The sequence below is a fragment of the Rhinopithecus roxellana genome, chromosome 13 (assembly GCF_007565055.1).
Source record: "Rhinopithecus roxellana isolate Shanxi Qingling chromosome 13, ASM756505v1, whole genome shotgun sequence".
Classification (NCBI taxonomy): Eukaryota; Metazoa; Chordata; class Mammalia; order Primates; family Cercopithecidae; genus Rhinopithecus; species Rhinopithecus roxellana.
Genome location: NC_044561.1, coordinates 9467112 through 9538016, shown reverse-complemented (window position 1 = coordinate 9538016; position 70905 = coordinate 9467112). Strand labels below are relative to the sequence as shown.

The following is a 70905-nucleotide window of genomic DNA, read 5'->3' as shown; positions in this document are numbered from 1 at the left end:
CCAGAATGTACCAAGAACTCTCAAAATGCAACAGTTTTTGAAAATCGAAATACAAAATAGCCAAAAGACACTAATAGGCGTTTCACCAAGAGTATGTACAGATGTCAAGTAAGCACATGAAAAGATGGCCACCGTCTCATGGGAAGGTGTCGTTATGAACCGAATGTATATATCCCCCAGATTCATACATAGAAGCCCTAACCCCCTGTGTGGCTGAATTTGGAGTAAGAAATAATAATTAAGGGCCAGGCGCAGTGGCTCAAGCCTGTAATCCCAGCACTTTGGGAGGCCGAGACGGGCGGATCACGAGGTCAGGAGATCGAGACCATCCTGGCTAACACGGCGAAACCCCATCTCTACTAAAAAATACAAAAAATTAGCCGGGCATGGTGGCGGGCGCCTGTAGTCCCAGCTACTCGGGAGGCTGAGGCAGGAGAATGGCATGAACCCGAGAGACGGAGCTTGCAGTGAGCTGAGATCCAGGCACTGCACTCCAGCCTGGGCGACAGAGCGAGACTCTGTCTCAAAAAAAAAAAAAAAGAAATAATAATTAAGGTTGAATGAGGATATAAGTTGGGGTCCTGATAAGACAGGATTTGTGTCCTTGTTAGAGGAGACCCCAGGGAGTTGGCTCCCATTCTCTCCACCTACACCCACCAAGGAAAGCCCACATGAGGACATAGTGACAGGGGCCATCTATAAGCCAGGAAGGGCCCTTAACCTGTAGAATGGTGAGAAAACATTAAGGTGTTGAAGTCGCCCAGCCTGTGGTATTTTGTTACAGCAGACTAATACACATTAAAATCATGGTGAGACAGCATGACACACCCATCAGCATGCCTTAAGCACAATGTAGAAACAGCACCAAAAGCTGGTGAGGATGGGGAGAAAGTGGGCGACTCACACATCGCTGGGTAAATGTAACATGGTACAGCCACCCTGGAGAAGAGTGTGGCAATTCCCCCTCCCAATAAAGCAAACCCCACCACCACCAACAAAACATGCAACCACAGAACAACCTGGCAACTCAATCCCTGAGCATTTGCCCCAGAGAAATGAACATGTACAGTGTGGCAGAGAATTAATGCAGTCGGTCTGGGATGCTCAGAACCTGCTCATTCCCAAGAGAATATCTGGCCTTGCCTGGCTCCGGGGAGGAAGCCCAGAAACCATTGAAATACTCGCCTGATAAGAGTGTCTTTTCGTAGCTGGGGCTGTGGGCAGTTTATGCTGATGACCTGATCTATGGTGGGGCCCTGGACCAGGTGGTGTCCTTCAGGGAGATGGGCTTCATGAAGCTCTTCGAGTCTTTCTAGGGAGTCGTCCAGCTCAAGGATGCCTGGAGGACCTCACGCGACAATGCTTATGTTCACACAAAATCCTGGACGTGAGTGACCTCAGCAGGCTCATTCCTCGAAGCCAAAACCTAAAAACAACTCCTCAGAGGCCTTTCAAGGGTGAAGAGGTTAAGGGCTGGGGGTTGGTGTGGAAATAAAGAGGAGCATTTGGAGATCCATATTAGAGGAGGAATGAACAGGACTGGGTCACAGGTTGTTTAGGACATAGGGACATACAGGATGAGGAAACTGCCCCAGAGTCCTAGACTAATACACAAATTAACATACATGGGTACAGGCCAGGGCCAGTGGCTCATGCCTGTAATCCCAGCACTTGGGGAGGCCAAGGTGGGAGGATTGCTTGAGCCCAGGAGGTTGAAGCTGCAGTGAGCTATAGTTGAGCCACTGTACTCCAGCCTGGGTGACAGAGGGAGACCCTGTCTCTAAAGAAATTAAAAAAGAAAAAACACTGGTACAATTTATTGGCAGCAAGTCTGGGTCACAGCCAAATAGAGGAAGAAGAAGACCAAGATTTGGGGGTTGGATTGTTTTTAATATGTAATGTCTATGAAACAACCAAGCCAGAAAATCAACAAGGCAATTCTATATCTATGTAATTCTGAATGAAGATAAAACCTTGGGCTTATAAGCATGGAGATAAGAATTAACACCTTGGAAAAGGATTACATCACCCAGAGGTTATGTTTGTAAGTGTAGAGGTAGAATAGTAAGGCCATACCTGAACTGTGATGCACTGCAGATTGTAAACCCAGGCAGAGGAGTCTCTGCTGGCAAACGCTGCTGGGGAGGGGCATCCAGAGAGGGAGGAGAAGGTTCTGATGTCTGGATCCAGAGAGGAGAGGATCTTCGGAATTGCAGGTGAGCCCCTCACCTGGACTGCTGCCAGGATGTCCAGGAAGATGGGCAGTGCAAAGTGGCCATTAGGTTTTTCCCACAGCAGTTCATCAGTGGCAAGAGAGAGGAGTTCTGGGGCGATCTGGTGGGAGAGCGAAGAGTGTAGGAGAAATGAAGAGGGAACCTCCAGTGACCATGGTGAAAGGCGCTGTGTGTTGACTTCACCAAAATTTAGCTCTGAAGGGGCCCAGACACCCTGGGCTCTTGAATAAGTTTGGCCATGCGATGTTAAGGATTTTTTTTTTCTTTTTTGAGGCTGAATCTTGCTGGTCACCCAGGCTGTAGTGCTCTAGCTTGATCATAGCTCACTGCAGCCTCAACCTCCCAGACTCAAGCGATCCTTCTACCTCAGCCTCCTGAGTAGCTGGGACCACAAGTCACCCAGGCTGGAGAATGTAGTGACACAATCTTGGCTCACTGCAACCTCCGCCTACTGGGTTTTTGTGCCTCAGCCTCCCAAGTAGCTGGGACTATGGACATGTGCCATCATGCCTGGCTAATTTTTGTATTTTTTGGTAGAGATGGGGTTTCATGATGATGGCCAGGCTGGTCTCAAACTCCTGACCTCAACTGATCCTCCTGCCTCAGCCTCTCAATGTGCTGGGATTACAGGTGTGAGCCACTGCACCCGGCCTCTCTCCTTTCTTAGCATGTGAATTACATTTCTTTTTTTACTTTTTTTAGTGGTTGCCCTAGAGTTTACAATATACATTTATAACCCATCCAAGTCCACCTTCAAATAACACTCTACTACCTCACAGCTAATGCAGGTATCTCACAACAACAAAATATTCCTAACTCCTCTCTCCGATTCCTTGTGTCATGCATGTCACTTAAATGTAAGCTGTAGTCATCAAATACATTGTTGCTACTACTATTTTGAACAAATTGTTATCTGTTAACTATATTAATAATAAACATAAAAGTTTTTATTTTAGTTTCTTTCTTCCTTCTCTATTGCTCTTCTTTCCTTTCTGTAGATCTGAGTTTCTGACTTATATCATTCTCCTTTTCGCTGAAGAAATTCTTTTAACATTTCTTGTGAGGTAGAGGTAAGCACCCTGGAGACAACTTCCCTCAACTGTTACGTATGTGAGAAAGTCTTTCTCCTTCACCTTTTCCCCCAATTTTTTCTATTGTGGTAAATTACAACATAAAATTTACCATCTTAACCATTTTTGAGTGTACAGTTCAGTGATATTAAGTACAATCCTAATGTTATGCAGCTATCACCTCTGTCTAGCTCTGGAATCCTTTCCATCTTATAAAACAGAAACTCTGTGCCTACTAAACAGTATTCCCCATTCCCATCTCACACCAGGCCCTGGCAACCACCATTCTACTTTCTGTCAATGATTTGGACTATCCAACATATCTCATGGGAGTGGAATCATACTGTGGCTTTCACTCAGCATAATGTCCTTAAGGTTTATCCATGTAGTAGCGTGTGTTAGAATTTCCTGCCTTTCTAAGGCTGAATAATAGTCCATTGTATACACAGACCACATTTTGTATATCTGTTCATCTGTGGATGAACGCTTGGCTTGTTTCCATATTTCAGCTATTGTAAGTAATACTGCTATGAAGATGGATGTACAAATATCTCTTTGAGAACCTGCTTTCAATTCTTTTTGGGTATATGAAAGGAAAACAAATCTAAGGACCCAAAACTCACTAAGCCAAGGGAAAAGTCAAGCTGGGAACTATGTCAGGCAAACCTGCCTCCCATTTTATTCCTATAAGATAGCTACAAAGATTAAAAACAGTGGCTGGGTGTGGTGGCTCATGCCTATAATCCCAGCACTTTGGGAGGCTGAGGTGGGCAGATCGCCTGAGGTTAGGAGTTCAAGACCAGCCTGGCCAACATAGTGAAACCCCGTCTCTACTAAAAATACAAAAGTAGCTGGGCATGGTGGCATGGACCTGTAATTCCAGCTACTCAGGAGGCTGAGGCAGGAGAATCACTTGAACCCAGGAGGCAGAGGTTGCAGTGAGCTGAGATTGCGCCATTGCACTCCAGCCTGGGCAAAAAGAGTGAAACTCTATCTCAAACAAAGCAAAACAAAACAAAAACAGCTACATACCTCCCTTACAATTTACCTACAAGGAAATTCCTGTAGGCCTCAAGATCTTTACCCTAAAACAGTTCTGTTGAATTTCACCCTGGCAATATAAACTGATAACTGATCTTCAATTATGTAGGACAGAAAGTCCTCCCTCTGCTCACCTGAGACAGATGCATGTTGGATTGCTTCCTCTCTCTGCCTATTGTTGATGTAAAAATGCACATTCACTGAGCCAGACCAAATTGTGTATTCAGTAAAAGGTTGATAAAAGCCTCAGAAGAATACACCCGCTTGTCTCTTATCTACCTATGACCTGGAAGACCCTGCCTCTTTGAGTTGTCCCACCTTTCCAGACTGAACCAGTGTACATCTTACACATACTGATTGATGTCTTATGTCTCCCTAAAATATACAAAAGCAAGCTGTGCCCCGACCACCTTGGGCACATGTCAACAGGATCACCCGAAACCGTGTCACAGGTGTGTCCTTAAACTTGGCAAAATGAACTTTCTATTAATAAACTGATTGAGACTTGTCTGAGATATTTTGGGTTCACAGATATATATCCAGAAGTGGAGTTGCTGAAGCATATGGCAATTCCATTTTTAGTACTGTGAGGAACCGTCATACCGTTTTCCACAGCCGCTGCACCATCATACAGCCCCACCAACAATGAAGAAGGGTTCTGACTTCTCCACATCCTCACCAACGCTTGTAATTTCTGGATTTTTTTTTTTGTTTGTTTGTTTGTTTAACATACTATTCCTCCTAATGGGTGTATGGTGGTGTCTCATTGCAGTTTTGGTTTGCATTTTCCTAATGATTCATGATGTTGAGCATCCTTTCAAGTGCTTGCTGGCCATTTGTATACCTTTAGAAAAATGTCTATTTAAGTCCTTTATTTTATTTTATTTTATTTTATTTATTTTTTTGAGACAGAGTCTCACTCTTATCGCCCAGACTGGAGGGCAGTGCTGTGATCTTGGCTCGCTGCAACCTCCGCCTCCCAGGTTCAAGTGATTCTTGTGCCTCAGCCTTCTGAGTAGCTGGGGCTACAGTCATGCACCAACATACCGTGCTAATTTTTGTGTTTTTTTGGTAGAGACTGGATTTTGCCATGTTGGCCAGGCTGGTCTTGAACTCCTGACCTCAAGTTATCCAACCTCCTCAGCCTCCCAAAGTGCTGGGGTTACAGGTGTGAGCCACAATGCCTGGCTGCTTTGCTCATTTTTTAAATTGGGTTGGTGGTTTTTTTGTTGTTGAGTTTTAGTAGTTCTCTATATATTCTGTCTATTATTCCTTTATCAGGTATATGATTTTAAAATATTTTCTTCCATTCTGTGGGTTGCCATTTTACTCTGTGAATATTTGTATTTTGATGCACATAAATATTTAATTTTCATGAAGTCTAATTTGTCTACTTTTTCCTTTGCTATTAGTGCTTTTCGTGTCATACGCAAGAAATCATTGCCAAATCCAATGTCATGAAGCTTTTCCTCTATGTTTTCCTCTAGGGGTTTTACTGTTTTAGTCTTACGTTTATGTCTTTGTTCCATTTTGAGTTAATTTTTGTATGTGCTATTAGGTGAAGATCCAACTTCATTCTTTTGCATGTGGATGTTCAGTTTTCCTAGAACCAGTTGTTGAAAAGATTGTTCTTCCCCGTTAAATGGTCTTGGTACCCTCATCAGAAACCATTTGACTGTAAATCTGCGCTCTACATTCTATTTTATCAGTCTCTATGTCTATCTTCATGCCAGTACCACACTGTTTAGATTACTGTAGCTTTGTGGTAAGTTTTGAAATCAGAAGCTGTGAGTTCTCCAGCTCTGTTCTACTTTTTCAAGATTGCTTTAGCTATTCAGGGCCCTTTGATATTTCATATGAATTTAGGAGAGGTTTTTCTATTTCTGCAAAAAAACATGGTATTTTGATAGGGATTGCATTACATTTATAGATTGTTTTGGGTATTATTGATATCTTAACAATATAAAATCTTCCAATCCATTGACATGGAATATGTTTCCATTCATTTATGTCTAATTTCTCTCACTAATGTTTTATAGTTTTCATTGTACAAGTCTTTCACCTCCTTAGTTAATTCCTACTTCTTTTTTTTTTTTGAGATGGAGTTTCGTTCTTGTTGCCCAGGCTGGAGTGCAATGGCACGATCTCGATTCACCACGACCTCCGCCTCCCAGGTTCAAGCGATTCTCCTGCCTTAGTCTCCCAAGTAGCTGGGATTACAGACATGTGCCACCATGCCTGGCTAATTTAGTATTTTTAGTAGAGACGGGGTTTCTCCATGTTGGTCAGGCCAGTCTCAAACTCCCTGACCACAGGTGATCCACCTGACTTGGCATCCCAAAGTGCTGGGATTACAGGCATGAGCCACCGCACCCCGCCCATTATGCTAGTATTTTTAAAGGGTTTTTACATAAATGATCAGAGTCATATTGATCTGTTGGTTTATTTTCTTACAGTGTTTTTGGCTTTGGTATCAGGGTAATGCTGGCCTCATAGAAAGAGTTAAGAGGTATTCACTCCTCTTCCACTTTTTGGAAATGCTTGAAAAGAATCAGTGTTAGTTCTTCTTTAAATGTTTGATAGAACTCACCAGTAAAGCTATCAGGTCCAGGACTTTTCTTTGTCATGAGATTGTTTTACTACTGACTCAATTCCCTTGCTAGGTTAGGTCTATTCCGACTTTCTGTTTCTTTATAATTGAGTCTTGGTAGGTTTTGTGTGTCTAGGAATTTATCTGTTTCATCTGGGTTATCCAATTTATCAGCATACAATTATTTATAGGAATCTTTTATAATCCTTTCTAGGCTGGGAATGTTGGGCTATGCCTGTAATTCCAACAATTTGGAAGGCTGAGGTGGGAAAATTACTTGAGGCCAGGAGTTCAGGGTCAGCCTGAGTAACATGGAAAGACCCTGTCTCTCTCTCTCTCTCTCTCTTTCTTTTTTGTTTTTTTGAGACAGAGTCTTGCTCTGTTGCCCAGGCTGGAGTGCAGTGGTGCCGTCTCGGCTCACTGCAAGCTCCGCCTCCTGGGTTCATGCCATTTTCCTGCCTCAGCCTCCTGAGTAGTTGGGACTACAGGTGCCTGCCACCTCGCCTGGCTAATTTTTTGCATTTTTAATAGAGACAGGGTTTCACCATGTTAGCCAGGATGGTCTCCATCTCCTGACCTCGTGATCCACCTGCCTTGGCCTTCCAAAGTGCTAGGATTACAGGCCTGAGCCACCATGCCCATCCGACCCTGTCTCTTAAAAGAAAAAAAAAAATTAGCTGGTGTAGTGGTAGAAGCTCAGGTGGGAGGATTCCTTGAGCCCAGGAATTCAAGGCTGCAGTGAGCTGATTGTGCCACTGATTGTGATTGCATCTGATTGTTGCTGGGGCAGTGGAGCTAGATTTTGTCTCTAAAACGTAGACAGACAGACAGAGCAATATACAGATATCCTCAAATACATTTCTGTTTTGAGTAATTTAGATCATTTCCCTTTTTCTTAGTCTTGTCACTATTATTAACCTTTTTGAAGAAACAACTTTGGTCATGTTTTTTATTGTTTTTCTGTTCTCTTTTTCTTTCATCTCTGCCCTGATCTCTATTGTTTCCTTCCTTCTGCTAACTTTGGGTTTAGTTTTATTCTTCTTTTTCTAGTTTCTGTGTAAACTTACGTTGTTAGATTGAGATGTTTCTTGGTTTTTTTAAAAACATGTTTATAGCTATAAATTTCTTCCTTAGCACTCCTTTCACCACAACTCGTAAGTTGTGTTTTTTTGTTGGTTTGTTTGTTTTTTGAAACAAAGTCTTACTCTGTCGCCTAGGCTGGAGTGCACTGGTGTTAGCTCACTTCAACTTCTGCCTCCTGGGTTCAAGCAGTTCTCATGCCTCAGCCTCCTGGGTAGCTGGGACTGCAGACACGTACCACCACTCCCAGCTAAATTTTGTATTTTTAGTAGAGACAGGGTTTCACCATGTTGGCCAGGCTGATCTTGAACTCCTGACCTCTAGCTATCCACCTGCCTCAGCCTCCCAAAGTGCTGGAATTACAGGTGTGAGCCACCACGCCCGGCCACAACCCATAAGTTTTGATATAGTGTGCTTTCATTTTCATTTGTCTTTAAGAGTCTTATAATTTCTTTGTGATTTCTTCTTTGATCCATTGGTTGTTTGAGAGTGTGTTGTTTAAATTCTACTAATTGGTGAACTTTTTCATCTTTTGTTATTGATTTCTAACTTTATCCTGTTGTGGCCAGAGAAGATACTTTGTAGGATAGCTACCTGTTTAAATCTATTGAGATTTTTTTCTTTTTTGGGACAGGGTCTCGTTCTGTCACCGAGGCTGGAGTATAGTGGTACAATCTTGGCTTACTGCAGCCTCAGCCTCTTGGGTTCTCAAGCAATTCTCCTACCTCAGCCTCCCAAGAAGCTGGGATTACAGGCGCACACCACCACACCCAGCTAATTTTTGTATTTTTAGTAGAGATGGGGTTTCACCATGTTGGCCAGGCTGGTCTCAAACTCCTGGCCTCAAGCAATTCACCCACCTCAGCCTCCCAAAGTACTCTGGGACTACAGATGTGAGCCACTGCACCCAGCCCCTATTGAGAATTAATTTGTGATGTGTTATATGGTTTATCCTGAAAATGTCCCATGCTTGAGAAGTATGTGTATTACATTGTTGGATAGAATATCCTGTGTATGTCTGTTAGGTCTAGTTGTTTTTTCAGGTGTTGTTCAAGTGCTCTATTTCCTTACTTATGTTTGGTCTGGTTGTTTTATTCATTTGTGAAATGAAGACAAGGGACAAAATCCTAAGACATCCCCCTTAAAAGGGAACAAGAGTAGTAGAGCAGGACCACCCACAGAAAAGGACTGAGAGACCCCCAGAATCTATAGCTTAGCTAATTGATGGTCTTTCTCTCCTGAAGTTAGTGAAGAGTGGAAAAGATGACTCCTTCTTCAAATGTGAAGAAAACAATCTAAGTGTTCAAAGAACAAGAAACTTGAGAAAATATGACACCATCATAGAAATAAAATGAAACTCCAGTGGCTGACTCCAAAGACATGAAGATCTACAAATTGCCTGACAAAGAATTCAAATAATCATTTTAGGGTGGCATCAGCAAGACAGCAGAATAGGAGGTCCTCCACTCACATCTCCCCACACAAACAATGATCTGGCAGCCATTCATGGACAAAACTGCTTTTGCAGGAGTTTTAATATCCAGGAAGGAGGTTGCAAAACTCTAGTAAAGCCCAAAAGAGGAGAGCTGCTTTGAGAAGGCAGGTCCACACACCAGTGACAGGTTCCCATTTTCAGACTGAAAGCAGCTTCGTCCTTCTGTAGACTTGGGTCCAGCTCCACTTGATCATGGTCTTGCAACTAGCCCCATCCACTAAGCACCTAGGAGGAACCATGACCATTCACACCCCCAGTAACAGGCCTTCTAACCTTCAGCCCTGACCGGGCTTCAGCCCCACTCTAACACAGTCAGTCTTGCCTGCTGTGGTAAGAATCCAGGAATCCAGTGATGCCTTTATGTGCCCTTGGTAATAGGCCTGCTGATCTCAGTCTCAGCTATGGACACTAAACTGGCCCTGTGATTCCATTCCAGTCTTGCTTTGCCACAGTCTGGGCACAGTCCAGCCCATCCTGGGAGCTGGTGAAAGACATACCATCCATTCTCCTAATAAGAGGACCACCAATCTTGAACCCAAATGTGGTCACCAAAGCTGTCCTGTGACCTGGCTCTAGCCCTGCTCTACTGTGGTCTGCAGGCAGTCCTGTCTTCCCACGAACCTACCTAGTAAACCAGCAGGAGCTCAATCTGGGACCCACAGGGAGCTATACTGGTGCATGCCTTTGGTAATAGGCCTGATATCTGAAGACGACTGTGGAGGTAGAAGTGGCCCCATGACCTGGCTCTAGTCCTGTTCAATCAGGGTCTTAGAGGCAATCCAGTCCTCCTGAGGATACAGCAGAAACTGCATCACCAACCTATGCCCTGATAGCAGGCCTGCCAACTAGAGATTCAGCTGCAGACCAGGCAGCAGCCACGCGATATGGCTCCAGGCCCACTTGACTGTGATCCAGTCAAGGGATCCAGCAGGAAAAGGTTTGTACCTGCTGAAACCAATCTATAAAGACAGGAAGAGAGGTTGGGCATGGTGGCTCACGCTTGTAATCCCAGCACTTTGGGAGGCCAAGGAGGGCAGACTGCTTGAAGCCAGGAGTTCAAGATGAGCCTGGCCAACATGGTGAAACACTGTCTCTACAAAAAATACAAAAAAATTAGCCAGGCGTGGTGGCACGCGCTTGTGATCCCAGCTACTTGGGAGACTGAGGCACAAGAATCATTTGAACCTGAGAGGTGGAGGTTATAGTGAGCTGAGATTGCGCCACTGCACTCCAGCTGGGTGACAGAGCAAGACTCTGTTCCATATAAAAAAGAAAAAGGTGCTTGCTTCTTCATAGACATTAATGAAAGTCTACGTAGGTCATGAAGAATCAGCAAATATGACACTATGAAAATAATAAATCTCCAGTAATCAACCCCCAAATAGAGAGCTACAAATTGCCTGACAAATAATTCAAAATAATTGATTTAAGGTGGTTCAGTGAAATTTACTAGAATGTAGATATCAACTCAGTAATATCAAGAAAATCACAGATGAACAACACTAAAAGTTCAATAAAGATATAGAAACAATAAAAAAAAAAAAACCAGAAATTCTGGAGCTGAAGAATACAGTGAATAAAATAAAATGCAAACCGGGTGTTGTGGCTGACGCCTGTAATCCCAGCACTTTGGGAGACCGAGGCAGGTGGATCACTTGAGGTCAGGAGTTCAAGACCAGCCTGACCAACATGGTGAAACCCTATCTCTACTAAAAATACAAAAATTAGCTGGGCATGGTGGCATATGCCTGTAATCCCAGCTACTGGGGAAGCTGAGGCAGGAGAATCTCTTGAACCAGGAGGTGGAGGTTGGAGTGAGCCAAGATGGCACCACTGCACTCCAGCCTAGGTGACAGAGTGAGACTCTGTCTCAAAAACATAAATAAATAAATGAAATGAAATGAAATGAAAATGCAATAGAGAGCTTCAATGGCAGATTCATCAACCAGAAGAAAGAATCTGTGAAATTAAAGATAGGACATTTGAAATATCCTGTCAGATGACCAGAAAGAAAAAAGAATTTAAAAAGTGAAAGCCTTTGGGATTCATAGGACACCACCAAGAAATGGGTCAAACACATGATGGATTTCCAAGAAGCAGAAAAGCTAGAAAAGGCCTGAAAGTATATTTGAAGAAATAATGGGTAAAAACTTTCCAAATCTTTAGAGGCAAATGGGCTTCCAGATACATGAAGTTCAAGGCCCCAAAAAAGGCCAGCCCAAAGAAAATAATACCAGAGTACATTATAATTAAAATATCAAAAGTCAAAGACAAAAAGAGAATTTCAAAATCAGCAAGAAGAAAGGAATTCATCACATAAAAGGAACCTTCAATAAGGCGATCAGTGGATTTCTCAGCAGAAACCTTATAAGCCAGGAGAGAATAGGATGCTATATTCAATGTGTTGGAAGAAAAAAACTGCCAATCAAGAAAACTACACCTTGTAAAGCTGTCCTTCAGAAATGAAAAAGATATGATAAGGTCTTTCCCAAATCCCCACCAAAAAAATTCTGAGGGAGTTCATCACCACTGGACCTGCCTTATAAGGCAGTTCTTCAAGTTGAAATAAAAGGATTCTGATTAGCAACATTAAAATATTAAGATATTAAGTTCACAGGTAAAGGTAAATATATGGTCAAATTCATAACTCTAATGTTGCAATGGTGGTGTATAAATCACTTTTGACTGTAGTATAAAAGTTAAAATAGAAAAGTATTAAAAATAACTATAGGCTGGGTACGGTGGCTCACGCCTGTAATCCCAGCACTTTGGGAGGCTGAAGTGGGCGGGTCACCTGAGGTCAGGAGTTTGAGACCAGCCTGACCAACAAGGAGAAACCCTGTTGCTACTAAAAATACAAAATTAGTCGGGCGTGGTGGCGCATGCCTGTAATCCCAGTTACTTGGGAGGCTGAGGCAGGAGAATCGCTTGAACCCGGGATGTGGAGGGTGCAGTGACCTGAGATTGTACTCCAACCTGGGCAATAAGAGCAAAACTCTGTCTCAAAAACAATAGTAATAATAATAATAATAGCTATAGCTATACAAATTTTTAATGGATACACAATATAAAAGATGTAAACTGGAACATCAATAACATAAAATGTGGAAACGGAAGAAGTGTAGAATTTTTGTATGCAATTAAAATTAAGGTGTTATCAGCTTAAAATAAACTTATAACTATGTTTTATGTAAGCTTTATGGTAATCACGAAGATAAAAATTGTAGATACACAAAATAAGGCAAAAGGAGTCAAAGCACAGTACTTTTAAAAAATCATCAAATCACAAAAGAAGACAGCAAGAGAAGAAGAAAGGAATAAAGGAACTACACAAAACAATCAGAAAACAACAAAATGGCAAGAGAAAATCCATACCTAATGATAATTGCTTTAAATGTAAATGGATTAAATTCCCTAAAGCACAAAGAGTAACTAAACAGATTAAAAAATAGATGCAACTACATGTTGCACACAAGCAAATCACCTTAGTTTTGACGCACATAGGGTGAAAGTGAGGGGATGGAAAAAGAGATTCTATGCAAGTGGTAACCAAAAAGAAAGCAAGGATGGTTTGACTTATATCAGACAAAATAGACTTTAAGTCAAAAACTGTCACAAGGGGCAAAGAAAGTTATTATATAATGATAAGTCAATTCCTCAGGAGGACAGAGCAACTAAATATATTAAGCAAATAGCAGAACGGGAGAGAGAAGTAGACAGCAATATAATAATAGTAGGGGGACTTCAATACCCCACTTATGACAATGGATAGATGATACACAAATCAGGAAAGAAATATGAACTTAACACTATAGCACAAATGGACCTTATAGACATATACAGAACATTTTATCCAATAGCAGAGAAATATACATTCTTCTCAAGCACACATGGAACATTCTCCAGGATAGATCACATGTTAGCTGCAAAACAGGTCTTAACAAATTTAAGAAGATTGAAATCATAATAGTATCTATTCTGACCACAATGGTATGAGGTTATAAATTAATAATAGGAAAAATTTGGAAAACTCACAAATACATGGAAATTAACATACTTCTGAACAATCAGTGGGTTGAAGAAGAAATAAAAATATCTTGAGACAAATATTGCAGCACAATATTCTAAAATGCATGGGATGCAGCAAAAGCAGCTCTCAGAAGAAAATTTATAGCAATAAATGCATATACTAAGAAAAAAGAAATATGTCAAATGAACAACCTATGTTTACCCCTCAAGGAACTAGAAAAAGAAGAAACTAACCACAAAGTTAGCAGAAGGAAGAAAATAATAAAGATTATACAGAAATATATGAAATAGAAAATAGAAAAACAATAGAATAGGTCAATAAATCTGAGTTCTTTTGAAGGATCAGCAAAATTGACAAGTCTTTAGCTAGATTAACTAAAAAAAGAATACTCGAATACAATTGTAAGTGAAAGAGGAGATACGACAGATGATATAATAGAATTGCAAAGGATTATAAGAGATTACTATGAACAATTATACATTAAGAAATTGGATAAACTAGAAGAAATGGATAATTTCCTAGAAATATACAACCTACCAAGACTGAACCATAAATAAATCAAAAATCTGAACAGAGAGAAATAGGAACACTTTTACACTGTTGGTGGGATTGTAAACTAGTTCAACCATTATGGAAAACAGTATGGCAATTCCTCAAGGATCTGGAACTAGATGTACCATATGACCCAGCCATCCCACTACTGGGTATATACCCAAAGGATTATAAATTATTCTACTACAAAGACACATGCACACGTATGTTTATTGCGGCACTATTCACAATAGCAAAGACTTGGAATCAACCCAAATGTCCATCTGTGACAGACTGGATTAAGAAAATGTGGCACATATACACCATGGAATACTATGCAGCCATAAAAAAGGATGAATTTGCGTCCTTTGTAGGATGGATGCAGCTGGAAACCATCATTCTTAGCAAACTATCACAAGAAGAGAAAACCAAATACCGCATGTTCTCACTCATAGGTGGGAACTGAACAATGAGATCACTTGGACTTGGGAAGGGGAACATCACACACTGGGGCCTATCATGGGGGGGTGGGGGAGGGATTGCATTGGGGAGTTACACATGATATAAATGATGAATTGATGGGTGCTGACGAGTTGATGGGTGCAGCACACCAACATGGCACAAATATACATATGTAACAAACCTGCACGTTATGCACATGTACCCTAGAACTTAAAGTATAATAAAAAATAAATAAATAAAAAAATAATAAAAATAAAATAAAATATACAGGCATTAAAAAAAAATCTGAACAGAATCAAAAATAAGTAAAGAATTGCAGCACTCTTCACAATAGCAAAGACTTGGAACCAACCCAAATGCCCATCAATGTTAGGCTGGATAAAGAAAATGTGGCACATATGCACCATGGAATACTATGCAGCCATAAAAAACAATGAGTTCATATCCTTTGTAGGGACATGGAAGAAGCTGGAAACTATCATTCTAAGCAAACTAATACAGGAACAGAAAGCCAAACATTGCATGTTCTGACTCATAAGTGGGAGTTGAACAATGAGAACATACGGGCACAGGGAGGGGAACATCACACACTGGGGGCCTGTTGGGGGTGGGGGCCTGGAGGAGGGATAGCATTAGGAGAAATACCTAATATAAATGATGGGTTGATGGGTGCAGCAAACCACCATGGCACATGCATAACTAAGTAACAAACCTGCACGTTCTGCATGTGTATCACAGAACTTAAAGTACAATTAAAAAAAAAAGAAAAGAAAAGAAAAATAAGTAGAGAGATTGAACCAGTAATGAAAAATCTGCCAACAAAGAAAATCCCAGGACCAAATGGCTTTACTGGTGAATTTCAACGAACATTTAAAGAAGAATGAATAACAATCCTTCTCAAACTCTTCCAAAAAATTGAAGAGAAGGGAACACGTTGAAACTCATTCTAAGGACAGCATTATCCTGATACGAAAGCCAGATAAGAACCTACAAAATAAGAAAACTATAGGTCAGTATCTCTGGTTAACATAAATGCAAAAGTCCTCAACAAAATACTAGTAAACCAAATTCAACAGTGCATTAAAAGAATTATTCACCAGGATCAAGTGGGATTTATATCTGGGATGCAAGGATGCTTTAATATACAAGAGTCACTAAATGTGATACACCACATCAACACAATAAAGGATTTTCCTTTATTTTAAGATAATTTCCTTTATTTTAAGATAATCCTCTGTTATCTTAAAAAGCACTTGATAAAATTCAACACCCATTCACGATTTAAAAAATTTTTCAAACAAATTAGGTACAGAAGGAATATACCTCAACATAATAAAGACCACATGTAACAAGCCCACAGCTAACATCATACTCAACAGTGAAAAACTGAACGTTTTTCCTCTAAGATGAAGAACAAGACAAGAATTCCTACTGTCACCATTTCTACTCAAAATAGGCCTAGAAGTCCTAGCCAGAACAATTAAGGAAGTAAAGAAATAAGAACAGAAGTAAAATGGTCTTTATAGATGACATATTTTTATGTGCAGAAAACTGTAAAGACTCCACTAAAAAACTGTTAGAACTAATAAATTCAATAACATAGCAAGATACAGAGTCAACATCCAAAAATCAGTTGCATTTCTATGTATAGATGGACTGGAGGGCATTATGTTAAGTAAAATAAGCCTGACACAGAAAGTGAAATATTGTACAATCTCACTTATGTGTGGAACTCAGAAGAAGAGAACCAAATGGTGGTTGCTGGGAGCTGGGGGAGAAAAGGAAATGGGAAGTTGATGGTTAAAGTGTACAAATTTCAGTTATGCAAGGTAAGTAAGTTCTGGAGGTCTATACAGCATAGTACCCATAGCAAATAATACTATATTCTTAAATTTTGTTAATTAAAAAAAATATATATATATATATTTTAGACAGAGTTTCACTCTTGTTGCCCAGGCTGGAGTGCAATGGTGCTATCTCGGCTTACTGCAACCTCTGCCTCCCGGGTTCAAGCAATTCTCCCACCTCAGCCTCCTGAATAGCTTGGATTACAGGAACCTGCCACCACGCCCACCTAATTTTTCTGTTTTTAGTAGAGATGGGGTTTTGCCGTGTTAGCCAGGCTGGTCTTGAACTCCTGACCTCAGGTGATCCGCCTGCCTCGGCCTCCCAAAGTTCTGGGATTACAGGCGTGAGCCACCACGCCCGGTCATTAAAAACCTTTTTTAAACAATAATAAAGTGGCAGAAGGAAATTTTAAAAGCTGATGGATATATTTATGGCCTTGATTTATTTATCAAGATGTGTACATTAAATATGCACAGTTTTTACGTAAATCATTCCTCAACAAAATGGTTTAAAAGTAATGAAAGCCGGGCACGGTGGCTCACGCCTGTAATCCCAGCATTTTGGAAGGCCGAGGCAGGCAGATCACAAGGTCAGGAGATCGAGACCACGGTGAAACCCCATCTCTACTAAAAATACAAAAAATTAGCCGGGCGCGGTGGCGGGCACCTGTAGTCCCAGCACTCAGGAGGCTGAGGCAGGAGAATGGTGTGAACCCGGGAGGCGGAGCTTCAGTGAGCTGAGATCGCGCCACTGCACTCCAGCCTGGGCGACAGAGCAAGACTCCTTCTCAAAAAAAATAAAAATAAAATAAAATAGGCCGGGCGCGGTGGCTCAAGCCTGTAATCCCAGCACTTTGGGAGGCCGAGACGGGCGGATCACGAGGTCAGGAGTTCGAAACCATCCTGGCTAACACGGCGAAACCCCGTCTCTACTAAAAAATACAAAAAGCTAGCCAGGCGAGGTGGCTGGCGCCTGTAGTCCCAGCTACTCGGGAGGCTGAGGCAGGAGAATGGTGTAAACCCAGGAGGCGGAGCTTGCAGTGAGCTGAGATCCGGCCACTGCACTCCAGCCTGGGCGACAGAGCGAGACTCGTCTCAAAAAAAAAAAATTAAAATGAAATAAAATAAAATAAAAAGTAATGAAGTGATTACTGATAAGGGGGGACTGACTTCTGTCATTTTGCTATTCATTTTCTATGTGCCTTACACCTTTTTTGTCCATTTCCTGCATGATCTCATTTGTATTTAGTTGATTTTTTGTAGCAAAGTGTTTTAATCCCCATCTCATTTGCTTTTTGTATGTTATATCGCTATTTTATTTGTGGTTACCATAGGAATTACACTTAACATTCTAAAGTTATAGCACTCTAATTTGAATTTATACCAGCTAAATTTCAATCATATGCAAAATCTCTCCTCACTTACAGTTTTGTCCCTCCTCTGCCAGTTATTGATGTCACAAAATTACATTTTTGTACATTGTGTGTCCATAAACATAAACTAATAATTGTTTTTAATGCATTTGTCTATTAAATTATATAGAAAGCAAAACATGGAGTTTTAACCAAAGTTACAATAATACTAGATTTAATATTTTCCAATATATTTACTTTTTTTTTGAGACGGAGTTCAAAAAAGGGGTTCGTGCCATTCTCCTGCCTCAGCCTCCCAAGTAGCTGGGACTACAGGCGCCCACCACCATGTCCAGCTAACTTTTTGTATTTTTAGTAGACACAGGGTTTCACCGTGTTAGCCAGGATGGTCTCAATCTCCTGACCTCATGATCCACCCACCTCGGTCTCCCAAAGTGCTGGGATTACAGGCATGAACCAACGCACCTGGCCTTATATTAACTTTTACAGACGTCTTTATTTCTTCATGTGGTTTTGAGTTACTGTCTAGTGTTCTTTCTTTTCAACCTGCATGATTCTCTTTAAGATGTCTTGCAGGGCAGGTCTAATGGTAGCAAACTTCTCAACTTTGGTTTATTTGGGGATTTCCCAATTTCTTCCTCACTTTTGAAGGACAGTTTTGCTGGATATAGGATTCTTGGTTGAGAGGTAGTGGTTGTTTTTCTTTTAGCCCTTTACATATGTCATCCCATTGTCTTCTGTCCTCCAAAGTGTCTGATGAGAAATCCACCTATAATCCTATTGTACATTCCTAGCATGGACTAGTTGCTTCTCTCTTGGTGCTTTCAAGAGTCCCTACTGGCTCATTGTGTCTCACTATGAGTCTTTTTTAGTTCATCCTAGTTGGAATTCATTGAGTTTTCTGGATGTTTATTTTCATGTCTTTCATCAAATTTGGGAAGTGTTCAGCCTTTTTTTTTTTTTTTTTGAGATGGAGTCTCACTCTGTTGCCCAGGCTGGAGTGCAGTGGTGCCATCTATGCTCACTGCAACCTCTGCCTCCTGGATTCTGCCTCAGCCTCCCAAGTACCTAGGACTACAGGCATGTGCCACCATGCTTGGCTAATTTTTTCTTTTTTTCTTTTTTGAGAGTTTCACTCTTGTTGCCCAGGTTGGAGTGCAATGGCGTGATCTCAGCTCACCACAACCTCTGCCTCCTGGGTTGAAGCAGTTCTCCTGCCTCAGCCTCCCAAGTAGCTGGGATTACAGGCATGCGCCACCACACCTGGTAATTTTATATTTTTGGTAGAGATGGGGTTTCACCATATTGGCCAGGCTAGTCTTGAACTCCTGATCTCGAGATACACCTGCCTTGGCCTCCCAAAGTGCTGGGATTACAGGCATGAGCCACCGGGCTTGGCTTCAGTCATTAGTTCTTCAAATGATCTCTCTGCCCCTTTCTCTTCTTTTGGGACTTCCACAATGCATATCTGCTTGCTATTCAACAATCATTTTTATTTCTGTTCCTCTGACTTGATCATTTCAAGTATCCTATCTTCAAGTTCGCTGAATCTTTCTTCTGTTGCTCAAATCTGCCTTTGAATCTCTCTGGTGAACTTTTATTTCAATTACTACACTTTTAGCTCCAGAGTTTATTTTTTCCTCTTTTTAGGTTTTCTGTCTCTTTATTGATATTCCCATTTTGTTTACACATCATTTTATTGACTTTCTCCACATCTTCGTTTAGTTCTTTGAACATCTTTAAGAAAGTTGTTTTAGACTTGGCACCGTGGCTCACGCCTGTAATCTCAACACTTTGGGTCACAAGGTCAGGAGATCGAGACCATTCTGGCTAACATGGTGAAACCCTGTCTCTACTAAAAAAATGCAAAAAATATTAGCCGAGTGTGGTGGCAGGTGCCTGTAGTCCCAGCTACTCTTGAGGCTGAGGCAGGAGAAGGTGGAGCTTGCAGTGAGCTGAGGTTGCGCCACTGCACTCCAGCCTGGGAGACAGAGTGAGACTCCATCTCAAAAAAAAAAAAAAAAAAAAAAAAAGTTGTTTTAAAGTATTTATGTAGTAGGTTACCATCTGGACTTTCTCTTGGACAGTTTCTGTTGTTTTTCCTTTAAAAGAACCATACTTTCTAGTTTTGTGTATGCCGTGTGTATGCTTTAATTATACTTTAAGTTCTAGGTAGGGTACATGTGTACAATGTGCAGGTTTGTTACATAGGTATACATGTGCCATGTTGGTTTGCTGCACCCATCAACTTATCATTTACATTAAGTATTTCTCCTGATGCTATCCCTCCCCCAGGCCCCCACCCCCCAACAGGCCCGTGTGTGATATTCCCCGCCCTGTGTCCATGTGTTCTTGTTCAACTCCCACTTGTGAGTCAGAACATGCAGTGTTTGGTTTTCTGTCCTTGTGATAGTTCACTTAGAATGATGGCTTCCAGCTTCATCTGTGACACTGCAAAGGACATGAACTCATCCATTTTTATGGCTGCATAGTATTCTATGGTGTATATGTGCCACATTTTCTTAATCCAGTCTATCATTGATGGACATTTGGGTTGGTTCCAAGTCTTTGCTATTGTGAATAGTGCCGCAATAAACATATGTGTCGTTGTGTCTTTATCATAGAATGATTTATAATCCTTTGGGTGTATGCCCAGTAATGGAATTGCTGGGTCAAATGGTATTTCTAGTTCTAGATCCTTGAGGAATCACCACACTGTCTTCTATAATGGTTGAACTAATTTACACTCCCACCATGCCTTGTGTTTTTTATTGAAAACTGGACGTTTGAATCTAATAATGCAGTAACTCTGGAGATGAGATTCTCCTCTTCCTCAGGGTTTGCTGTTTTGGGGGTTTTGTTATGTTTTACATTGTTGTAGGTTGTCTCCATGCTGAGGATCAACCTGAGTTGTAAACTTAAGGTCTTCTCAGGTCTGAAGCTGCTCCTTTCCCTGGGCATACACTCCTCTCTCCAAGGATGTGTGGTAACTTTAATTTCCTCTGTGTATGCCATTGCTTTTGAGTGTCCTAGTCTTTAATGTTTGGCTCCCAAAAGGGGAAGAGAGAACAATGAAGGGGAAGGGAAATGGGGTTCTGGCCTTTTTTATCTCTAGAAGTTGCTTCAGTCTGGTAAGGGCTTGCAACAATGGAGTAGGGAGTTGTGAGCAATAATGGCTGCCTGCCTCTGTGTTTGTGCTTCCATAATCAAAAGTAACAATCAACAGCCAGAACACAGATCCCAACATTTGGAGGGCAGAGTGCTTATTGCTCACGATTGTTCCCACAAGCTTGGTACAAGCGGCCTCAGGAACACATGCAAAGCTTCTTGCCGTGAAGCTGGCATTGGGTAGCCGCTGCTGAGCTGAGAGCTGAAATTGACCAAAATTAAATAAAAATTATAGTTTAAGCCTTCCTTTGGAGGTTGCAAGCCTCCTTTGATAGAGCCTACAGTTCCAAAATAGTTGTATCAGACAGATTCTGCCAGTGTGATTATTTTCTAGGTGGGGAGATGAATTCCTTGTGCCTCCTACTCCACTTTCTTCCCAGAACCCTCTCTTGTAAGAAGAGTTTTTTACTTAAAATCTATTTTGTCTATACTTCTACAGCCATTCCTGATCTGTATTGGTTACTGTTTGCATGGAATATCCTCCATTCTCTCACTTGCCAACCTATTTGTCTTAAGATTTCAAATGAGTCTCTTGTAGATAGCATATATAGTTGGTCCTGTTTTTTATTTTTAATTCAATCAGCCAATTTATGTCTTTTTATTGGGAGTTTAACCTATATACATTGAATGAAATTATTGATTAGGAAGGACTTACTATCACTATTTTGATCATTGTTTTCTGTATGTCTTGGAGCCTTTTTATCCTTTTTTCCTCCTTTATTGTCTTCCTTTGTGTTATAGTTGATTTTTTATAGTGCTGTGCTTTTATTTCCTTCTCATTTCCTTTTGCATATATTCTATAGACATTTTCTTTGTAGTTACTCTGGGAATTACAAGGAACATCTTAAAGTTATCTTATTATTTTAAACAGATAACTTCAATCACATACAAAAACTCTACATCTTTGCCCCACTATTAAGTTACTGATGTTACAAGTTAAACTTTATATACTTTGTATACATTAACATAAATTTATAGTTATTGTTATGTTTTTGTCTTTGAAATTCCATTAAAGTATTAAAAATTGAGTTATGAGCCAAAATTATAATAATACAGGTTTTAATCTTTGTGTATTTACCTTTATATTGTCATCAGGCTGAGCAACTATCTAGCATCCCTTCATATCAACTTGAAGGACTCCCTTTATTCTTTCTTTCCTTTTCTTTTCTTTTCTTTTCTTTTTTCTTTTGAGATGGAGTCTTGCTCTGTCACCCAGGCTGGAGTGCAGTGGTGCGATCTTGGCTCACTGCAACCTCCACCTCCTGGGTTCAAGCAATTCTCCTGCCTCAGCCTCCTGAGTAGCTGGGATTACAGGTGTGTGCCACCTCACCTGGCTAATTGTTATATTTTTAGTAGAGATGGGGTTTCACTATGTTGGTCAGGCTGGTCTTGAACACCTGACCTCAGGTGATCCACCTGCCTTAGCTTCCCAAAGTGCTGGGATTATAGGCATGCGCCACTGTGCCTGGCCCCTTTGTTATTTCTTATTGGTTATGTCTAGTGGTAATAAACTCCTTCAGCTTTTATTTATCTGGGAATGTCTTAATTTCTCCTTCACTTTTGAAGGACAGTTTTGTCAAATATAGTATTCTCAGTCAGCAGGCTTCACTCTACTTTCAATATATCACCCCACCACCTTCTGGCCTGCAAGGTTTCTGCTGAAATATTCACTGATAATCTTGTAGAGGCTCCCTCGCACATGAGAAGTCACTTTCTCTTGCTGCTTTCAAGATTCTCTCTATACTTACTACCACTAAATTCTACACTTAAAAATGGTGTAATCTGTTATGTATATTTTGCCACAATAAGAAAATTGGAAAGAGGTACTATAGAAGAGCATATTACATGCACCATATGCTGGAAAACATTTTCTGAGATTAGGCTATTCTCAGTAACTCACATATCTAGTTCTGGTAAACACTGATTGATTTAAACAAATATCAATGAACAAGGTATTACATGCATCACATGCAGCTAAACAGTATTTCACTGAGAAAACAATAGTCCCTAGATCTGATAAACTATCTAAACAGGCATCACTGAAGCTATACTACAGAAAACACACAATGCTAACCACAGTATTTCCAAGAGTCAACACTACACCTAGGCAATCTTGCACCTATCTCTGTTAAACACAGGGTTTGAACATGGAACAACAAAGAATGTAGTACCTGCACCACACACTTAAAACAGGGTTTCAGCCGGGTGTGGTGGCTCATGCCTGTAATTCCAGCACTTTGGGAGGGTAGGTGGGTGGATCACCTGAGGTCAGGAGCTCGAGACCAGCCTGGCCAACATGGTGAAACCCCGTCTCTACTAAAAATACAAAAATTAGCTAAGTGTGGTGGCAGATGCCTGTAATCCCAGCTACTTGGGAGGCTGAGGCAGGAGGATTGCTTGAACCTGGGAGGCAGAGGTTGCCGTGAGCCGAGATCGCACCATTGCACTCCAGCCTGGGCAACAAGAGCAAAACTCCATCTCAAAAACAAACAAACAAAAACCAGGGTTTCACAGGGAAAACACTATGCTAAGTCACTCACAAACCTATTTCTAATAAACACAGATGGTGAACATGTATTAAAGAAGGCTATATTAGATGAACCACACCCTGCTAAACACATTGATTCCCAAAGATAATGTGAGGCTCACTCACTCATGGTAGACCTGTTAAACTTAACATTTAAATATGTATCACAGAAGATGGTAGTACATGAACCTCATGCTTCTGGATGCAATGCTTCACAGAGGTAGCATTATTCTCAATCACTCACGCATCTGCCTCACTTCAATATGGAGCGAATATGTATCAGTGAACAGTGTGCCACGTGCGCTATACACAGCTAAACACAGTGGCTCAGACAGTAACACAGTGTGTGGTCATTCACCGACAGAATGGGAAGGAGGAATGTGTCCCACTCTCAGCTGCTGTGTTATCTCATACAAGGTGAGTGACTAAGTTCCTTCATGAACCCGGCTCTCTTCAACACAGGAATTAAACATGTCTGTGGGACACAGCACACAGTGTGATTTGTGTCTGCATATCCCTCGTGCATGTTGTGTATTTCATATAATATGGGTACAAAATGTCACTTTGGTCTTCACCCCCATCAGCTGTCATCTGTCACAGGTTACGTAGTGACATAATACAACTCAGTTCTGCATCCCCACTCTGCTGTCATATGGTATCATGTGTGACAATGTGCCCCGAGGTGAATAATGACTATCCCCCTCACCTGCTGTATGATGTCATAGTGACATTTGTGACTCACATACACTGTGAATCCGGCCTGCAACCCTTCTGTCAGTTGTTGTATGATACTGTATGTGCCATAGTGACATACGCAACTGAGGTCTGGGCTCCTTGATGTCATATAATATCATAAGTGACATGGTGACATGGTGTGAACAGGGCTACCTCCCCCTCTTGGGTTATCATTGGCTATCATATAGGACATAGTGATACAAAATGACAAGTGCGTGTCCCCCTCAAGTGTTAAATACCATATGTGACATAGAGTAAGGTGAGTCTGAGTCCCTCTCTTGGTTGTCCTAGATTTTTTTTTCTTTTTTTTTTTTTGAGATACAGTATCACTCTGTCCCCCAGGCTGGAGTGCAGTGGTACAATCTCAGCTCACTGCACCCTCCACCTCCTGGGTTCAAGCGATTCTCCTGCCTCAGCCTCCTGAGTAGCAAGGACCACAGGCATGCACCACCTCACCCAGCTAATTTTGTATTTTTAGTTACACAGTGACAAATGTGACTGAGGTCCGCCTGCACTCTCAGCTGATGCTGGCGCCTTTATTGCCTAGGCATGTAACGCTCCTCAGATCTGCATCCTATCTCCTGTCACACGCTCTCACATGCTATGTAGGATGAGGACACAGCTGACACACTTAGTCACTGCACCTTGTATGATATAATACAACAGCTGGGCAAGTGGGACACATTCCTCGCTCTCATTCTGTCAGTGTAACAGCATATAGCAGCTGAGAATGGGGTACATCCCTGACTCACATGATGTCACAATGTCACATATGATATCATAAGTCATCCAGTGGCCTAGGCATGGTGGCTCACACCTATAATCCCCACACTTTGGGAGTCCGAGGTGGGTAGATCACTTGAGCTCAGGAGTTTGAGACCAGCCTGGGCAACATGGTGAAACCCTGTTTCTACTAAAAATACAAAAATTAGCCAGGCGTGGTGGTGTGTGCCTGCATTCCCAGCTACTCAGGAGGCTGAGGTGGGAGGATGACTTGAACCAAGGAAGCAGAGGCTACAGTGAGCCGAGATTGTGCTATTGCACTCCAGCCTGGGCAACAAAGCTAGACCCTGCCTCAAAAATAAAAAAATTAAAATAAGTCATCCAGTGATATAATGTGACTCACATCTGCAGGCCATCTCTTGGTTGCCATATGATATTGTCAACCTTACATAACAAGTTTCAGGAAATATGGTTAAATGTAGAGTTTATTTGAGCACAAACCTTGACGACAGCCACCCAGGAACACAGATTGCAAAGAATGAAATTCAGTGCTCCAAAGTGGAGAAGTTTTGGGGCTCGTTTACATAAGTAAGGTTTGGGAAGCTTAGCAGGGTTTCAACATATTCCCTCAAGGCTAGCATGCAGTTACAGTAATCTGATCAGCCAAGGCAGTATTCCTTTATGAGAAAGGCATATTTAACATTTCACAGTGAAGATATAAAAAGCACGGGGTCTTTTGTACCGTCTCATCTGAGTTAGGTACAGGACAATAAAGGACACAGTTAATCTATGACGAAGATCAGTGACTAGAAGGGGAGGCCTGGTCTCTGGTTTCTCCTGGTCATTTACAGAACATGAACAGTGAGGAAGAGAGAATGTATGATCTGAGACGCTGAAGTTGCAGCTACCCGCTTACGTGGCTCAGATCAGTCACATCTCTCTCAAGGCTCAAAGTGTCTGGGGGGGTCCCAGCAGCTTTCACATTTTATCTGCTTTCACAACAGGTATGCTATATAGCAGTATAATGTGTCTCAGGTCTGTGTCCCTAGTTTTGACTATTTGTGATGCCATGTGTCACAGAGTGTCATAGTTGAGCCTGGCTCTTGTGTGTGATTTGTTAGTCCTGACCCCAGACAATAACAAAGGCTTTACTTGGTGGGGCTGACGGGAGAAACCCCCTCCCACACCAGGCTTGCTGCACAGCCAGTGCACGGCAGGCCCGGGCTGAGCACAAAGGCCACACGCACGGCCTGTTGGATGGTTTCTAGGCTTGTTGGCTGAATTGCCACGCAAAAGTGGCTGCCTTTTAAAAGCTCTTATGTAATGAGCTGAGCAAGGTCTCCGGGTAAAGCATGAGCTGCTGCCAATACTTGAGCAAGCAAATCAGAATCGGAGAATCGGTGCCTCCTCTTTGTTCACTGGAGGTTTCTCTCTAGTGAGCTCAGAGATCGTTCATCAGCCCCCATGGTCCTGCGATGGTTGATTTTATGTTGACCATCCTGGCTGGGCCATGGTGTGACCGGACTGCACACTGTTCCACGTGTGTCCGTGAGGGCATTGCCAGGTGCACTTAGCATGTGAGCCAGTGGGTAAAGCAGACGGCCCTCCCCAGTGTGACAGGCATCACCTAATCCACTGAGGGCCTGAGTGGAACAAAGGCTGGGGAAGGAGAATTCACTTCCCTTTTCCCTCCCTCACTACTGGAGCTGGACATCTCATCTCATTTTCTCCTGCCCTCAGACCGGCATTTCCACATCTGCTCCCCTGGTTCTCAGGTCTGGGGAGGGAGGTATGAAGGTGTTGGATGGACAGACACCAGTCAGAGCAGCACAGGCCTCAGGAGGGGCCTAGGACTCCAGGCCTCTGATCGTGCCCAGAAAACACCAAGGGAGATGGGGCTCGATCCTTCCTTCCTTCCTTCCCTCCTTCCCTCCCTCCCTCCCTCCTTCCTTCCCTCCTTCCCTCCCTCCCTCCCCTCCCCTCCCTCCCTCCCTCCCTCCCTCCTTCCTTCCTTCCTTCCTTCCTATGGAGTTTTGCTCTTACCATCCAGGCTGGTGTTCTATGGCATGATCTCAGCTCACTGCAACCTCTGCCTCCTAGGTCCAAGCAATTCTCCTGCCTCAGCCTCCTGAGTAGCTGGGATTATATGCACCCACCACCACACCCAGCTAATTTTTGCATTTTTAGTAGAGACAGGGTTTTACCATGTTGGCCAGTCTGGTCTCAAACTCCTGACCTCAGGGGATCCACCCATCTTGGCCTCCCAAAGTGCTGGGATTACAGGCATGAGCTGCCGCGCCTGGCCAAGATGGGGATCTTTAAATGTGTGGTCCTTCTGTGTGGCCTGGGAGGGAGAGAACCTCCCTTGTGGGCAGATCACCGATCTCTTTGGGAATACCCTGGTGTCACAGCCAGGCCCACAGGGTCCTCCAGCCTAGTCTGGATCTTCCATTGTGGTCCTTTTCTCTGCCTTACACAGAAGGACATTTCCCTTGGCCTGGGTCTAGTCTTCCACTCCAGTAGCTTGTTGCCAGGAACTGAAGAGTTTCCCAAAGGCTGACTATGGGACCAAGAGAAGATTGCGTGTTCTCCAAAGCCTGCAAGTGCTGATGGAACAAACTCATCAATCTCACCCTCGTGACTGTGATGGGTTCAATTTCGTCTCCCCTTCCAATTCATATGTTGAAGTCCTGACCTCCAGTTATCTCAGGAGGTGGCTGTATTTGGAGATAGGCTCTTTACAGAAGTAATTAAGTTAAATGACCTCATGGTCATTGGGGTGAACCCTAATCCCACTCTATAACTGGTGTCTTTATCAGAATAAACTTGGAAACAGACTGTTAAATCAAGTTTAGTCTAAAACTACTTCCTTACATATTCTAAGTTAAGCCTAAAGGTTTCTCTGCAGTTTGTAAACTATAACCTAAATGGAAATGTAAGCAGACTCTAGCCTACTTTTGTGCCAATCACCGAGTTTTGGCCAATTAAATGTGGCCAACTGTTCAAACTGTTGAAATAAGGCAAACGCTGAGCCGTAACCAATCTGGCTGTGTCTGTCCCTCACTTCCGTTTTCTGTAGGTCACTCTCCTTTTTCTGTGCATAAATCTTTCACTACATGCCTGCACTGGAGTCTCTGAGCCTACTGTGGCTCAGGAGGCTGCCAAGTCACAAATTGTTCTTTGCTCAGTTAAACTCTTTTAAATGTGATTTGGCTGAAATTTATCTCTTTTTTTTTTTTTTTTTTTTTTTTTTTTTTTTGAGACGGAGTCTCGCTCTGTCGCCCAGGCTGGAGTGCAGTGGCCAGATCTCAGCTCACTGCAAGCTCCGCCTCCCGGGTTTACGCCATTCTCCTGCCTCAGCCTCCCGAGTAGTTGGGACTACAGGCGCCCGCCACCTCGCCCGGCTAGTTTTTTGTATTTTTTAGTAGAGACGGGGTTTCACCGTGTTAGCCAGGATGGTCTCGATCTCCTGACCTCGTGATCCGCCCGTCTCGGCCTCCCAAAGTGCTGGGATTACAGGCTTGAGCCACCGCGCCCGGCTGAAATTTATCTCTTAACAAGACACAGAGGGAAGACATTGTGAAGACACAGGGAGACGTCAGCCATCGACAAACCAAGGAGAGTCCTAGAACAGATCCTTCCCTTACAGCCCTCAGAAGGAACTGTGAGCCCAGAGTATCTGAGACAGGTCTTAATCCAGTTAGAAAGTCCATTTTGCCAAGGTTAAGGATACAGCTATGACACAGCCTCAGGAGGTCTGGATGACACATGCCCAAGGTGGTCGGGTACAGCTTGCTTTTATACTTTTTAGGGAGACATGAGACATCAATCAGTACAGATAAGATTTACAATCGGCTGGGTCTGGAAGGGTGCAGCAACTCAAAGCAGGGGGCTTTGGGGTCATACATAGATTTAAAGGTTTTCTGATTGGCAATTAGTTGAAAGAGTTAAGTTATTATCTAAAGACCTGGAATCAATAGAAAGGAATGTCTGGGTTACAATAATAAAGTATTATGGAGAGCAAAGTTTTATGCAGATGAAGCCTCCAGATAGCAAGCTTCAGAGAAAGTAGATTGTATATGTTTCTGATCAGACTTAAGGTCTATATTGATGTTAATGCTGGTCAGCTTTTCCTGAATTCCACAAGGGAGGAGGGTAAAACGAGACATGTCCAACCTCTGCTTCTCATCACTGCCTGAACTAGCTTTTCAGGCTAACTCTGGAATGCCCTTGGCCAAGAGAAGGGGTCTTAGAATTTTATTTTTGGTTTACGGAACCAACCCTACTAACAACTTGATCTCAGCCCTCTGGCCATCAGAACTGTAAGAAAACACATTTCTGTTGTTGGCTTCTGTCTGTGGTCTTTTGTAATGGTAGCCATAGATACACACACACACACAGTGACATCTCATCATCTGGGCAGGCATTTTTCCATTCTAAACCAAGGCTGGGGTTACAGTGGCCTGCGAAGATACAGCTGCCCCTCATATTGTCCGTGGCGCTAAGCAGATGAGGAAACAAATCTGGGCAGGTCAGGGTTCCCTTGTGGAGGTGAAGACCCTTTGCACAAGTCCTGGTGGGTCTTTGCAAGTTTTTCCTCATGCTCACATCACTGGCACAGTGGTCATGGCCTGGCCAGCTTGGGACATGGGGGTGGCCATTGGGCACCTGAGTGACATTCACTCCTTCTCATCCTGCATGTGCCAGCCAGAGGACCAGCCCCCTGGAGTCTCACTGGGCTTTTGCCCAAGCCCGTCGGCAACATTCCTGTGCTCACTGGCTCTAAGTGCAGACCAAAGAACGTGCATGTATTACTGATTGCCAGTAGGGTCTAAGGAGAATTCTATCCATGTTCACACCAGCGAGGCAGAAGGAAGCAATCTGACTTTCCCAGTGGCACAGAGGATGAGCAGCAACTGTGGACGGCTTTCCTGAGCTTTCTGGGTCTTCTCTGCAGTATCTCTAACTAGCCATCAGTGTGACTCATTGGTGGTCTCTGGCACAGCAAAGACCCCTCAGCCCCTCATCACCACACACTTCAGCAACCAGGCCCATGCTGCCACCAGGGCTCTGCTTCCGACCTAGCTGGTTGGCCTGCAGGGTCTCACCTGTCGTTTTTCCAAAGAGCACTATGACGGGATCAATCTCCGGGAGAGGAGATGAAAGGTCCAACAGCATGGATCTGTCTGGAGCATGCAGGGCAAAGCCCTGCGCATGGGGTCTCTTTTCTGCAAAACAAACACACCTGCTTTTACAGGAGTTACAGCTTTGGCATGAGGAACCTCAAGTTCTTTACTTTGTAATAGACACAGAAGGCCAGGTGTGGTGGCATGCGCCTGTAGTCCCAGCTACCCTACTCAGGAGGCTGAGGCAGGAAAATCACTTGAACCCAGGAGGCAGAAGTTGCAGCGAGCCGAGATCGTGCCACTGCACTCCAGCCTGGGCAACAGAGCGATCCTCTGTCTCAAAAAAAAAAAAAAAAAAAAAAAAAGAGGTTTCTCTCTGACTGCCTGAGGGATTCAGGGCTGAGTCCACCAACATTGTTTCATGAAACTCTCCTCAGCCAGCCAGCGGAGGCATCATGTACACAGTCAGCACTCCACAGCTCCTCACTTCCTAAGCATCTACAGCGCAAACCGACACCCACCACACTCACAGAGCACCTGCCGCACGCCAACCCGAGCCTCCCTCACAGGTCGCTTTCATCTCTTTTTCTCTCTTCACTGCAAGGTTTGTGCCCAGATGCAATTAGGCAGTTTTTTTTTGTTTTGTTTTTGTTTTTGTTTTTTACAGAAACAGGAACTAGAGTTTTAACTAGGCACCACTATAGCAGTGGCTGTTGACCATCGTCTCCTGGCTGGAACCAGGGAATCCTGTCGTTCAGGGAGGAGCAAGGCAGCAGCAGGCATGCCTTCTCAGCCCCGGCTGACTCACTCTGGGGTGGATGGATGGATTTACTTATCTATTATTTGGTTCCTGCTTTGTTGCCCAGGCTGGAGTACAGTGATGCAATCTTGGCTCACTGCAGCCTGGACCTCCTGGGCTCAAGTGATCCCACCTCAGCCTCCCAAGTAGCTGGGACTTCAGGCACATGCCACTACGCCAGCTAATTTTTTAAACTTTTTGTAGAGACAGGCTCTCGCCCTGTTGCCCAGGCTGGTCTTGAACTCCTGGCCTCAAGCCATCTGCCCACCTTGGCCTCCCAATAGTGCTGGGATTACAGGTGTGAGTCACCACACTCAGCCCACTCAGTTTTGAGTGGCCATTTGCTCTGACTCAGCAAACACTTCTGATGGTAACAAAGCACCAACTGGGTGGCTGGTTTCAATCCTACTCTTGTCACCCAACACGGCAACATTTTATCTACCTAGAGCAAATGCTCTCGGGTCCTGAGGAGCTGGCCACACTGCCCATTTTGCTGGTGGGACAGTGGGAGGCCCTGCCCTCCTTCCATCCCACACCACTTAGGCAAGAGCTGTGCCTGGGAAATGTCACCCGTAACTGGTCTGCACAGACCCTGTCTTCCAAAAGGGTGCTGTGCCTCCACCAGACCCCATGGGCAGTACATTGGTCAAGCACATGCAAGACACGCCAAGGCCAAGGCCTGACTGATTTGACAGCAAAGGCACAATGAGCCCCTCTCATTCAGAGCTTATTACTCACAGAGTGAAAATAAGAGAGGCCTGAGGTGGCAGCTCCCTGCCGTCCTGGTGCCACACACTAAAAAGGACAGCACCGAAACAAAAGGGGTCAGAGAGCACGCGCTGCGGGACACCCACTGCGGAGCAGCCCCTGGAGACTGCGCTGGGCGGCATCCTCATCTGCGGCTCTGTTGTGGGGGCCGGGGGCAGGCAGCTTCCCCCTCACCAGGGCCAGCGAGGCAGGCAGTGAGGAGCAGTCTCGGGAGACAGAGGGAGTGAGCGGTGGCCTGGGTGCGGCCTGATGTTCTGGGAGGAGCAGGCTTAGGTCAGCTGCTGTGTGCACCTCTGCGTGGCCTGTGGGGATCCCGCAATGGCTCAGGGCCCCACGCAGAGCTGTCTCTCCGCCCACACAACAGACACACAACCTGACACATGGAAACTCACAGAGACACAGAGAGGTACATGTGACACTCAAAGTCAGACCCACACAAAAGCCACGCAGCAAAGCCTTTTGCCACACGTGCACACACACATACACACAGGTGCCCATCCCTTCAAACCTTGGTGTTTGCCCAGACACACCTGTGTCAGAGACAGGGGACCTGCAGCTCCCCAACACACACCAGTCACCCCACACTAACCCAAGGTGTCACCAGCCAGTCTGGAGGACTTGGGAGGCCAAATGGAGGTGGACAGTGGCCGCAGAGCAAAGGCCTTCGATGGATACCACCCGACGTGAAGAGCCATGGCACCCACCGTGTCCACACACACAGGGGACACACACGTCTGTGCACCAGCTCCCCCATTCCTACACACGCATCACCCATCCCTGAGGCTCTGGAAGATGTGACTCCTTCCAGACCAGGGCCTCCCTGAAGACCCAGAGGTGGCCCAGGAGTCCCCATGCCTGAGTGACCCACTGCTCATGTCCATGAAAAAGAACTGTGTGTGTGTGTGTGTGTGTCAGCACAATGGAAGTTTATTTTATATATATATACTTTAAGTTCTGGGGTACATGTGCAGAATGTGCAGGTTTGTTACATAGGTATACACGTGCCATGGTGGTTTGCTGCATCCATGAACCCATCATCTACATTACATATTTCTCCTAATGCGAAAAGGAACTTTTTTTATCTGAGGAGTGTGAGCCCCCTTTAATTATCTGCCCCACAGAGACACTGGAATGAAAAAGCAGTCACATCCCACTCCCACTTGAGCTAAAGACCTCTTGAAGCCAATTGCTCTGTGGGTTCTAGACTGATGCCAAGTAGACATAAAAAGCCATGTGCCGGACACCATAACTCTTACCCTGTAGTCCAACACCGTATAGCCAGTCACTAAGGTTCTCTCTGGAAAGCAATCAGAATTCCTGCTGACTTCATATTAGCCCACTCCCTGTCCCCTTCAGTCTTTAAAAACTTGCTTGTGATAAGGCTGAATGAAGCACTCCCAGGGCCACTTGGTGTGTCCTGGGCAGCTCTCTCAGCCTTGGCCCAGACAAACTCTATATGAACTGTGGTTCAGTTTCTTTCTTTAGGTTGACATCCACATTAGAGGAGCAGTGTTGCTGGGCTGGGGAAGCTGGTTCAGGTCAGACATTGCACCAAGGGTGGGAGAAGGGGCGTTCCTGCATCAGCACCCGGACGAGGCAGAGCAGCAGGTGTCCAAACCCAGGCCTGGCTTGCTCCTGCTGTGGCTCACAGCCCCCACCCCACCTGGCAGACCCCGGAGCTGGTGACAGTGTTTCCAGCTGGCCACAGCAGCTGGGCTGCTTATCCCACTCACGACCTGCGGGGGAGGTGACAATGACCAAGCCCAGCCCCAGCTGGCTCCTGGTCACTTGCTGCAGGCTCAGCTCCCACAGTCTCCAGTCCCACCTCCAGCTCCTGCCATTCTGAGGGACCTGGAGGCCAGGGTGCCCGGCGCATGAGCAGCTCTGGGTTGTGGTCCACCCTCCACGGCAGTGGCCTGAGCGCTTGTTGTCATTATTCACTTTATTCACTCCTGGTTTCTGGTTGGAAGGGATCACAAAGACATGGCGTGCAGGGGAGCCAATCCTGCCAGGGACTGAGGAAACAGATCCTGGAGAAAACCAGAGACTTTGCTGGCGCTTCAGGGGGACCCCACTTGGCTCAACGCCCCCTCTCCCTCATAGCCAATCACTAACCAATGTTCTCCCTGGAAATCAGTCATAATTCCTAACCTAGTCAAAGCAGGGTCATCCCACACAGTCCAGCCACCCCGCAGGCAGCTAAAGAGTGCCTGGTGAAACGCAAGTCTGAGCGTGTCCGTGCCCCCGCCACTCTTCGGACAAGCCCCCAGCAGCCTCTGTAATGAGCAGCCCCCGCCCTTGTCTCCTGCGCTGGCTTCTGCAGCCTGGCCACACCGGTCCTCTCGCCCCTCCACCTGACCTGATTCTGGCAGGGCCTTTGCAGAAGCCTTTCCTCCACCCCAACCCCTCCTATTAAAGCCTGTTCCTAGCCAGTTCAGCCGCAGCCACTAGAAGACCCCCAGCCCCGGCCCAGCAGCTGGCCTTGGGAGCCAGAACAGCGCAGTCTCGGCTCACGGGCTGGGGACCGGGCAGCCCCGGGCGACCATGCAGGTCCAGATGGGGACTCTGGCTCCGACTGTCCTGCCCCAGAGGCTCTAGGGTGATCCTGTCTGTCTCACCCCGGGGGCGGGGAGGACGCAGACAGACCCCAGCGCCACTGCTCGGCCGCGGATGATGCTTTAGACCCAGGTTCTGTGGGCTCTGGCCCGAGCCCCCTCCCTCTGGGGGAAGGCCGGTGACCGGGATAGTCCACCTCGCAGGCGCGCCGGCGCAGAGCCGGGACCTCAGCCCGCACTGACTCAGCAAGGGCCGGTGGGATTCTCCATGGCCCTGCGATATCCAGGTGGCGGAGTCTCGCCTCTAAGGTCGCGCAGGGAGCAGGCAGGTGCAAGCCTGGGCTGAGCGAAACCCTCCTCGGAGTCTCCGCAGAGGGGTAAGGCGCGCCTCCCTCTGAATGAGCAGGCGACGGGGCGCGGGCCAGGACAGGTGGCCGGTCGCGCCGCGCTCGGGACTGTCGTAAAAGGGGGCGGGGCGCGCCGCTCGCGGGACTGTCGTAAAAGGGGCAGGACGCGCCGCGCTCGGGATGACGTGAGGCTAGGGGAGCTCATTGCTGCCGCCGGCGGCTAGCGGGCGTCCGCGCCATGGAGCGATACGCGGGCGCTTTGGAGGAGGTGGCGGACGGTGCCCGGCAGCAGGAGCGACACTACCAGTTGCTGTCAGCGCTGCAGAGCCTGGTGAAGGAGTTGCCCAGGTACGTGGGCGAGGCGGGCGGCGGCCTGCCGAGGCGGTGTCGGGTCCCTCCGGGGCTCACCGCGCGCCTCTACCCCGCAGCTCCTTCCAGCAGCGCCTGTCCTACACCACGCTCAGCGACCTGGCCCTGGCGCTTCTCGACGGCACCGTGTTCGAAATCGTGCAGGGGCTGCTGGAGATCCAGCACCTCACTGAAAAGAGCCTGTACAACCAGCGCCTGCGCCTACAGAACGAGCACCGAGGTGCGCGGGGGCAGCGGGACGAGGTGCCTCCTCCTCGGGGTCGGCGCCTCCCGGCAGCTCTTGGTATCTGTGCAAATCGGCTCCTTCCTTAGGAGTGTTGGGAAAAGGTCCCTAAGATTAACAAAATCAAGGGCGCGGAGACTGAGACAGCGCCTTTTTGGTGACCAGTGGGTCCAACCAGTTTTGTTTTCAGTTGCTGCAGTCCCCACTTCTTAGCAGAAACTCCCCGCTCGGGCTTCCCGGTGCCCCAGCTCCTTCCAGACCGGACGGCCCTAGGCCTCAGTGCCTGGTCGGCCCACAGGCAGACTCTGGTGGTGGCACTGATTGCGTTGCCCCTCAGTAGTTGGAGGTCTGTTGACAGTTGTGCAGCGAGCGCCTTTCAGGGTCAGTTCCCTCTCAGACCTCGCAGGGCCTCATTCCAGTTGCACATCAAATTCCTAAGCACTGTCTCCTTTGGCGCCCTGCCAAACCCGAAGAGCTTCCCACTTGAGCCTCATGCTTGGTGGGCTTGGGAGTCCTTTCCTGCGAATTATGTAGGCCAGGTCCCCCTGCACCACCAGATTTCAACCTTTGCTATTTTATTTTTCCCAAACTTCTTTTAAAAGTTGAAACATTTAGAAAAACTGAAAAGAGAGTCTACTGCTTGCGCTTGTGCTCGCCGCTGAAAGTTCAGTAGTGAACGTCCTGCTCTAGTGCTATCCCAAAATGCATATATGTGACAGCATAGCGTTTCACCTAGAGTCTTCAGCATTCCTGGAGACCAGGATTTTCAACCCAGCAATGTTGACATTTGTGGCTGGGTAAGTCTTTATGGTGAGATGCTGTCTTGCGCATTGCAGGATGGCAGGGGTACCCTCCCTAGTCCGGAAAACCAAGAATACCTCCAGACAACCGGGGGGCGGGGTCAACTTTGGCCTCGGATTGGGAGCAAGTTGTCTAGAACAAGAGCGGTCTCCTACACAGCTGCCGGGGGTAGCCGCCTGAGAAATTAACTGTTCCGGGTGTCTCCTGACTTTCAGTGCACGGCCACATCATGCTACCTAACTTGTGGCAAATTGTTGATTTATAAGTAAGGATCCAGTCCAAGTTCATGTGCTACAATTGGCTACTTTGGTCTCTTTGCTTCTGGAACAGTCCCCAGCATTTATTGTGGCATTGACTTTGTGTAGAGTCCAGGGCAAATGCCCTGCTCTGGATCTATCAGGTTGCTTCCTCGTGCATTTAACCTGCTTCTCCACTCTCTGGGTTTCCTGTACACTGGACTGCTGGTAGAAGCCTGATTAGAAGCAGGTTTAATGTGGCAAAAGTTCCTCCTAGCGGTGCAAGGCGCCCTTCCCCAGAAGGCAGGCGCTGTCCATCTGCTCCAGGATTCGTGTTTCTATCAAGAATGGATGTCGGATTTTGGTAGACCCCTTTTTGGCAGCTCTTGAGATGATCACATGGTGAATCATTTTCTATGACTACAGTGAATTACAATTACTTGAATTCCATCCTACTTGGTCGTGCTGTAGTATCCTCTTTATGTATGCTGGATTTGATTTGCTAAAATCTTAAGAATTTTTTGGTCTATGTTCATGACAAACTGTGGTCTATAGTTTTCATGTAATATCATCTGGTTTGGGTATCAGGGTTTTTGACAGCCTTATAGGATGAGTTTGGAAGTGTTCTCTCCTCTTCAGTTTTCCAGAAGAGTTTGTGTATAATTGGCATTACTTCTTCCACTAAATGTCTGGGCGATTGTCTTTTTAAAATTTTTTATTGAGCTGTAAGATGCATACAGTTTAATCCCAAGTGCATGGCTCACTATTCCTTAATGCTCAGACTGTGCCATGTGTGGCCAGTGGGGGCGCTCCAGGCTCCTTTAGATGCCTCCCCATCATTCCGTGAGCACTTCCTTGCTTTCTGGTTCCAGAGCGTGTTCAGGCTCATCTTTTGTTTTCTCCCTGTCTCAGTCCTGGAATCGGCCATTTTTCCACAGGGCCCTGGTCCCTTCTAGTGGGATGGGGAGTTTCAGTAACTCCCTGGGCCCATTGCTGTTTGGGCCAGGCCCTGGTTCCAGCAGCAGCAGGCATGCCTGCGTTGACTTTCTGCTTCTCCTTTCTGATTTGGCAGGGGTGACTGGCTGTTCCTGCCTCCTTTGTGTTCCCTGGGCATGTCTAAGGCCAGGCCCCTTCTACACAGGCAGGCGGCGTGGCTCTCTTCTTGCCTTTTGGTTGCCTACCTAGTGGAATCTGGTAGTGGGCCTGGCACTTGTAGCAATGTTTGACCAGTAGAGTGAAGGAGGTGACATTTCCCTGCTTCCCTGTGTTATGGAAATGTCTCGAGGGAGCTCTTGGTTTGAAACATATTTCATGTGATAAATGCCATCACTGAGGTGTGTACAGAATGCCAAGAAACAGGAGATTGGGGAAGGCTGCAGGCACAGCGGAAGCCAGGCTACCTGCAGGGGAGCCTCAGGGACCCTGGAGTTCCCTGGAAACTTGCCACCAGAGAAGAGCTGCAACATCAGGGCTCTTCCCAGGAACAGAGTGTTGGGTTTCGCATTTTCTTGTGACCAGGGACCCCTCCTTCCTGGGGAGCTGTAGCCATTTGGCACTTACTGGTCACTGGCGCCAGCTGCAGCGTGCTGCATGTTCTGTTTCATAGTGGTTTATGTCCCATGATCGCTTCCTCTGTACATTCCCCTCAGACTAGACAGTTTGCACACATCTGTGTTTATGCACAGTTTAGCAAGGACTGTGGAGCTTTACTTGATGGCCGGGGGTGAGCTCCTCAAAGCCGCACAGGCTTATGGTGCCCCAAGCTCATCCCAAACTTGGACCTCCCAGGTCTGCCCACCCTTCTCCGTCTGGCGCTGTGCCAGAGCTGGGAACTGCAAATGGGGGAGGGAGCTGCCCACCCTGGAGGGTGGAGGGGCCGACCACACCCCTGGTAGGCAGAGGCCCCACACTCAGGCTCAGCGACCCCGCTCCTCCTGCTCCTTTCCCATGCCTTTATCTGAGGTGGTCTCCAACACTTGAGTAGATGTCCCACGGCCTATGGCCATGGGAGCCCTGAAGACCTCAGACTGCAGCCTCCCTCCCACCCACCTCCTCCAGCTGCCCTGGGTCTGGGGCTGCAGCTTTGGCCCCACCCGGCCAGTCTTCCCCACCCCACCCTCTTTCATCTATCAGGTTGCTTCCTCATGCATTGCCATTGGAGGGCCCGGCCCTGGGTGACAGTGGGGTGGGAGGATGAAGGAGGCCGGCGTCCCCAGTGCAGATACCCCTTTGGCCTGGCTGCTCTGCTGGGCTGGCAAGACAGGTCCCCATGGGTGAGGGCTGCTGCCGAGTCCCACCACCTGCTGACCGGCTTTCATCCCTCCCAGTGCTCAGGCAGGCGCTGCAGCAGAAGCACCAGGAAGCCCAGCAGGCCTGCCGGCCCCACAACCTGCCTGTGCTTCAGGCGGCTCAGCAGCAAGAACTAGAGGTACTGGGAACACAGGCAGGGTGGCCGGCCTAGCTGTCCTGTGGGCATCACCTGGCTCTGTTGACTGGGCTGTACTGAAGGGGTGTCAAGGCTCAGGCGTGGGTGGCTACCCTGGGCCTGAGTGGGCCACTGGAAGCCTAGTGAGTCCCACCAGGTGGTTCCTCCCTGAGGGTGCCAGGTGTGCTGGGGCTGGGTGGAGGGTGAGGGCCCACCGGTGCTCCCCTGGATAGCAGCTCCTCGTGGGTTGGGGCCTCCGCAGAGCAGGTGGCCTTGAGGGGGTACAAGGGCAATGGTGGGGTGATGGGGCCAGCCAGGAAGGGGCCCATCCTTCTCCCAGGGAGCACAGGGACAACCAGAGACTGCCATGTAACCAACAAGCCGTTGGGCAGGGTGTGCCTGCGGAGATGTGTGTGTGGTCCCAAGGCAGCCCCAAGTTAGGGCATTCGTGGAAGCCCCTTAGGGTCCCCTTCAGGAGTTCGCATGGCCGAGGAGAGGCCTGGGTGTGGCGAGGATGCATCGGTGGTGTCAGAGCTGGTGCCGCTGGGGACGGCAGCAGGAGCATGTGTTTGAGCTGCTCTTCCCCTCCCGCCCCACCCCCCATGGCAGGCAGTGGAACACCGGATCCATGAGGAGCAGCGGGCGATGGACCGGAAGATCATCCTGGAGCTGGACCGGAAGGTGGCTGACCAGCAGAGCACACTGGAGAAGGCGGGGGTGGCTGGCTTCTACGTGACCACCAACCCACAGGTCAGTGCCTGGGCCTGCTCTGCCCTAGCCCGAGCGCCCATGGGCCCCGCAGACCCCATTCCCTCTGGGGTTTTGCCGCTGGTCCCTGGGGAGCCAGGTTCAGGATATAGGGAGTGAAGTGGAAGGATTGAGACTCTGGAAAGGATTTCTCTGCCATTCCCAGCACGGAGGCCAGGCCCATTCCCTACAGGAGGGTGAGCCAGCCAGCCATGGGGCACTGCCCACCCTCCCGAGGCCTGCTGTGCCCCACAGGGCTCTCTTCTGCTCCCCTCTCACATGCCATTCTGAGTGGCCCTGCTGGGGGCAGAGGCTCAGATTCCACCCCATCCTGGCAGGCCATGACCAGGCTTCACAGGATGGCTGCCCTGTGGGCTCACTGCTTGGCACCCTTGGGCCGGGGTGAAAGGAGCCCGGGGGTCACTCTGGCCTTCATGGGGCCCCTGTGTATCCCAGGAGCTGATGCTGCAGATGAACCTGCTGGAACTCATCCGGAAGCTGCAGCAGAGGGGCTGCCAGGCAGGGAAGGCAGCCTTGGGACTGGGAGGTCCTTGGCAGCCACCTGCTGCCCAGTATGACCAGGAAGGCAGCCCTGTCCCACCATAGCCCCAGGCAGCAGAAGTCTGGGCAGAGTTCATCTTCTTGACCTTTGGCCACTGCCTTCCCAGCTGCCCACAGGGGTCCACTGCTGAGGAGAGGCCCGGTGGAACCCGGCTGCCTGTCCTCCTTCGTCTGAGACTTGCTGCCAAACGCTAGGTTGGTCTCATAAAAGGCAGGCCGGCCCAGCCTGCTGCTGTCTGCTTCAGGGCCCGGCAGAGAGTGAGGCCGGGGGTTCTCACACCTTCTCACTCCACGGGGCACATCCCAGCCTGCACTGAGGGCCACCCAAGTGCTTGTTCTGGTCTCAGCCTCTCCCTTGGCAGCTGCAGCCCCCATGTAGAAGAGGCTCTGAGGCCCAAGCTCTATGTGACCCAGAGAAATAAAGATGCCTCAGTGTGGCCCGTGTGTGGCTTGTGTGACAGCTGCAGGTTCTGCCGTAACCAGGGCCCCAGTAGGGCCCCCGCCTCTGCTGCAGCAGAGGCCTCTGCCTGGCGGCCCCTTCCTGGGCTGTGTGCCCAGCCCACCACCCCTCCCCCTGCACGGAGACTGGGACCCTCCAGCCTTTCCTGCCCCAGCCCTGGTCCCAGGATGCTGTCACTGCCATCTGCACAGGGCCCCCATCCAAGCCCCAGGGCATGAGGACCATATCCAGCCTGCTTTGTGGGGCTGGGGCTAGAGAGCATGGGAGAAGGCCTGGGGTGCAAGTGTGCGCCTGCCGCAGCCTGCTCAGTGTCCTGTGGGAACCACTAGGAGGCGCCTGATGCAGGTCACTGGGGTAGAGGACTCAGGGCGGCAGGTATGGCCTGAGGAGGAGCCCCGGGGGAAGGCGTGCCAGGCCCACGTAGAGAGCTTGGCCTCTGCATCTGCATGAGTCTCCTCCATGCTGACCTGGGCCCATGGGCCCTGCTGGGTCCTTGTGGAGTCAGGGTTGGGGGTGTCCAGGTCTGTGCAGGGCCCGGCCTCCAGAAACAGATGATGCTGGAAGCCAGAGTCTGCGGTGAGACTTCTCTGACCCTGTATGAGCCACTCCCTCTTTGCTGCTCAGAGCTGACCCTGTGTGAGGGCACGGGCTCTCAGCTGCAGGAACAGTGGTTTATTGGCCAGGCAGGGCCTCCCCAGCCCAGCCTCTGCTCCCCGAGAGGCTCGGGCTGTGTGGGCTGGCCCTGGCAGAAGGCGGACAATCCTCTAGGCCCGAGGACATGGGGGTCACAGAGGTGGGGGCCTTGGGCCCACACATCCGGGGAGAGTTCCCAACCGTTCCCAGCGGGTATCCCAGGCAGGTAGCAGGTTCGGCCCACACCTGAGTGCCCAGATCCTGGGCAGGGCTGGGAGGCACCTGACCCCACCTCCAGCAGCTCTGCAAGTGTGGAGTGAAAAAAGGTGACTCTGTGTGAGGATGGGGTTGGCTGCAGCTGTGGTGACGGCCTGGGGTGGGGGCGAGGGGGCCTGGAGGCTGAGGGTGGGCTGGCGGGTGCTAGGCAGGGCGACGGAAGAGGCTGCCATTTTGGAGCCGCCGCAAGAGTTCCAGCCACAGCAGCTGCCGCTCCCAACGGGCACCTTTCATGAGGCTGCTGTTCTTCAGGGTGCGGCGGGACAAGTAGGGCAGCACCTCCATCACAGGGCCGTAGGGCACATACTTGTACACAGGGTAGCTGGCATGGCCTGCATGGAGGCAGATACACCATGAGGTCCAGACCCAGCACCGCACCCCATCACACCAGGGAGGGCCCCACTCACCCAGCGGGAAGCTGATCTGGTCACACATGCCTAGCAGCTGTCCAAAGTACACCTGGTGGTCAGCAGGATGCAGGCGCAGCTCCTCCATCCTGTGCAGGTAAAGCCAGGAGCTAAGGGCCAGCTCCAGGACACTGTCCCCGGTGCAGGGGTACAGGGCTCCTGTCCCAGCTCTGAGCCAGTCCTACTACCCCAGATCCCCCATCTACACTCTCCAGACTTCATCCCCTGCAAGGTGGGGCTGGGGTATGGGCTCTGCCCGGCCCTGCCCCAGTGAGGCCTCTTCCCAGTCGGACTCTGCTGGGCTGCCCTACTCTTCTCCCTGGGGAGGCGTCAGCCCTTAGCCAACAAGGTCCTCCTCCTGCTTTCCCCACCCTCCCCTCTGCCACCTCTCCTCTACCTCCCTTCTTGGAGGTGCAGCCCTTCCTGGGGCCCTGACCCACCCAGCAGCCTGCCCCACAGGGCAGGGAAGCTCCTCGGCTCTCCTGCCATCCCTTCCTCAAGCCCCTCCAGGGTTCTGCGGTATGACTGGTCTCCGGCCCTGCCCTCGCCCTCTGTGGGCTGCTCCTCTGCCCCATCCCCACAGCTGCTCTGTCCCACACAGCTGCCACCAGCCCCCGAGTCCTCAGAAGGTGGCTGCCCTGAACCGAGATGTGCTGCACATGTCACATACACATGGGATTTAGGAGACTTTGTAGAAACATAATACTCAATGGCGCGTTGCTTTTCTAAAAGCAGCTGGAATGCGATTTGAAGTAATATTTTGTATATTTTGGGTTCATTAAAATGTATTCTTGAAATTCATTTTATCTTTTTTAATGTAGCTACTAAAAAATTTTATAGATGTGGCTTGTATTATATATCTATTAGCACTGCTCAGATATTGGGGTGGGGCCCTCAACTCTGTCCTGTCTTCACATCACCCCTGACAGGGTCTTACAAAGATTCTCAGGATTTGAAATATCCATGCAGTGACAGTTCTCACGTTTCATCTCCAGCTTCCTATATCCAGGTATCCTGACTTAGCCGGTCTGCACAGCACTGGGGCCCCCACCCTGGGCTGAGTTCCGCCCGCTCCTCACACATCGCCTGGGTGACTGGCGGGGCCTGTGCTGTGCTTCCCACTCCCTCCCCGAGGGCCTCACCTCCCCTGTTCTCCACCCGCCCCAGCCCTGGCTCCCATCAGCCAGAGGCCCTTTCCCTCCATCCCTGGGCTGGGCTCCAGTGTCGGGACCACCCAGTCTAAAGCAGGCACCCGCCTCTGCCACATCGCCCTGGTCTCCATCGTGTGTCTCCCTCAACCCCAGGACATGAACCCGAGAGCCGGGCTGCCACTGCTGGCTGCCCCCTCCCCTGCTGGTGTGCACAGCCTCTGCCATGTGACTGCAGCTCCTCCCAGCGCAGGACAGCATCTCATTCCACTTGGCATCTGGGCTTGGCCTCAGGAGGCATTTTGGCCAACAGGGAGGCACCAAAGGTGACACAAGCAGAGGCTTGCCCTCTCCAGGCCTTCTGGAAGCCCAAGCCCACCACATGCCCAAGCCTGGGCTGGCCTGTTGAACACTGGACCCGGGGTACAGCCTCCTTTACTGCCCCAGCCATGAATGAGCTCATTAGGCCCCACCGGCCCCAGATCACAGACGCAGGAGGTACACAAGCACAGCCAGCAGCAGAAGCATCAGCTGAGCCAGCCCGCCCAGGCCTACAGAACATGCCACTGTTTCAGCCTCTAAGTTTGGGGCTGGTTGGTTCCTCGGCCAAAGCCAACTTGGGTTGTTTGAGGGTGGGTGGTGTGGCAGTCTGGGCCTGGCATAGGACAGAGCAGCTGCCATAGTCTAGAAGCACTTACTCAGGGGAGGGGACCCGAGCTCCCCAGCCACCCACAGCAGGGGCACAGAGCTGAAGCCTAGAGGGGTCCAGCCTCAGGCAGGGTTGTGAGCATGGTATTGGGGGAACCTGGCACAGGGCCCTTGGAGCCATAAGGAGAGAGCCCAGCTGCCACTCAGGGGAGGTGGAAGCTGTGTCCAGTGGGGAAGCCACTGCCACAGCAAGACAGTGGGGACAGACAGGTGCTGGGGGGAAGCTGGAGAAAGGAAGCCCTGCTGAGGGCAGGCTGTCCTTTTGGAGTTGGATGGTGATGTGTCTAGTCAGGCTGTGAGCCCACCAGCATTGAGAGTCCACCCAGGGGCCGGGAATCCTGATTACAAGCTGAGAGGACCCACCAGCTCCCGAGTGCTGGCTCCTGCTGGCCACCAGGCCTGTGCGTGTGGAGACAGTGAGTCTGTCCCATCACTGACACATCTATGACAATTAGCAGAGGGTCAGGGCACAAAAGCGGGTGTGCTGCAATTTCAGGCCATGAAAAAGCAGCAGCATCGTGAGCAAAGGCCGAATGTGGACATAACTGAATGATTTCAGAGCCGTGAGTCAGCTCCCCGAGCAGCACCAGGATGTGTCCTGTTGGCTGCAGCCCTGGCCCCAAGCCTGGCCCTGTGGCTTCACAGCTCTTTGGGGAACCCCCTCGTGCCACAAGCCCTGGATCTGGAACACCCTGCCCTGCTGTGGAGTGGAGCCCCTGCTCAGCTCCTAGGAAGGTGAGAGCCAGCGAGGCCACTGCCCAGGCCCCCGAGGGTTCTAGGGGTCCCACCCCTGGGAAGGCGGAATCTGGGAGGGGAGGGGGACCTAGGACCCCATTGTGTGCATAGCTTGGCCTAAGGCATGAGATAAGACCGGGGTGACAGTACTGGAATATCCAAGAACTGACTTCACCTAACTTCCGCATTTGACTTGTTAGAATTCTACTAAAGTTGTGCTCCATGGGACACATGTTTAAAGGGAAAACAGACCGTTACATTCCAGATGTAGTTAAAATGTTAAGGGAACTGCTTATAAATGAGGCGGCGCTGTGGAGGCCTCCTGAGGGACTGGGCTCCAACACTGCGTCTGTACCTTTCAGGAGCCTTCCGAATCCCCTAATGAAACTTAGTTTTTTACTTTGGAAGTTTAATAAGTCAGATGTTAATTTTTAAAACTCTGGGTACAGTGACTGACGCTTGTAATCCCAGCACTTTGGGAGGCCAAGAAGGGAGGATCACTTGAGGCCAGGAGTTTGAGACCAACATAGTGAAACCCTGTCTCTGCTAAAAATACAGAAAACTAGACAGGCGTGGTGGTGCACACCTGTAATCCCAGCTACCTGGGAGGCTGAGGCATGAGGAATTGCTTGAACTTGGGAGGCAGAGGTTGCAGTGAGCCGAGACCATGCCACTGCACTCCAGCCTAGGTGACAGAGTGAGATTGTATCTAAAAAAAAAAAAAAAAAAATTGTTAATTTTAAAAATCAACGTAACTGCAAAGAGCCTTTGTGCTCTCACAGTCCAATGTCCAGAATGCCAGCAGGCCCGGGCCTGCAGGGCACTAAAGCTGCCCTCCAGCTCATTTCACCAACCTTTCCCCACAACTGCCTGCCTGCACCCAGCAGGTTGCTCTGCCCACCCTGAGCTCTGCGCTGCTGCCACCTCTCCCCAACCAGAGGAGCCAACGGCTCGGGTGTGGTGACGGTGCAGGGTGGGGCGCACCTACCTGCGCAGCGTGAAGCGCACTGTGTCCTCATTGTGGGAGGCCACCATCACCTTGGCCTTGGCGTTGTGCTTCAGCTCCTCCAGCACGAAGTCCAGGCACCTGTGGAGAGTGCCATGTGAGCCCAGTTCCAGCCTGTGGTCGCCTGCGCCTCTCATTACCAGCTGCACAGAGAGGAGGCCGAGGGCAGGCCCAGGGCCATCCAGTGAGCTGGCTCTTTCCAAGGGTGTCCACAGGATCCCACAGGATAAGGAAGAATAGGAGCAGCATCTGCCCCTCCCAGCACCTCATGAAAAAGAAAGACCAGCAACCAAGAAGAAGTGAGCGATGTCTGGGACCAGACAATTCACGCAGAACCAGCTGGGGTGCAGCGTCCCTGCAACAAATGTGCCATGATGCTGGGGACCAGCCCAAACATGGCCATGAGCCTCATGACAGACACAGCTTTGCTTCTGGGGAGGGATCCTACAGTGCCCCCCTGGCCCTGCAAGGAAATAAAAGGGAAGCAGGTCCCTGCAGGGCACAGTGGGGGTGGGCATCCCGGTGCACCAGGAAGCCCGAGCGGTACCACCCTCCTGCAGCAAGGACACTCAGGAGGCTTGACCACGCACACATTCTCTCTGACCCAGCAATTCCATTTCCAGGAACCTAGGACAGCTGCATCCTCAGACACAAAACCCCTGATGGCCCGTGTGTACCACAGAGGGTGACGGTGTGTCCAGCGAGTCCCTGTTACAATAACCAGACTGAAACCAGTAAGATCAAAGATGCTGGACACACAGCCCCGGGCACCCCATGCTGGCTGGTAACAGCGCCACTCTGCAAGTCCACACAAGGGGACCCAGATGGAACGCGAAATGAAAAGCACACTGGGCAGAGAACACACTACAACGCAAACAACAATGGCGGAGATGTGTGCGCTGCGGCATGACCGGCACGGCGGTGGCAGGAGGGGAGCTGCAGCCAACCAGGAGACACCTGAGGTCTCTGAATTTGCAGCACGCACGCCTCTAAGAGGAAAAGCCCATGGTTGGCCAGCCTGTGCTACATGGAAAGATCACCAGGAAACTAGAGCAGTAAAAGCAGGTGCAGAACAGCTGATGGGCGATCCCACTGTGTGAACTGAAAAGCAAACAGGCTGAGCCTGCGGGGCGGGGAGGGCCGGGTGCTCGTGCACATCTCTGGATCTAAGTGTCTGCAGGAGCCGGCTCAGGGAACTGTGGCCTATTTTGCTTTGTTCAATGGGCTTTTCTATATTTATAAAAGAATAACCTTAATGTTTTTGAAAAAGCAACACATGACACAAAAGCAGAGGAAATACCAGTTCTGACCTGGGGACACACGAGGCTGCCACTCCTGCTGGGGTCTTCTGGCCCCAGCAGGGTGGGATGAGGTCAGTCTCCAAGCCTCTCCCTCAGGCCCAGTTTCTTGACGCCCTGCCCTGGGAAGATGGAGGCACGGGAGAGCTGCGCACCTGTGGTACATGGCGTTGGTGGCCTCGTACGTGGGGTTGATGGAGTCCTCATAGCCGATCTCTGCTGCACAGGCTCGCTCCTGGGCCAGGTATGTGCCCCGCACCCGCTTGGCCCCAAAACATCAGCAGTCACAGTGAGCCAGCTCCACGCCCAGGGTCACATTGTCATAGGCATCCTGTGGGGCCAGGGCTAAAAGTCGCAGGGAGCCTGGGCAAGCCCAAGTGATAGCAGGATGGGGCCTTCCTGGGCCCAGGTGCAGTCACCAGGGCTGGGCAGCAGCTGCCTGGGGAGGTGCAGCTCAGGGCACCTGGAGCAGGTGTGGGTGAGGATGGGCCTCCAACCTCTGTCCCCAAGGAGCAATGGCAATGGGGATGTCTGCAGCCTCCTGTGTGGCCCGTGGACAGCCCTGTGGGAGCAGCCCAGGCACCAGCAGCCATCATGTGCTCTAGACTCCCAGGCCGACTGCGGGACGGGTGCATACTGCAGGCTCCTGCCTGGACCCCTCCCCATGCCACCCTGTGTCCTCCGGGCACCCGGCTCACCCGAGAGCTCTGAACCTGTTAACATCCCTGAGTAGTTTGGGGCCCACAGGCCAGGGTGAGCTCCCTGAACACATGTTACCTCCTGGGTGAGTCTTTCTGGAGAGGGCCCAAAGCTTTCATCCGGTTCTTAAGGGCATTGAACTGAAAACATGTGGGAGGAAATGGTCATGTGGTGCTTTCCAAGTTTGGGGTATCGGGCACATCTAGTGGACCCTCATAAAGATTGCTGTCTTCCTCCTGCTCCTTAGACACTCGGCTGGTTCCGAGAACCACAGGAGAGGCTGTGGGCAGCGGGCCTTTCTTCCTACTCTGAGGCAGTCACCCCGGCCTCGGCCTTCTCTGCAGGCCTGGCTGTGGCCACCATCTAAGGGGCTTTCTGTACCCTGGGGCCCACCCTGGGTGAGCTGTGCTGCAGAAGACCCCAACAATCCCTTGGGGGCACGGCCCACTCCCTCCTCCATCCCATGAGCTCCCTGGTGGGTGCTGAGTGTAGAGCCAGGCAAATGCCAGGGAGCTCAGATGAGAGGAGCCCCTCCTGTGGGGTCTCCAAGCCCCAAGGCAGGCAGGGAGGGGCTGAGCGGGGAGCTTGCCTTGAGGTAGCACTGGTACGTGTTGAAGATGAGCGGCTTCTCCACATTGAACTTGCGCTGCATCTCCAGCGTCAGGCGGCTGATGGCCGGCTGGAAGTAGGTCTGCCCGGCGTCCACCATCAGCCACACGCCCACCTCCCTGGCTTTCTGAGAGGTGCAGAGGGTGGGGCAGTGGGAGCAACTGTTGCTCAAGTGAGGCAGGTGCCCTCTTCTGCATGAGTCCCAGGTCCCCAAGGCCCCAGCCCTCTGCCCGAGGAGGGCAGCTCACCTTGGCCAGGACATCCATCCGCTGTAGCATCCTCGTCATCTGTAGCTCCTCCTCCTCAGTGAACCGGGACAGCAGGGGCTCCAGCTGTCCTGTCTGGGGTGCAGCACACAGTCAGGCCACAAGCGAGGGCTGGAAAGTGCCACCCTGAGGCCCAGGCTGAACCTTTCTCAGTGTTCCCAGCCCACAGGAACCCTCTGACCCGCCCATGCAGGGCCGGGAGGGCCACCTGGACACAGCAACACAGCACCTGGGAACCTCCAACGCAGCCAGTGCACTGCCCTACATGGGGCCTGGTGGCACCATGGGGGAGCTCATTGGCCATGTCAGTGGGCCCCAGGCTCAGTCCGGGCCTGCACCCCAAAGTGTGTACTCTAACAGCCTCCCCAGTTCCCACAGAGGCCCCACTGTTGTGGGAGGGCCCCCTGCAGCTCCCATGTGACACTGAGGAAGTGAACACTGATCACCCAATCGTCAAACAGAAGGGCTCCGCCCAGAGCACGGAGAGGACCCAGGAGGAGGAACCCCTGGCTATAGGCTGACAGGGTGGTCGTGCAGCACATGCTGACACGTGGCTGGGGACCAGGGCAACCTCCAGGATGAGGCCTTCAAGGAGCTGGTGCTCAGAGGCCATGGGGACCCATCCTGCAGGGCCTCCCGCTCACTCCTTTGCTGCCCCAGCAGCCTTGCCTCACTGAGCACAAACAGTACTGCTCTATCCCTTGCTACACCATGCTAAAGTCTCCAACAGCTGGTGGTCCTGGTGCACAGCCGCTCTGTACACACTGTGCCCCGAGGCTCTGGGTCGCGGTCTCTAAGTTTGAGGCTGGGCCCTTAGTGGACTGGGGCTAGATGTGTCATGGAAAGCTGCCTCTGCAGGATGTTTTCTGAAGGTGCTTCTGTTCTTTCTTCGAATCCCAGCTTAGGTTGTGGTTTCAAGCATTCTGCCAGGTCCCGGGCCCCCCTCCCACAGGCAGATGAGCCTCATTCCTCTCCCCGCTGTACACAGGCTGGCCTGGTGACATGCTTCTAACACACAGAACTCGGCAGAAAAGACACCGTGTGACTTTTGAGGCGAGGCAGGAAAAGGTCATCCAGCTTCTGCCTGGCTCTCACGTCTCAGGGGACACTGGCAGGAAAAGGTCATCCAGCTTCTGCCTGGCTCTCACATCTCAGGGGACACTTAGAGCCCAGCTGCCACGTTGGGAAAAAGCCCAAGCCACAGCCAGCACCAACTTCCAGACATGTGAGTGGGCGCCTCCTCCAGGTCCCAGCCCACCACTCTGTGAGCACAGCTACCCAGGAGACCCCGAGGGAGGACTGCCCAGCTGAGCCCTGTCAACCCCAGAACCATGAGGGAGAAGCAGAGTGACTGCTGCGTTTCAGGCCTCTGAAGTTTGGGGTGACCTGATGCACAAGACAGATGACTTGGGGAAGGCCCAGACCCCCTCTCCTTGTGGTGTCTTAAGGCTCTGCGTGGGTCTGTGCACCAGGCACTCTGTGGACATGTGTGGGTTTGTCTCCTTCCCCCTGGACCATAGGGGGTCTGTGGGGCCATCGTGTGCAGTGATCTTGGTCATGTTAAGTTCCCAGGGTGGGCAACAAGAGACACGCATGGCAGGCTGAACTCCGTTCTCAGCCCAGCACCCTGCTGAGCGGGGCCTCACCGAGGAGTGGAGGTGTTACCTGTGCGTTGGGGACGACCAGGTGCTTGGAGAGCTTGGTCCTGCTGTCAATGAGGCTGCCCCAGTCCAGCAGGTCCACGGTCCTGAGGGAGGAGGCGCATCAGCAGAGGGGGCGACCCCACCTGTGGGTGCTAGGGTCGGGTGGGGGATCCAGGCCCAAACCTGTCCGTTCACCAACCACCACAAAACCCACCTCGGTGTGCAGTTTTAAAGGACAGAGAAGGCTGAGGCAGGAGAATGGCGGGAACCCAGGAGGCAGAGCTTGCAGTGAGCAGAGATCGCGCCACTGCACTCCAGCCTGGGCGACAGAGCGAGACTCTGTCTCAGAAAAAAAAAAAAAAAAAAAAGAGAAAATGTAAATACCGTTCTCTGTTTAAACATTTAAAACCAGTGGCGTGCAGTGGCTCAAACTTGTAATCCCAGCACTTTGGGAGGCTACGGTGGGCAGGTCACTTGAGCCCAAGAGTTTGAAACCAGCCTGGGCAACATGGTGAGACCTGGTCTCTATAAACATAAATTAATTAAAATAATTTAAAACCAAAACACAAACAGTCCTGTATCTAGGCGGCTCTGAAAACACTGAGTACCCTAGGGCTGTTTCGGGCCTGTGGAGGGGCTGAGCATAGGCAGCCAGGTAGGAGGTGAACACAGCTCCGGGGGCCAGGGAGGACACAGTGGGCAAAGCTGACAGTGTGTGAGGGGACGGCTCACTACTGCACCACTCCAGTCACCTCCCCACTTCAACTGGGGGCTCCTGGTGACCTCGGTCCCAGCCCCTGGCCCCAAGGATGGGGCGTGGGGCTCTGATCCTTCACCTGCCAGCGTGGGCTCCAGGGGGGCTGAGAGTGCCACCTTTGCTCTGGACCTAGATAATTCTATAATGAGCCCTCTATGGGGGGCTCAGGGACCTGAGGCCATCAAGTCCTGCTGTGTGAAAAGCAGCTCCTTCAGCACTGTCATCCCAAGGCCCACCCTCTCAGGCAGGGCAGCCAGGACTGGGAGACGCCGCTAGGGCTTGGCTGGAACCATGGCTGATGCTTGTGTCCTCTCAGCCTGGGGGCTGTTCTCACCCAGACACTCCCAGGGTCTCCGCCGTGAACCAGTCCTCAATCTCAGCCCTGGACGCAATGCCCATCTTTGCAACACTTTCCTTGAGAAGTGAGAAGGCCTGGATCAGCCCCATTCATTCACATTTTATCGTTCCCCCACCCATTGGCCTCTGGTGCTGTTTCTGGCTTTATTACATCATTAGCGAGAATGGGATCCATTTCTGGTTTGTTTCTACTGCATGGACAGGTCTACTCCCACTCTGCTGCTGATGCTCGCCCATGCCCTGCAGGGCTGGGTCCCCAGCCCTCCCACCAGCATCTCCCCACTCTGTTCAGAGTCCCTCCAACCTCCTCCTCCCCCCTCAGGTCAACCCCAGCAGCTGCAGAGTGAGCCCTGGATGAGTTCCCAAAACCACCTCAGACCACTGCCCACCATGCCCCCTGTGCGCCCCCACGGTGCCCACCCCCTCACAAGCCCAGGGAGTGGGGAAGGGGAGGGCTGCCCCACCTGCAGCGCCACCACCTCCAGCTTGGTGTCCATGCCTGGCCAGCCCACAGCAGGCTCCCGACCCCATCCCACCCCAACCATAAAGTCCCCACACATGGCGCTCTGGAGGTCCTGTAGAGATGGAAGGGGGCTCCGTGGTGGGGTTTGTGTTTGCCATGCAGGTGCTGGACAGCAGTAGGCACAGGAGCTGCCTGTCCCCTGCCGAGCAGCCCCCACAGGCTCTCTGTCTCAGTTTCCTTCCCTGTGCCACCAGCACCACAGGCTGCTCACCTGTTGGTCACAGGACCCAGAAACACCAAGCGTGGCTAAGACAGAGACACCCCAGTGAGGCCCCCTTGCTCAGGCCTCTGCCCCAGAGCCAGAGTCTCCCAGGCACCTCTGATGTTCCTGCCCCCACACAGCCAGCCCGCAGTCCCACCCGGTCCTCCAGGCTGACCCTCCTGCAGCATTCTTGTCCCTGACATTTCTTTCCAAGCAGCAACCAGAAATGTTCCTTTAAAGTGAAAGCAGATCTTACCATCTCATCTTGTTTAATGTCACCCCAATGCAGGGTCTTCCCCTTCCGTCTGCCCCGGGAGAACAGGCAATGGGCGAGAAGACACCCCTCACCCTGATGGCCCAGCATTCAGCTGGCCACTCTGACCCCCAACCCCAGTCAGGAGGTGGCTTCCAAGCACTGCTCAGAAGGGCCAGGTACAGTGGTATGCGCCTGTAATCCCAGCACTTTGGGAGGCCCAAGTGGAAGGTTCACTTGAGCCCAGGAGTTTGAGACCAGCCTGGACAACATGGCGGTCTCAAAATATGAAAAAATATGAAAATTAGCTGGGTGTGGTAGTGTGCGGCTGTAATCCCAGCACTTTGGGAGGCCAAGGTGGGGGTATCACTTGAGCCCAGGAGTTCCAGGCCAACCAGGGCAACATAGTGAGATCTCATCTTTTTTCTTTTTCTTTTTCTTTTTCTTTTTTTTTTTTTGAGACAGAGACTCGCTCTGTCACCCAGGCTGGAGTGCAGTGGCATGATCCTGGCTCCCTGCAACCTCCACTTCCTGAGTTCAAACAATTGTCCTGTCTCAGCCTCCTGAATAGCTGGGATTAAAGGCACCTGCTGCCATGGCTGGCTAATGTTTTGTATTTTAGTAGAGACAAGGTTTCACCGTGTTGCCCGAGCTGGTCTCGAACTCCTGGGCTCAGACAATCCACCAGCCTCAGCCTCCCAATGTGCTGGAATTACAGGCATGAGCCAGCACGCCCAACCGTGAGACCTCCCCTTTACAAAAATTAAACAAAACAAAACAAAAAAACTTGGCCAGGTGTAGTGGTGTGCACCTGTAGACCCAGTTACTCAAGAGGCTGAGGTGGGAGGATGGCTTGCGCTCAGGAGGTCTAGGCTGCAGTGAGCTATGATCACACCACTGCACACCAGCATGGGCAACAGAGCAAGACCCAGCCTCATTTGAAACAAACAAACAAACAAACACATAAACAGGCCTGGGATCTGCTGCCCCGACGGAGGGCTGCTGGAGCCAGCATGGGGCTGTGCAGGGTCAGATGTTTCTAACACTGAAGGACACTGGGCTTTGGTGACCTCTGGCTTCTCTAGCCCTCAAGCCCTGCTTCCCCCATCTCTGGCTCCCAGAGGCTGTGTCAGGGAGGGATTCCCAGGCAGAAGATGTGGCACCAGCTCCCTGGGCACAGTGGCTCACACCTGTAATCCCAGCACTTTGGGAGGCCAAGGTAGGCAGATCACAAGGTCAGGAGATCGAGACAATACTGGCTAACATGATGAAACTGCGTCTCTACTAAAAATACAAAAATTAGCTGGGTGTGGTGGTACACGCCTGTAATTCCAGCTACTCGGGAGGCTGACACAGGAGAATTGCTTGAACCAGGGAGGTGGAGGTCACAGTGAGCAGAGATCAAAGCACTGCACTCCAGCCTGGTGACAGAATGAGATTACATCTCAAAAAAAAAAAAAAAAAAAAAAAAGAAAGGAAACAGAAAAAAGAAACCTGACCTGGTGCCTTCCTAGTCCCCTCTCCATCCCAGCCACAAGGTGGGCGTGGCTTCTGCATGGCTAGCCCCTGTCCCACTCAGCTGCCACCTAGGATTCTCATCCTTCCCCATGGCTGGCCACTGCCTCCCCTGGCATTCCTGCCCTGCTGCCTCCTCCTCCTACTGCAGCACCACCAGCACTGGCTGCTCTTTCTGGATGCCCCTTAGATGTAGGCACTCCCCAAGGCCTCCATATCCCATCCCTCCCCCTGCCAGTTCCTCTACCTGGGATGTCCCTTCTCACCCTCCTGTCCCCTTGGCCTGGGCTCTCCACGGCCACAGCTTGACCTTATGGCATCCTTATGCACACAAGCACAGCAACGGCCTCTTAGAGGTCCAGTTCAGCTCCTTCTTCCTCCACCATCCTCCGCACCCCTGCCACCACTGGTCCTAGGCTGACCGTGGCGTTCCCCATGAGATTTGGGCCAACAGCATCTGACACTGATTTCGTGGACCTCTGCCCTACCTCGCACCCGCCGAGGCCTCACCTAAGCTCAAGTATGGCTCGGTGCTTCTCATCTCCCACCGCCCCCAGCCTCCCCCCGCCTCCCCTCCCCCGTCTTGGTGAGGCCAGGAGTGCAGCCCCCGACCTCCGAGTCTCATCTGAGAAATCAACACCACCAGACCACACCCCCTCCCCCCACGGGCGCCAACAAACAGAACTTTGCAAACTCTTCCCAGGGTCACCTGGAGATAACCCTCATCTCTAATACCCCTAGGCCGATGCGGCTACAACAGTGTTCTGCTTGTTGCCCCCGCCCCCACCCCCACCAAAAGCCCTCACACTTTTTAAAGTTACCATAGGTGAGTTCAAAGCTGGGCGTTTGAGGGGCTTCCCATTTTTCCCCAACAGTGTGCTCAGAGTGGCCGTGTCTGGGAAGCGGCTGGGTCCCGGGGTTTGAACCCTGGGGTCCCAGGCTATGAGCCCTACACCAGGCTTCTCTTGTGGCAACATGAAGAATACTCCATTTTAAATTCCAAGTGATAACTTTGTATTTCCACAAGTGGTATATATCGTAAATTATTAAAATGACCACTGTTTTTAGTTGGTAGACATCGACAAGTAGGAAAATTTGCGAGGTCCGAAAGGGACTGCAGGAAACGCCTCCCTTCCTGGCTTCCCTCGCTCCAGGACATGCTTGGGAGGCACCCCTTTCACGCCAGGAAGCTCCGTAAAGGCTCCCGGGACGGGCAGAAGCCACACGCCCCCGCCTGCACCCCGTGCACCTGCTTGTGCCGCGCCAGCAGCGCGGGCCAGGCGCACAAGCGCAGCACCAGCAGGCTGCGCGACAGCTCCCAGGTTCGCCGGCTGCGGTACGCCTCCTGCGCTTTGCCGAAGTCCACGGCCGGCACCGGTGGCCGCACTGCCTTGGCTGACCCACGTCCCGGCACGGCCCCTGGGCTGGCGGCGGGCTGCTGACAGCCGGCGCCGCGGACAGCGAGGCGAAGCGAGGAATGTAGGGGTGCAGCGCAGGTAGGACGCGCCTCAGAGCCATGCCCGGACGCCGGTACCCGCCCGGGACACTTAAGTATGAGCTCTTGGTTCCGCCCCGCCCCGCCCCGTCCCGTCCCGTCCCGTCCCGGAGACCCCTAGCCTCGCTCTCTCCTCAGGAGTCCCACCCACCCTCCGAGCCGCGCCCACTCCTCGGGAGACACAGGCCCATCCCAGAGGCCCCGCCCCTCCCTGGCATCTACACCCGCTCCTCCTGAGGCCCGGCCCCGCCCCGCCGTAGGGCCCATGCCTTCTCCACGTGAGTCCCTCGCCCAGCGCTCCGAGCAGCACCCTTTCCCCACGAGACGCCGCTCCACCCTAGGACCCCCGCTCTCACCTCTAGAGAACCCGCCCTGAGGTCCCAACCCTACCCCTGAGGCCCCGCCCCAACCCGAGGCCCGGCCGGCCCTGGTGGTCATGCTCCAGAAGATCGGCGCTTCCTCCGCAAGGGTTCCAGTACGCCCCAGGACGCACCACCCTTTCTCCTCATGAGGCCCCGCCCCGCGCTCCCAGCCGCGCCCGCTCCTGGGGAGGAGCCGCTCCGCGCCCCCACTCCCCGGGAGGCCCTGCCCCACGCTCCCAGCCTCGCCCCCTCCTCGGAAGGCCCCGCCCTGCGCTCCCAGCCGCGCCCTCTCCTCGGGAGGTTCCGCCCCGCGCGCTGCGGACGTCTGTGCGTCCACAGCAGGCCCCGCCCACCGGGCCGCGCCCCGCCCGCCGCGTCAGGGTCTTGGCAGGCGGTGACCACACCCCCGCGAGAGACCGGGTCTCCTGCGCTACCCGCCGCGAGCTCCGCCTTCCCCACAGGAGAACCACTCCCTTGGGAGTGACACCCCGCCCCCTTGGGAGCGGGACCGTAACCAGGCTTGCGGTCTCCCCACCACACCGGGTTTCCGGGTCCCCAGGCCAGCCAGTTGGGTCCGGAACCCGCCGATCACTGCAGTCGCACACCTGCATTCCTCCCTGGTCCTTGAGTCACGTGGACCCACAGCTGAGGCCGGATCAGCGGAGAATCCAGCCCTCAAAGTGGGTCCGCTTATCCTCTGGTCTAAATGGGTGTATAGGAAGCCGTCCTCTCCCTCCCACCCCACCCCCGCCTCAGGTCTCTTAGGGGCTTGCCTCGCGTTCCTCTCCTGCCCTCCCAGTCCCACTGCCCACCTAAGGGCAAGCGCGCACCACTAGGCCCCCTCGGAACCTGTGCAGCCCGGTGGTTCTTCCCTTCCCTGCCGCCCCACAAGACTCCGCTGGCCATGCCACCTCCCCTGTAGGCCCGGCCTCAGTGCCGCCCACGGGCCTCCTTTGCCTGAATGCCCGTCCCAGATGTCACTTTGTTGGTGGAACCAGCCCTGACGGCCTGCCGTAGTGCATCCCTCCCCATCACTCACCGCTGGGCCCCTCATCACCTCAAGACATTCCTGCACCCCACAAACACTGGGTCTGGCTGTGGGTGGCAGCCTCCTCCCACCTCACCAGCAGAACGCTTGCAACATCCAGGGGCCAGCTTAATGAAGAGCGTGGTCCATTTCAGCCAGTATCTGCTTCTCTCTGTGCTCCCTGCACCTTTCTGGAAAGAGCAGGAGGTACCTTGCATGCCCTGACCTGTTCTGCAATGTTGACATTTGAGGCCGAATAATTTCCTTGTGGTGGGAGCTGCCCTGTGCATTGCAGGTTATGTATCATCATCCCTGTCCTCCAGGAACCAGAGGTCAGTAGTACACACACACACACAGACACACACAGTCGGGACAGCTGTAAATGTCTCCAGACATTGCCAGGTGTCCCTGGGGGACACCATCACCACCACTCTAGAGAAAGAAAGGCTTCCTGATAAATGGAGCAACAGTTTTTCTGCTCTTCTTCCTCCTGGTGGCATCACAGAGCAAAGGAGAGAGACAAAAGGAGTGAATGAGTCCAGGCTCACTTTGCTGGAGAGAGGCTAGCCTCAGCAGCCGGCCGTAGCCACCAGAGTCTCCCCTTCCCGAGGACTATCCCTCTTCCTGTGGCCCCTGTCCACACCTATCACACCTTTCTCCCCAGTGCCTGTTATGCTGTCAGCTCCTCCTGAGCCCAGGCTGTTTGCATGCTGCTCTCAAGCACCCATCCCTCCCCTGAACCCCACACCCTCCTTCCTCTCCTCATCAGGGTCAGCATGGTGGGCGCCACCCCTGGCAGGCCCTCTCTGACCCCCAGGGCCCACCTGGGCACCTGTGTTGCTGCAACTCCCTCTTCTCTTTTTGCACTTGTTGCTGGTGACTTTGATAGCTGTGCCCTGTCCACACTGCTGCCTTGATGTGTCGTTATTTAGTGAATGAAGGAAGGAATCGATGTGGGAACCCATGTGGGAAGTTTGACCCCAGTTTCTAGGCTGGTGACTGTGGATTTGAGATGCATCCCCCAGGCCTTGCCCTGAGTCACCCTGGGCCACACCCAGTCCTCACAAGCATCTTGGCACTTCAGCTACATGGTGGGGACCCTCTGCCGGCAGGGCTGAGGCCAAGGCCCAGTGGCTTCCCAAAGTCCCTGTTCCTGCTCTCCGTGAAGACAGCCCTTTGATGCCACGTCCTCTCCTCTGGAGGGCACACCACACTGGTCTGGGTTGCATTCTTCTCCCGAGCATCTGTGCCTGGTTACCAGAGTTGGAGCTCGGGTTCCTAGTCCTCAGCCTCCACCCAGGCACTGTGTGTTGGTAGTAACTTGTCAACATTGGTAACTCACTCAAGAAGGTGAGAAGAGCTGACCCTGACCCTAACCCTCCCCATCTGAAGCCAGTACTCGCCATGACTGCCATTTTCTGGATAATCCTGTTGATCTGATCTGTTCCTGGCTTAAGACCTCCCCTCTAATGCACTCATATCCATGAGAGAGAGAGGGGGTCCCACCAGCTGTGCCACCTCTCCTGCACTGGTAATGGAGAAGGCTGTCAGCCCTCCACATCACACACACTGAGTGTGTGACAGTCAGCTCACTGACTTACCGCCATGAGAAAACATTTTAAATGGCCCATTTTCAAGGCATGATAAATCTGAGTACTGGCAGCCAGCCTGCCAATGTAACAAACCGCATGGCTCATGCACCTAGAAGATCACAATAAGCAAACAGAATGTAGAAGAGGGGTCAGCCCATAAAAGGGAAGAAAGTTTCGTTGTTGGGAAATTGAAACTTAAGCGGGGAAGGGGACAGGGTATAACCTTATAAGGGGGATAATGAAACTTAGCCAGTGTCCTGGGAGATTGTAACCCCATAGTACTCGACCAGTGAGGAGGAGGGACTTGTGTGCTAGGGGATAAGTTACTTGCTGTGACTGCCCTAGTGTGCCTACCCACCAGACACCGATCTCACAAGACCACTATTAAAAGTCTCACTTTTCACTTTCTGTGCCTCTGAGTCCATTCTTTGGGTTTGGATGGCTGAGCTTGTTTCTCACACTGCCACATTGCCTCTCCCAGTATTCCTGACAAATGCCACACAAGGGCTTAGACTTCATCCCTGTTCTTACGTGAAAAACACTGAGCAGAAGCTAAGCCGAAACACACCTGAAAAGGTCATGACAAGGCCAAGGCAAAGCTCATAGACAGGGTGGTCCTTGTCATGCATGGCCTGTGGAGGGGCCAAGCCTGGCTTCAGCACCCCAGCCACCCCAGACAGTCTTCGGGGTGTTCTCAGTCCTGCCTCATGGGTGCCAGGGTCAAGGATGGTCCCTCACCTCACATCCTACCATCAAACTTTTACTCTGTAGCCTGGGGTTCAAAACCAGAGGGTCTGAGGGTGACATCAGAGAAGCGGCAGATCAGGAAGCTCCTGGAACCCATCCCTCCCCTGGACAACAATGATACTACTGAAAGGAACGGTCTTAAGCAGTGATTCTGGAAACCAGCAGAACGCTTGCAACATCCAGGGGCCAGCTTAATGAAGAGCCTGGTCCATTTCAGCCAGTATCGGTCAATTTCCACCTTTGTGGGAACAGCTACCATCCCCCAACCCTCAACTCAGTGGCACACAGAGGAAGACAACCCTGGTGCACAGCGGCACTATTCACAACGGCAAAACGGTGCAAACAAAATGTGATCCATCCATACAGTGGAATATTATTAAACTATAAAAAGGAATGAAATACTAATACATGCTATGACATGGATGAACTTTGAAAATATGCAAAATCAAAGAAGCCAGTCACGTGCATGGAACTGGAGGAACTTATGTTAAGTGAAATGAGACAGAACAGAAAGTTAAACACCGCATGTTCTCACTCGTATGCGGAAGCTGAAAAAAGCTGGCCTCATCGAAGTCAAAAGTAGAACAGAGGATAGTAGAGGCTGGGAAGGGTGGAAAGAAGGGAGGGAGAGGGAGAGATGTGTTGAAGGATACAAAATTACAGCTACATGGGAGGAATAAGTTCCAGTGTTCTACACTAATGTGGGATGACTCTAGTTAACAATAGCATATTATGGGTCAGGTGTGATGGCTCATGCCTATAATCCCAGCACTTTGGGAGGCCTAGGAGGGTAGAATCTCTTGAACCCAGGAGTTCAAAACCAGCCTAGGCAACATGATAAATTTCCATTACTACAGAACATACAAAAGTTAGCCGGGTGTGATGGTACATTCCTGTAGTCCCAGCTACTCAGGGGTTGCTGAGGCAGGAGGATCACCTGAGCCTTGGGAGGTAGAGGCTGCAGTGAGTCGCGATGGTGCTACTGTACTCCAACCTGGGCAACAGAGTGAGACCCTGTCTCAAAAACAAAAGAAAACAAAACAAAATCCAAACCAAAACAAAAATTATGTATTTTCAGATAGCTAGAAGGAGAATATTGAGTGTTTGTAATGCAAAGAAATGATAAATGTTTGAGATGACAGCTATGCTAATTACCCTCATCTGACCACTGTACATTGCATGTATAGAAACATCACTACATACCCCACAAATATGTACAATTATTGTGCCAACCAAAAAATAAAAATAGCCGAGTGTGGTGGCTCACGCCTGTAATCCCAGCACTTTGGGAGGCCAAGGCAGGAGAATCACTTGAGCTCAGGAGTTCCAGATCAGCCTAGGCAACATAATAAGACCTCATCTCTACAAAAAAATACAAAATTAACCAGGCATGGTGGTGTGTGTCTGTAATCCCAGCTACTCAGGAGGCTGAAGTGAGGGGATTGCTTGAGCCCAGGAGGTCGAAGCTACAGTGAGCTGTGATCATGCCACTGCACTCCAGCCTGGGCAATGGAAGGAGACCCTGTCTCAAAAATAAAATAAAAGTGAAATTAAAAAAAAAAAAAAAAAGAAAGGTGCCAGACACAAACAGCCACAAGTTGTATGGTTCGGTTTATATGAAGAGTTAAGAATAGATAAACCCATAGAGACAGAAGTCACACGAAGACAAGTCCATAGAGTAGTCTGGCAAGTGCCTGGAGGTGGGGGACGGGAGGAGCAGGAGGGACTGCCAAGGCCCATGGAGTTTCTTTGGGGTCTGGAAATACTCTGAGGCTAGATAGTGGTGATGTTTGTTCAACCTTGTGTATAGACTAAAAAACCATTCAACTGTGTCACTGAAATGGAAACATTGTGTGGTATAATGCAAAAGTTAGTAAACGAATAGTATAATGAATTATATCTCAATAAAGCTGTTTTTTTTTTTAAAAAAAAGCATAGAGCTCAAAGTTATAGCGTTTGCTTCAAGGAAGCCTGTGGCCCTGCACAGAGGCGAAGGTGGGCAGGGGCTGCCAGGGGCAGGGCTGCAGAGAGGGCAGGGGGAGAGGCAAGGCGTGCAGGGATCGCAGAGATCGCCACTCATGTCCAGACCATAGCAGGGCAGGCCTAGCGCCGGGTGCCCGGGCCCATGGGAGAGCCCACCTGTGAGGGCGCCTGTGGGAACAAGGCTGGCATGAAAGTCACTGGCTGCATGTGACAATCAGTGAAATAGCTGAGATTCACAGGAGCTCTGTAAATACTAGGAAGCAGGTCTTATGCTCAGCTGGGGACCCTCAGCAGGTGGCTACCCTAAGCCAACTGATGGCTCTTTTTTTTAAGAAACGGTCTCTAAGCCAACTGATGGCTCTTTTTTTTAGGAAACGGTCTCTCTCTGTTGCCCAAGCTGGAGTGCAGTGGCACGATCATAGCTCACTATAGCCTTGAACTCCTGGGCTCAAGTGATCCCCCTGCCTCAGCCTCCCAAGTAGCTGAGACTACAGGCTGGACTGCACCTAGTTAATTTTTTAAAAATAGTTTTTGTGGAGACAGGGTGTGGCTGTGTTATCCAGGCTGATCTGAAACTCCTGGGCTCAAGCAGTCCTCCCACCTTGGCCTCTCAAAGTGCTGGGATTCAGGTGTGAGCCACTGCCCCCAGTTATGGATTATTTTGAAACAATGATGCCCCGTCAGGGCCAGAGGATCCAAGTCGGAGTTGGCGGCAGGGGAGTCCTCAGGGAGATGGGCTGGATGGGAGGTGAGCACCGAGGACAGAGGGGTGGGCTCTGTTCTCCAGCTCAGGAGACAGGCAGATCTGAGGGGCCAGACTTGGGCATGTGGTGGGGACCCAGCTGCTGGGCCCCCCTGAGGTTGGGCCGGTCACCAGGGCCTGCCACTCCCAAGGAGAAAGCAGACAAGAAACAGACCTTTGAGGGTAGAGAGGCCGCTGTGCTGCCCATTCGGCCCCCTGGGGACACTGCAGTCAGCCCCGCTCAGGACTCCTTCTGTTCCCCTACTTGCCACTTGCGCTCATTGCCAGCGAGATCATTGTTTCTCCTTAGCCGTGAGCATGACATGGGAGCTCTGGCAAAGTTTTTTTTTTTTTTTTTTTTTTTTCTGCCATGTGCCTCTTACCTGTACTCCTGAAATATTTGTTTCTCTGCCGGAAATGGGGCTCCCTGCATTCATTCTGATTTGTTGCATTTTTGCTGCTTGCCCTGTAGCCACTTTTACTGATATATTTGCTCTGTCCGTAGGCAAAGGAATTCATTCCCGTTTGTTTACTTTGGGGCTTGTCCTTCCGTTATCTGCTGCACCAAACCTGGGCCGCTGGGTGTATAAATTCCCTCATCAGTACTCTCTCCCCTTAACCACTCCACACTGCCGTCCACAGATCCTACTTGACTTCTATTTAGCTATGTCATTTTATTCATTTTTCTCAAAGCTAGTAAAATGTGATTGCAGTTCCTGAAGTTAAGATTGTCTGCTAGATCCCAGAACACGCCACTATTTATGTGAAAGCAATCACACTTCACCACTTTATCATTTTCAATGCACGTGTAAGGAAAGGTATTTAGACCCCCCCACACACACACCCACCAGATTGTTTCCTTGCAAAATTAGGGTATATTCTGCTGACAAGCATGGTGTTCACAACCTTCCCATGCAGGTGCTACGATCACCGCTCTATTTTACGCAGGTGAAACTGAAGCTCAGGAGGAGGAAGGACTCGCCTAAGAGCCCACAGTAATATTTGAAGCTGGGGTCACTGTCCTCAGGGACATTTTTCTTTTCCAAGAGTCATAGGTGTGCTAGGTCCACGGAGCCTGCTGCCCCCCATCCCCACCCCAGGGAGATGCAGGTGACTGGCACCAGGTGAGCCATAGCTGGCATTGTCCTGAGGGCCAGTGGGTCAGGGATCAGGAATGTGGGAGCCCAGCTGAAGGGACCTGAGCCCTCTGGCAATTGGAAGGGGAGGTGCCGATGTGGTTGAGGCCGGGTAAACACGTGCATCTTTGTGGTTGATGAAGTGGGATTGTGTGTGTGAAGGAGGAGGCAGGCTTGGGGTGCAAGACCCCTTTGCTGGATGGAGCAGGTGTGAGCCTTGGGAAAGCTGAGTGCCACAGTGACAGCAGCAGCAGCACTGACCCCAGATGTTGTGATGTCCCAGGCATGCCCCACGTGGGAGCACGTGGACTGCAGAGGGAGACTCCAGGCGCTGGCTTTGTGCCAGATGGGGTTTGGGACTTCTTCCTTGGGGAAGTGAGAATAGTAATAATGCCCCCTCAGGTTATTGTCAAGATTCGGGGGGCGCCCAAGTTGTTTAGCACAAACTCCAGCACCCACTAAGCACACAATAACACAGAGCCATGATCTCTCTGCCTTAGCAGGTAGTGGGGAGGGGGACTGAGAGGCTGCAGAAAAGCTTCAGAGCCTCAGACTCCCTGCAGGCTGGGAGAGACCCTGGGGAAGGTTGGCTGCTGACTTGGAGAGGTCGAGGCAGAGCTTGAGCTGGGTGGTTTACAGGTAGGGGTGCTCCCTGTGAGATGCCCCAGCTGGCATCAGTCTTGGGGCCCCAGACAAGGCTGAGCCTCCCAGAGCCTTTCTGTAGGGTGGCTAGGTGCCTGTGATGGCCGGCACCAGGGACCTCGTCAGGAGGGCTGACAGGTTCCAGACAGAATCTCAGAGGGCTGCCCCTTTCAGAGGTGGATGGGAGGTCAGAGGACAAGCCACATGGGCTCCTGTGGAGTCAAGATGCTTAATGGAGCCACATGTCTGGCGATGCCAGGCCAACCAACCACCCAGGATGGTTCACCCCATGGCCCGGCCACACCCTCTCTCCAGCCCGTCCAAGGCAGGACATGTGTCTGGAGTGGACCCGGTGACACCCTTGCTCAGATGGAGCTCTCCTCAGGGAGGGGTGCCCGGCCAGCCCCTGAGGTCCCTCCAGCCCGACCTGGCTCTCTTCCCCAGGTGGGCAGTCCCCAGTGTGCAGGGATAAGCTTGTCTACTGTCCCCAGAGACTGACCTGGCCTTGTGCGCCCTGCTGGGTGCCAGCAGGGCTTGTAGCCTCAGCACTGACCGTGCCTCCTGGGGACCCACTCGAGGGCTTGGGGACTTCCCAGAGGAGGTGACAACTGAGCTGAGACAAAGAGGACCCAGGCTGGTGAGGGAGAACCAGGGTCTCAGGGGGCACAGAAGGACAGTCCATAAAGTCACAGGGAGACTTTGGCCCAGGAGGGTGAAATCAGCACCCTGGACTCACCCCCAAGCCTGCCTCACTCTAGCCAGGGCAGGGTCGGGGCCGGGGGCTGGCACCCTCCACTTCTCACTTCTTTGCCATGGACATCCCCGTGCCCCCGTCTTCTTCCAGCAGCACGGGAATCCCCAAGGGCCCCATCGGTCCCAGCTCCTGAAGCAGAGGTCTCAGGCTGCAAGCTCTGCTGGAGGCCTGGGCATGGGGAGATATCGGGGGCTCCCACCGGCCCCCTCCCAGGTGTCAGACTGTCAGCAACCTGTGCCTTCCAGCAGAGTTGCCAAGGTGAGTTCCCTTGAGTGGAGGACAGGGACAGACGGTGCTGTGCGCATCACAGCTGAAGGCTCCAGCTCTCCTCCTGTTTCAGAGCCCTTCATGGGCTTCAGGCCTCGTGCAGAGCCTGTCTCCTTGGCTGGTGTGGGAGGCATTTTATCCCCAGGTCTCAGCCAGTGGTTGCCCAGCAGCACGGTCAGAGCTGGGCGTACCTGGTTCCCTGGGCTGGCACTCTGAGTCCAAGGTGGCACCGTTCGGCAGTGACCCCTCCCTAAGCCCCCAGCCTCTGACCTCCTAGGCACTGGCCCGAGCCATGGCTCCTGAAAAGGAAAACCTGGGGATTCCTTCAATGTCCACCATAGGTGATGATGGGCTCAGAGCACCATGGGGTGTGCCCAAGATGATGAGCCCTCCCTGCATGTCAGTAACAGGGACACACATCCCTGATGCACGGGGAGGGAAGAGTCTGAGTGTACGAAGCTGTCTGTCCACGCAGGCCACACGTGGACGGGGGGCAGGACATGGAATGGAGGAAGACAGGACTTGGAGGACTCCCGTCTTATGTGGTAATGTTTTTGCATCAACCGCTCTCGTATAAAGACTCACCATCATTTTTCACAAAGTAATAACACCATGAGATAACGCCACAGTTTATCTCGTAATGTGGATCAGTCAGGGCCAATTGGAGGCAAGCATCCCCCTGAGGCTGACCCTTAGCAGGGGCCGCTGGAGCTTTGGGGAATTTGAGATTTCTTTAGCCAAGCCTGGGGCGCACTGTCAGAGAGCACCTCCAGAGCTGTTCAAGGCCTTTGTCTCCCCTCTGGGAAGGGCTCCGAGTGGAGTCAGGTGAGGGGCCTGTGCTTGCTTACCAGGGTTGTTCCAAACGTAGACAGCCGGGCTCCCTGGCAAGCTCCCGGGTGCCCTGTGAGCAGCTCTGACGTCGGTGGACAGTGTTCCCAGTGAGTCTGCGGTCAGTCCTTGTGCCCAGCATTGATTTTCCTTCCGCGGTCAAGCTAGGCTGTGTTGTTGGTACTCGCTGTACCTCCAGGTGCTGAGCAAGCTGACCTTGGCCTCCCTGGCCTCATGGCCGCATGAGGCTAATCTCCCGCTATGTATCCCACCCCTCTGGCCCCGCCAAACCAGGGCACAGAGGAGCTGGCCCATGGCTTTCTTGAAACCATGCATTTCATTTCTGATTATAAAACTAAGATGTGCTTTGGTAGACAGTGGTGGATATGGGGAAGGATAAAAAGGACATCAACCTGTTCTGACATCCCAGCACCCAGGGCAGGGACCCAGAGGGGAGATTTGGGTGTATTTCTCTCCATTGTCTTCTCTACAGACGTGACACAGGTGTGCACACACACATCATGTGGACACAAGCAGATGCAGCCCACCCATGTGTGCACAGGCACGAACACGTGTGGGACATTTGCCCTGCCCCGCAGTGTGTGTGAGGCATGTGCACATCCACTGCCCTTTGTGGAAGGCATGTTCACACCTGTGCACACACCTGAGGCCACTCTATCACTGCAGGCCCCTGTGCATTTCCTGGGAGACACGTTTCCATTTCATTAAGAATTCTCGGCTGGGCACGGTGGCTCACACCTGTAATCCCAGCACTTTGGGAGGCCGAGGTGGGGAGATCACAAGGTCAGGAGATTGAGACCATCCTAGCCAACATGGTGAAACCCCGTCTCTACTAAAAATACAAAAATTAGCTGGGCGTGGGGGCCTGTGCCTGTAATCCCAGCTACTCAGGAGGCTAAGGCAGGATAATTGCTTGAACCAGGGAGTCGGAGGTTGCAGTGAGCAGAGATCACACACTCCAGCCTGGTGACAGAGCGAGACTCCGTCTCAAAAAAACAAAAATAGAATTATTCATGATGGATCTACTCCAGGCCCTGCCTCGCCATCACTAGCCACAAAGCAACTCACAGCCAGTGCTCTCCTCACAGGGGTCTGAATGGCAAGGAGTGAGCCCCAGGATTGCCCAGGACAAGTGGCAGCAACAGGGTGAGTTCCCAGGATGCTGGCAGGCTGTGTGTGACTCCCGACTCTTGGAGGGTGCAGAGATCCCAGGGAAAGCCATGAGATGCCTCCTGCACTTGTCCCACCAGCAACCTGCAGGGGTGGGTGGGATCAAGAGTGGCAGCAACTGCAGACACCCAGACATCTCCCCAAAAGAGCAGGGTGGGGGGTTCTGGGTGATGTTCTGGAGGGACAGGAGCAAGGAGGGAGGCCCAGGGCACCAAGGGCTTCTCATCACACAGGCTCTGTCCCAGCCATGGTGCTGTCTCTCCCTGAGCCCTGCATAGCCTCCTGCCCATAGGTGAAGATCCAGCCTCAGCTCCCTGCATACAGCAGGCCCACCCATCCATCCATCTGTTCACACCAGGAAGCCCAGTCAGGTGGACGGCCCCTGTCCTGGCAGTGCCATGTTGCTGGAGGCATCCTCCAAGAGTCACCCAGGCCCACAGACACTGATGGAGGACAGCAATGGCGCTTCCTGACAGTGACCACCATTCACCAAGTGCTCAGCAGGGGTGGGCATCAGGGTCAGCCTCCACCAGGTCACTATGGGAACAGCGCCCAGGACCCACTGACCCATTTTATACATCAGGAGGAAAGCCAGGGAGCACGGCACACTCTCCAGCTACCATGGGGCCAGCACACTGTCCAGCCACCGTGGGCCAGTGAAATGGAAAACGTTCCCCTGTTGCCCTTGCAGGGTGTGCGACAAGGGGAGTGGCTCGCTTCTTCAGTGCTCCACTGCCCAAACCTCTAGGAGAGCTGACAGATGCGCAGGCTGGGCTCCGACCCCACAGCAGCCTCTAGGGGTCAATGTTTACAGCTGAAGCCCCAGTGGGCGTGTGTTATGGGGGCTCTTTTAGTTTGCCGTCTACAGGGCAGCTTGTTAGTCACAGGGCTTTCTGTATCCTGGGGTTCTTGCCTTGGTGCACCAGAAGACTCAGATCACATGTGGACTTGGAGAATGAGTGCAAGGTTTTATTGAGTGGAAGCCAGAAGGGGGTGGAGTGGGAAGGTTTTCCCTGGAATGGGGCCACTGAGCGCCCAGGCTGTCCTCCGACTGCCCAGCCAAACTCCGTGTGGTTCTGCCAGTCGGTGGCCTGCCAGCATGCAGGTGCCTATCAGTGTGTTCATCTCGACATCCAGCCGCCCGTGTGTGCCTCTGTGACGGGCTCCTCTCCACGTCCAGCTGCCTATGTCTGCCTGCTAAGGTCTCAGGGGGTTTTATAAGCACAGGATGGGGGCGTGGCAGGTCAGGGTGGTCGTGAGAAATGCGACATTTGGGCAGGAAATGCCTGTTCTCACCTATGTCCATGGAGTTGGAGCCCTAGTCAGGGACCACTCCCTCCTCTACCTAGCATTTCCCCTCCCCTCTTCCGTGTCATTTAAATGGACCACACTTTTCACTTCCCAGCACTTCCCTTCCATGTCAACAGCACATTCTCCAGCCACTGTGGGGTCAGCACACTCTCCAGCCACATGGGGCCAGCAGCGGCTGGGCTCCAATTCAGGTCTGCACTAGTCCCTCATTCTTAAACCCCTGGATCTCAGCTTACCCATGTCACGGCTTCCCCAAGTCTTGACTCCCAATGTCCCAGCCTCCTTGAGGTCTCAGTCTCCCTGTTCCAGGCCTCAGCCTCCCCTGAATCCCTGCCTAGCCCAGTTCCTACCTCCCATATCCCCTCCCCAGGACTCTGCTACCATGGCTCACCCAGCTGCACCCCCACCCTACATATCTCCCGGGACCCAGGAGGCCACTCGTGGGCTAAGCCTGGTATTATCTGCGTGTAAACCTTGCTCTGAGCACACTCCCATGGCTGTGGCTGCCGACTTTCACTGTGCATATTAAATGCCATTAAGATGGACGGGATTGGTTTTCAGTGTCCAGAGGACGTCAGCACATGGAGAAACAGCCGCCCTGAGGGGCCTCTCCCTGAGCCCTGGCGGGTGAGCTCTTGGTGGGAGCGACTGGGGAGCAGGGACCCATTTAGGATGGGGTTGGGGGAGAAGGCAGGAGGCAGGTGGGACCCTCCCTGGAGCCTCTCCTGAGATGCCCTAAGGGCTGGAAATGGAAGCTACTTGGTGGGGGAACCCAGCAGGGGTTTCCTGTCCCCGGGCTGTGGCCATGCTGAGGACCCTCCTGCTGCTGCCTCTCCCAAGGCCACTCGGCCCCTGCTCACTGTGTGACCTCACACAGCAGCTCAGCCTCTCTGAGCCCTTCTGTCATCTTTAGCCACGGCCCACCAGAGTCCCCTGGGAGCCGCTGGCCAAGGCAAGGCTGGGCAGGGGGTTGACATAGGCTCTTACTCCTTCAGATGCCCTCAAATGGGATTCCACCTTGTCTTGGCTCCTGAGACCTCCCAGCCTGGCCTCTGAGCGTCTGTCCACACCTGCAGGTAGATGGCTGGGCCTGCAGGGACAGAGGCAGCCGGCAGAGGGCAGCAGAGCGCCACAGAAGTGAGTGGCCGGCACTCATCAGGCCAGGACGTGGCCACCCTGCATGCCAGCAGTTCTGGCTCTGCCTCTGCCCTGGGCCTTGTCCCACCCCAGGACACCCCAGGCCCTGGCTTGGCTACGGCAGAGAGGCCAGGCCTCACCCCCTCTCTCCTGACACCTGCCCAGCCACTGGCCTGAGCCACCGCCCTCCAGGCCTCTCCTGCCATCCACCCAGCACCGGGCCCCTGATGCCTCTGCTTCCCTCCCATGGGTCCCTCCTAGACACCATCCTGGCCCAGCCAAGATGCCAGCACCGGATCTCCCAAAACACTCCGGGCCCTGGAGGACAGGGTGAGGCTCCAGCACCTTCCAGGTGCTTCCATGAACAATCCCAGGGCCACACCCTGGACCCACCTCCCCCAACGCAGAGACCCCCACCGCAGGCCCTCAGCCATGAGCATGGACACACAAGGCTCCCGGGGTGTGGGCAAAGGGTTGACACTGGCCCATAGTGTGGGCACCATGTCACAGGGCAAGACGGAGACTCAGCCCCCAGGGTAGCTGACCTTGGGCTGGGCCAGGGCCTGGCCACGCTGAACCAGACCTGAGCATCCTCAGGGGCCAGCCTCTCCCTGGGGGGTCCCCACAGAGGCAGCCATGGGCTGGGCCCACCTCAAGCCCAGCACCTTGAGGGCCACAGAGCCTCATGGCCTGGGCCACTAGTGGTTCCTTTGTGTCCTCTGGTGACAGGAAGCCCCCTTTCCCATCAGCCCAGTCTGTCAGCCCCTTCTGTCCTGGGGTGAGGCCTCTATGGTGAGGCCCATCGTCCTGGCTCCAACCTAGCACTCCTCGGGACCCACTCCCAGGCCCAGCTCCCTGCCAGACCCACACACCCAGCTAACACCAGCCTCACCCGTCCTGCCCCACGGGGGTGGCACCCTCCACTCTCTTTCACTGTCCCTTCTCTGTCCCCTCTTCCTGCCTCTCCACCCTATCCGCTAGGCCCTCATTGTCCGCCCTCCTTCCACCACTCCTGAGAACCCTCCCGCACGTCAGCACCCATCCCCACACCTGCTCACCAGGCCTGGCTGGGCCTGACCCTCTCCCGAGGTGAGGGCTGCAGCCTGGTCGGCTCCCTCATCGGCACAGACTTGTTTCTGCCACAACAGCAGGTGAGGAATGAGCAGACCACGGGCTAGCCAGGTCTCCGCGGCCTGCCCCGGGGCCGTGATGCTCCAGAGTGGTGCAGTGAGGGAGGAGCTGCAGGTGGCTGACAGCTGGCTGAGGCAGAACGCGCTGATCGGGACTGCCCAGAGGGGAGGTGGGCCCCTGGGCTGAGGGAGCCTTGAGAAACAGAGCTGAGCCCTGGGCAAACAGCACCTAAACCTACCTCACTGAGCTCTCACCAGCCCCACAAACCCACCACACTCCTCCCTGCCGCTTCCCAGTCAGGCTGGGAGCTGAGTGCTGGTCACTCAGGGTTTAACCCTCATGTCCACCTTGCATTGGAGGTGGCCAGCTTGTCTTTCGATGATGATGGAGGGAGATGGCGGGGGCGCCCATCAGGGTCTACCTGACCACAGCCTTTGCCTTCCTCTGGATGCCTCCCCTTGGGAAGCCCTGTGAGAAAGAGGCCTGAGTGCCCCAGGGGAGAACCTCACACTTCCCAGAGGAAGTTGGGCTGGGGGCAGCACTGGCCCCTAACCTGGAGCGCTGGGCTAGACTTTGGAGGCTTCCATGTGTAAGGAGAGGAGGCCCCTGGGAGGCAGAGGAGGAGGGCTGGGAGGTCCCCGGGTGAGGCATCCCCTGGGCCACACCTCAGCACCTGGCTTCCCCCCTCAGTTGCCAAGAAAATGCCACCTCCCCTGGTAGATGGCAGCACATGGAGCTCCCAGTCAGGCATAGGGTTTGCAGACCTCTGGGTCCTCAAGTCCCAAGTCCTGGTGTGGCGAATGCACCCCAGAGCTCGGCTGCCGGTGAAAAGCCTGGCTTCCAGGTTACCTGCAGCCAGCTTGCCTCAGGGATAATTGGCTCCCTGCAGCTCCTGCCAGGCCCCTGGCCTCCAGAGGAAGCTGTTGGGGAACAGGCTGGGCAGCACAGGCCCCAGAACAATCTCACTCGTGTCAGGGCCCCAGATACACCAAACAGCCCCTGCAGTCCCAGCGACAGCCCCTCAGGGAGGCCCATCCTGAAAGGCAGATGGTGGGAGGAGGAGGTGCTTCCTGGAGGCCATCGTGCCCCGGGAGAATGGTTTATTCTCAACCTTGATATTCAGGTCTATATGCTGGGAAGATGGGAGCTGCAGACCCCGCTGACGCCCAACCCTGCCCCCAGCCCCGATCTCTCCCAGCCTG

The 70905-nt window shown here is 51.3% G+C and overlaps 1 protein-coding gene and 1 pseudogene across 2 annotated transcripts; one reads left to right on the top strand and one right to left on the bottom strand.

Annotated features, from left to right (window-relative positions):
* Window positions 1-34593: 34593 nt before the first annotated feature.
* DGCR6L (DiGeorge syndrome critical region gene 6 like) lies at window positions 34594-40305 on the top strand. The gene is made up of 5 exons (XM_030915412.1): window positions 34594-34849; window positions 34930-35090; window positions 38458-38558; window positions 39165-39305; window positions 39759-40305. The coding sequence occupies exons 1-5, from the start codon at window positions 34740-34742 to the stop codon at window positions 39906-39908; spliced, it is 663 nt and encodes a 220-aa protein (XP_030771272.1). The 5' UTR covers window positions 34594-34739; the 3' UTR covers window positions 39909-40305.
* Window positions 40306-40980: 675 nt separating this feature from the next.
* LOC104665057 lies at window positions 40981-51362 on the bottom strand (annotated as a pseudogene). The gene is made up of 9 exons (XR_004052768.1): window positions 51330-51362; window positions 50843-50922; window positions 49774-49855; window positions 48091-48183; window positions 47823-47969; window positions 46690-46865; window positions 45219-45317; window positions 41640-41728; window positions 40981-41564 (listed from the first exon to the last, which is right to left on the bottom strand). The product of XR_004052768.1 is annotated as a proline dehydrogenase 1, mitochondrial-like (transcript).
* Window positions 51363-70905: the final 19543 nt, after the last annotated feature.

Bases quoted from the DNA above. Each gene is read 5' to 3' on its own strand.
- DGCR6L (XM_030915412.1), top strand. From the start codon at position 34,740: ATGGAGCGATACGCGGGCGCTTTGGAGGAGGTGGCGGACGGTGCCCGG. The intron at 34,850-34,929 runs GTACGTGGGCGA...TCTACCCCGCAG, and splicing joins CTGGTGAAGGAGTTGCCCAG to CTCCTTCCAGCAGCGCCTGT. The intron at 39,306-39,758 runs GTCAGTGCCTGG...TGTGTATCCCAG, and splicing joins ACGTGACCACCAACCCACAG to GAGCTGATGCTGCAGATGAA.